At 37.8% G+C, this 72,089-nt stretch overlaps 2 protein-coding genes across 3 annotated transcripts; one reads left to right on the top strand and one right to left on the bottom strand.

Annotated features, from left to right (window-relative positions):
- Positions 1–16,856: 16,856 nt before the first annotated feature.
- On the top strand, positions 16,857–28,730 carry txndc12 (thioredoxin domain containing 12 (endoplasmic reticulum)). The gene is made up of 7 exons (XM_039735216.1): positions 16,857–17,063; positions 21,510–21,570; positions 22,610–22,662; positions 24,249–24,322; positions 25,153–25,222; positions 26,017–26,100; positions 26,984–28,730. Exons 1-7 carry the CDS (start codon positions 16,967–16,969, stop codon positions 27,061–27,063), a joined length of 519 nt encoding a protein of 172 aa, XP_039591150.1. The 5' UTR covers positions 16,857–16,966; the 3' UTR covers positions 27,064–28,730.
- Positions 28,731–35,780: 7,050 nt separating this feature from the next.
- ptgfr (prostaglandin F receptor (FP)) lies at positions 35,781–61,510 on the bottom strand. 2 transcript variants are annotated; one of them, XM_039735696.1, is made up of 3 exons: positions 61,034–61,510; positions 48,628–49,410; positions 35,781–37,009 (listed from the first exon to the last, which is right to left on the bottom strand). In XM_039735696.1, exons 2-3 carry the CDS (start codon positions 49,390–49,392, stop codon positions 36,692–36,694), a joined length of 1,083 nt encoding a protein of 360 aa, XP_039591630.1. In that variant the 5' UTR covers positions 49,393–49,410; positions 61,034–61,510; the 3' UTR covers positions 35,781–36,691. The 2 variants fall into 2 exon arrangements, with proteins under 2 accessions (XP_039591630.1, XP_039591631.1); XM_039735697.1 differs by having other exon boundaries at positions 61,356–61,510.
- Positions 61,511–72,089: the final 10,579 nt, after the last annotated feature.

The following is a 72,089-nucleotide window of genomic DNA, read 5'->3' as shown; positions in this document are numbered from 1 at the left end:
TAACTAATAGTAGCACTGCCAAAAGGGTACATTCAGACCCCCGTAACTCTGAGCTGGATTTAGCTGGATGGAATGGGCATCAGGTGTGTGAACCTCTAAGGTGGGCACCGCCGCCCCAACCTAGCACAGACAGATGCAGAGGCAAAACTTCAAAGCACATAGGGCTTTTTTTTTTCTTTTTTCCTTTGTGGGAAACATCTTCCCCGTCTCCCACAAGCACAGCAACACAGTCCCAAGCACAAACCCAATATAATTTCTTTTTCTCTTTCTTTTTCTTTTTCTTTGTCTTTTTCGTTTTCTCCTCCACTCCTCCCGGCAAGCTTCATCTCCCTCCTCCCGACTCTGGCTCACCGAGTAATGTCCGCTGGCCCCTTGTATAAGGCACCAGGAAGCACTCCAGGTGTTTGTTGACCTATTTCCAGGTGTGGCGGATGAGGTGCTCTCCAGGGCTCAGCAGCTGCAGCACACCCTGGCGGTGCCCATGGATCCCAACAGTGCTGCACCAAACTTCAACTCCTATGAAGCCCTGTGGGAGTCCAAGGCACCACTGTAACCCAGGGGGGCTGCCACCTAGCGCTCCATGGGAGATAGCAGTCTTTGGCACACTTGTTCTCCTGGTCCTTCCAGTGTGGAGACGTCCCGGCCATCCGCCACAGGTGTTAATACAGTAATAAATTTAGTTTTAATAAGAGTTTGATATTTGTTTATTTGTAATGTTAATATTTCTTGGAAGCATAGTTTAATAGCAAAGGAGCTAGACCAAAGTGCCGGCGCAAATCTTTCTGTTTAACATGACACTATGACACTCAAAAGCATTAAGTCTGGATGTAATAAGGCAAAACAAATAAATAAATATTGCTTGAACTGGCTTTTTTTCTGGTCTAAACACAGTGTACTTAACTTTACTTACTTAACTTCTTTACTTTCTATTGTCAACTACAGGTAAGTGTATTTATTAAAAGGAGTACTGTATCCGTGCATTTTTAAATAGATCAACAGGTCAGAAAATCGATAAATAGCTTGGCTTTCACACAAGAGGTAGCCTCGGGTCCTTAATTTGATGGCAAGCTGATGTGCTTTATGTGCATTTGTACTTTGTGCCCATCTTTCTGCATTTTTCCCTATGGATTTTTGCTTCCCCTCACCATGCAAACAATGCCCTTCAAGTCAATTGAGTCACTGAAAAGAGAGTTACACCTTCTACAGCACTGGTCACACACCTTTAATGTGCATGTAGGTAATAAAATATTATCTTTTATCAACATTAACTTACAGATATAGCAGAAGAAGATTTTTCACTTTATATTAGGTTTTGTGATTGAAAATCTGAATATTTCCATATATACTGTACATGTCAAATTCTTGGGTCCACCCCCATTCTCTGCAGTTATATTATCTGTTTTATGAAATAATAATATTAATTAATTAACTTCCCAAAACAATTTGTCTAAAGAAAAAGATAAGCAAAGTGATAAAGGAGTAAGTAATTTGTTTCCTTTGCATCTACAGTAATTCTGAAAGAAAAGCCATATGTCCTTCCGACATAACAGTGCTAGTAAATCATTCCTAGCTGCCAAAAATAACATCCAAATAATTACTGGCAAGCCGCACTTGCCATTTCCAAAATCATCAGCGTAATCCTTTATTGTAATCTGTTTACATTATGCCTAAATGAATAGGAAGTTTAAACAATTTTACAATTTTGTTTAGATAATTTGTATATATACAGTATACTATATATATATATACATACAGACATATATATATATATTTCTGTATATAACAGTAATGCTGTTAGTCAAAGCTGTGCTTTAGCTAAAAAAAATTTAGCCTACTTCAGAGTCTGTTATAAGATGGATGTGTGAATATAAAGGCTGATGTCTGATCTCAGCTGTGGCAGAAGCAACAGCAGGCAGATAAGGTTTACCTAAAGTAATTACTGCTTGTCTGAAAAAATCAATGTATTCTTAAAATACTACAAGAAAAATGTAATATTTACTTGTTTTACTGTAGTTCAGTTAATGTTTCCAAATATACCTTAACTCCTGAAAGAAACTTTTTCTTTAATTAAAAGCATTTGAAAACAAAGGCAATAACTAGTCCATATACTGTATAGGGTGGTCCAGATCTAATTATGTAACTTTTAATGCAATACAGGAAAACAATACAAGACAAAAGAATTGTTCGAAATATCTTGTAATAAACGAAAATGGACTTACATTGAAATAATTCACTGATTTTCCATGTAATGTCCCACTTGTCCTCCATTCAGTTGGATACAGGCTCGGAGTAATAAACTTAATAAGTTATAGCATAATGAAAGTTGCATAATTAGATCTGGACCACCCTGCACTTTATTCATACTCACTTTTCACATTTGCAAATATACCATAGAAATGTATATTTATTGTTTCTGGAATGAATTATCAATAATATGAAGAATATAAAGAGCAAGTGTCCCACTGATACAAAATTTATCAGCTGAAAATGTCTTCTGATGAATCATAACTGACACCCTAGCCTTCTTATGAAAACTTGTCTCAGCCACCTGTCTCTATCTCTCATTCTCTCTCTCTCACTGTCCTTATGTTTGCATACAAAGTATAAGGAAGGGTTAATTTGAACTTGAATTAAAAGTTTAAATACAGCTTTAACAATGGAATGGTGCTATAATAATGTTAATTTATCACATATCATTTACTTGGACTGTAGATACAAACTCACATAAGCACTAAGGGAGCGTGCAAGTGCCACACAGAAACAAGAGTAGTGAGTCAGCATTAAGTTGATTTAACCTAAAATAAGCAGGTTTTATGTACATGACTATCCTATATTTGCATAAAGCAAGATATTTTACATAAAGAACTGCCTCTGCAGTTTCTTCATGACCCAATAAATCCCCATACCATTGTTCATTTTGAAAGAAAGTTAGACTGTTAGTAAATTGTTTTATTTTTAATTATGTGTATTTTGTGTGGTTGTGGAAGCCTTAATGATACTTTTTATGATAGAATTAGATTGAATTATGTTTATCTTATATAATAGTGTGTAAACCATTGCACAGTTTTAATAAATCTTATATGTGTTTTATTGTTTTCTATTGATAAAATGTGTCATTTTTAATGGATCAGTCTAAGTTGTTGAACATGAACATATTCAGTTAATTAATAATAATCATGTGCTTTAGGTTTGAGTAAGTGAAACATTTTGCAGCTACACAGCACCGCAAAACTGGACTAACCTAAGCTTATGTGTAAAATTGCAATAAAAAGTGTCTGACAGTTTAATTATACTAGTTACACTGTTGAAATAAGTATTCCAATATTTTACTTTTTTCAGTGTACTGTATACCATGCTTTGCTGTATGCGTCATTATTACAAATATATTATTAACTAAACTATATGTGCTCTAATATGTTGAGATCTTATGAAAATGTGAGCTGTCTGATGAATGACTTGCAGGAATAGGTATATAACATAACAGAAGGACAGTGAGAGACAGCATCCTGGGGTCCTGTGTTTCCCTTGTCTTAGTGGAAGCATTGGTGGAGCTCCCATGGGGACACATGCGGGGCAGCAGGAAGCTGTAGTTCCATTGAGCAGTCCTGCTTGGGTATTTGGGTGCTGCTGGATGGAGCTGCCAAGTGAAGCTCCTCTGTCATGTGGGAGTTCCATCTGACCTTAAAATATTTCCCAAATGCTTTAGTGTTGTACTAGAAGTACTCCCAGGTGCAGCCTGAAACTGGGCGCTTCAAAGTCAGGAGTGAAGGAGAACTTCCTGCTTGGCTGGAGAAAAGGAGAAAGAAGATAAGGCAGAATGAGTTAAGGATAGCTGGTTTAGCAGTTAGAAGGATGGTTATGGGTGCTTTCCCCTGTGGAAAAGGATTTTTTTTTCTAATAAAAAAGTCTTTCTTGAACTGAAACTGTTGAGTAATTGTGTATGGGATCTGGTTTTCGTAACACACACACACACACACACACACCAGAGGTTCTTTCTGTCACGTCTGGAATTTTATTGAACAAGGAACAAATGTGAAGAAGTCAGTAAGTAATAAAATGATTTAGAGTGAAACTGAACAACCTTATAAAAGACCTTTTGATCCAATAAGCCAGAAGCAGACTAATATATAATGCTACTAAGTGAAGTAGACATCTAACAAATAAAAGTGATATTTTGCCTAATTTAGACACTAGACAACTGTTCCAACTTAAGCATAACATACTGTATAATAAATGCCACTAAATGCTAGTATTATTAATGTTAGCTCAGTATGAATCTAGTCATCTATTTTTATAAATCACCAATCCATCCATTTGCCAGACTTTTAATTTTTTCATCATTTTCAGACTTTCATTTTTCTTTAATTATATCCATTTCATTAAACTATTCCTTCTTATCCCTTTTCACTCATTTTTTCAAGATTTAATTTTCAAGATATCCTCTTCAGGACCACTTACCAATATCCTTATCTCCACAAAGTAAGAACATTTTTTCCACAGTCCTCTTATATATCTTGTGTGCCCTTTTATTAATAATACAGTTTTATTTATATAGCGCCTTTCCCATGCTCAAGGCACTTACAGAATATAAGAAAGAACAGCAGAGTATACAGTATATAGCATTGTACAAACCAAATAAATAAATAAAGGAGATTATGACAGTAAATTCAGAGAAAGCCTAACAGACATCATAATTGATGGTCTAGCACACACACACATACAGGTTACATGAGCATCTTGACAGAGAGGTAAACTGAGAGAAGGGGAATAAAGTCAAGTAGAGCTAAAAGCCTTTCTGAACAGATCAGTTTTGAGTTGTTTTTTTAAAAGAATTCATGGAGTCAGGTGACCTGATTAATTTCGGTTGGTCATTCCAGAGTCTGGGCACTCGCTATACAGCTGAAGGCCCTGTCACCCATGGAGTGTAGATTAGTGTGGGGCACAACAAGATAACCAGAATCAGAGGACCTTAGTGGGCGGGCAGGCACATAGTGATGGAAAAGGTCACTGATGTAGTTTGGTGTGAGGTTATTTAAGGCTTTGTAGGTTATTAGTAGGATTTTAAGACACGGGGAGCCAGTGAAGACGGAGTAGGATGGGTGTGAAGTGCTCACTGCTGCTGGTTCAAGTAAGGACTCTTGCAGCTGAGTTTTGAATAAGCTGGAGATGTGATATAAGATTAGAAGGGGCACCTGCCAGCAGACAGTTACAATAATCAATTTATTGTAGTATGGACACTGATATTTATAACTGTCTTAGAAAAAGACAGTTATAAAAAAGGAAGGCTGAACAATTATAAAAATGCAAATGGCAAATCTAAATTCTATATTCATCTTTTTTGATGATTTAGAAAAATTCATGCTAGCAGAATGTGTGAGGAGAATGTTCAGTATGCACACAAAGACCGAGCACAGGTTCTATGAGGCAGTAGCATTATCTATGGTGTCACCATGCTATCTGGTACAAGATTTATTTGCTATAAAATTTAATTTGCTTAATTGCAACAAATTCAAATCTCTGTTTAATTCTTCTGTGGCTCATACATTAATGAAACAGAAGATTAGTCATTGAAGTTTGCTAAGATTATCCTTGACATTTCTTGTCTCTCCATCAAGAACCTTATCGTTATAGATCACCTTTTACAGTTGCTAATATCACAAAGTGCTTTACAAGATAAATTGCACAAAAATGTTGGGTAGAATTTGCCAAATGTATTATAGTGAAGTTTTTGCGGCCTACTAGGAACATTTATTAGGTTCATCTACTCCTGCTCTTGAAGACTAATACACACACACATATATTTACACATGCACAGAGATCCTATCCAGACAAAGTCTTGGGTGGTGCCAGTTTTCAGTCACTCTGCAATATTCTGCATAGGATTCTCTACATAATGACTCACTATCACCAGCACTAATAAACATCATGGCACCCATAACAGCACAACACTTTTAGTTGTATGCTACTTACCAACCAGTGTCTTACTTTTACCACAGTTATTCTAATTACTGTGGAGCGATCGCAATAGCTTTGATAAACCCTGTGGGCAAGACAATGGTCATTTTGCCCAAACTTGGCGACCTCTTATTATTTGAATCACTCTACATAAAAGACAAAACATAGAAAATATATAAGCAACATGGTATTTATTAATGTATAACAATACCAAATAGAAGAAAATATAATAGAAAATAAAAAGATGCTGAAAATCAGAAATGTGAAGGAGTGGATGTTGACCTAGGTGGCTTTTGGTTTAGTGACCCGTGTTATGTTTTCTGGTATCCAGATCAGATGGTCTTATGTCTCTTGTTCTCTGGCATTGCTTCCTATGTTACCTTTCTGTCATTTTGTTGGTCCCTTGATCAAGCAATATTCATATTACAATGCACACAAGGGGTTTTGTGACATGTGGCATTGCACACATTTCTTTGGCTATCTTGTCCTGAAGATGAATTACTCGGATCAAAGTGTTTGATCTTTTAAATACCTCTGCACTCTTTCCTTTCTAAAGCTGTAAACTAATTCTGTAATTCCTCTTCATACGATATCCAACCTTTCCCAGATTATAAATTAATTAAAACAGACTATGTGCCATCAGTACTTAATTCCCATTTCCTAGTCATAAAATAATTGAAAAAGACAATGATTGGAATAACTGCAAAATTATTGATACAATACAGGAAGAATGTACAAGAACTACTTGCAAAGTCTGTAATTAAAGTCCCAATAATTCAGTTCATCACAGTTTATTTGAGCAAAATAACTAACACTTAATATAAATAGTCTGCAGTAGGCTGCAGGAAGAGATGTTAAGTGTAATACATATTTGCAAGAGCTAGAATCAGTAATACAAATATTGTAAATTCTGAGCTAAACAGAAGTGCAAAAAAAGCATGCTGCATGTGCCCATCACTGTCAGTTACACCAGTAGCGTGAATGATCTTGACAATGAGAGTCTTATTTGACATTTTCTGTCATTCTAATTGAATTTTGCCAAGTGCAACTCAGATTTTGAATACAATAGACTGTGTTTAACCATTCTATTGTATTGTTTCATTACATTTCATTTTTTCACTTAAGAAACATAGCTAAAGTTAGACCTCTTATATCATTGAAAGATGCGGAGAAATTAATTCACGCTTTTGTTTTCAGTAACGCACTCCTCTCAGGACTACCCAAAAAAGACATAAATCATTTGCAACGAGTGCAGAATGCAGCTGCTAGAATCCTAACTGGGAAAAGAAAATCCGAACACATTTCTCCAGTTTTGATGTCACTACACTGGTTGCCTGTGTCATTCAGGATTGACTTTAAAATTCTGCTTATGGTTTATGAAGCCTTAAATAATCTCGCTCCATCTTATATATTGGAATGCCTGACACATTATATTCCAAATCGTAACCTTAGATCTTCAAATGAGTGTCTCCTTATAATTCCAAAAGCTAAACTTAAAAGAAGTGGTGAGGCGGCCTTCTGCTGTTATGCACCCAAAATCTGGAATAGCCTGCCAATAGGAATTCGCCAGGCTGATACAGTAGAGCACTTTAAAACACTGCTGAAAACACATTACTTTAACATGGCCTTTTTATAACTTCACTTTAACTTAATACTGATACTCTGTATGTTCAATTCTTCATAATAACTATTCACAGTGGCTCCAAAATCCATACTGACCCCTACTCTCTCTTCTGTTTCTTTTTCCGGTTTCCTTGTGGTGGTGGCCTGCGCCACCACCACCTACTCAAAGCATCATGATGCACCAACATTGATGGACTGAAAGCCAGAAGTCTACGTGACCATCATCATCAGGTCCTTCCATGAAAACCCTAAATACAAAGAGGACTGTTTGACTTATGTTAGGTAGATTGCCCAGAGGGCACTGGGCAGTCTCTTGGTCTGGAACCCCTACAGATTTTATTTTTTTCTCCAGCCTTTGGAGTTTTTTGTTTTTTCTGTCCACCCTGGCCATCGGACCTTACTCTTATTCTATGTTAATTAATGTTGACTTATGTTTATCTTTTATTGTGTCTTCTATTTTTCTATTCATTTTGTAAAGCACTTTGAGCTACATTTTTTTGTATGAATATGTGCTATATAAATAAATGTTGATTGATTGATTGATTGATACAGGTGTTACCTTAAAATGGAAGCTCTTTTTCAAATGCAGGGTATTCTCTTGAATTAGGGACACTGATGAATATCTCAGAAGAATTCTCATTTTGACCTGAACCATTCAGCCAAAACAACTCTAATTCATTTGTAAGAATGGCCAATAAGTGTCAGCAACAATTTCTTTAAATAAAATAAAGGGAGCTTTTAAAAATCTGAATATATTTGTGTTACATTCACTGTAATATAAAAAGCATGGTACTGGATTCAAAATTCTAAAGATATTCTTTCTATATGGTAGTCTTTTAACATCAATTAGTGCCATAGTGAATTGCCTTGCCACAAATGCAGTCTTTGACAAGAAATCCGAAATTCGTTAGCAGAAAATACCTTTACATATTACATGACACCAGCTACCTCTTACAGTATTAAATTAAAACTGATCAGGAAAAAAGTACTAATTAGATTAATTTGCTATTATAGTAATCTGAACATCTCCTGACCAAGCAATAAAGAGGAGCTACACCTTTTACCACTTAAGCTAAAAAATATAATGAATTAATATAATGCCAAGTGGCTAAAATCCAGCCCATTGTTACCGACAGTACGTTGAAATGTATTATTGAAACTTGGCTCTAACACCTTTTAAATTCTCAGAGGAATAAATACTTAACAAGAACAATGCTCTGAGCAGACATTATGAGAGATTAGATGTTTAAGATGAACAATTAAAAACATCAAAGAAAGTGCTAGGATGAAACTATGGTAGGGTAAGAAAACAGATCTATTTTCAAACGACAAAATCTGTCCAGGAAAATTCCAGAAACTGACAGCGCTCATAGCAGAAGTCTTTTTATGAATGCCAAAGCTTTTCTTTGAAGTGCAGAATTCCTGGCACTGTTATATTGGAACTCAGAGGGAATACATATATATAAAATATTTAATTCTATATATTTTAATACAGTTAAATTGCATTTTTACTTGTTTAACAAACAGACACAACATCTTTTTGGTGTATTTTTACAGTAAAGCTAAAACACAAAACAATAAACAATAGTATACAAAAAACAACACTGAAGACAGAAATACCATGTTATACAGTACAAACATAAAAATATACATATATATATATACAGGTGCATCTCAATAAATTAGAATATCATCACAAATTATTTCAGTAATTTAAATCAAACAGTGAAACTCATATTATATAGATTCATTACACACAGAGTGATATATTTCAAGCGTTTATTTCTTTTCATTTTGCTGATTATGACTTACAGGTAATGAAAACTTAAAATTCAGTACCTCAGAAAATTAGGATATTACATAAGACCAAAAAAAAAAATAGGTTTTTAATACAGAAATGTTGGCCTACTGAAAAGTATATCCATGTACGCACTCAATACTTGATCGGGACTCCTTTTGCATGAATTACTGCATCAGTGTGGCGTGGCATGGAGGCGATCATCCAGTGGCAATGCCAAGGTGTTATGGAAGCCCAAGATACTTTGATAGCAGCCTTCAGCTCTTCTGAATTGTTGTCTCTCATTGTTGTTTCATTCATGTTCTGAAGTGTCTCTCATCTTCCTCTTAACAATACCTTATAGATTCTCTATGGGGTTTAGGTCAGGCGAGTTTGCTGGCCAATCAAGCACAGTGATACCATGGTCATTAAGCCAGGTATTGGTACTTTTGGCAGTGTGGGCAGGTTCCAAGTTCTGCTGGAAAATGAAATTAGCATCTCCATAAAGCTTATATACACACACACACACATATATCAACGTTGTAGATGGTCCTGAACAAGAATGTTTACAAAAAATGTTGTCTATAATGAAATTTTATTGAAAAATTTCCTGAGGTAAAAAAATAAAAACATTTTCCTAAATATCTTCTTCAGATATTGTGTATTACAGATTGTTATAAAGTTTTACACTAAGACAATATTAATTATGCTTACTGTATTGTCATATACGTTTCTATTTTATTTTTAGTATTATTTTACTTTAGGCTTCTTGCAAACATATTTTTAACAAAAAAATTAAGACAACAAACAGAATTAGGTCAAGGTCCCTTGCCATTTAATATAGACTGTTCCTAATAATGTTTATACAATACTGTTCTAGCATATATACATATATTTTAGAAGGCTAGCCTGGCTACAGACAGACACCAAGGACACACAATGTCCAAACACACACATTTTTTCATCCTTTTCTGCACAGTACACAGTGCACAAAATACCCATAAGGCTCACAGTCCATTTTCTTCCTCAAGTCCTCTGCCACCTCTACTCCCCTCATCACAAGCTCCGTCCTCTTCCAACCAACTCCAGCTTTCTGAATGGAGTGAGGTGGCCCCTTTTATAGTGCACCTGGAAGTACTGCAGGTGCTTCCCGATTAACCTCTGGCAGCACTTCCGGGTGTGGCGGAAGCGCTGCTCATGAACCCAGCTCCCAGCCCTTGGCCCCGATGCAATACCGGGGTATTGCCCCTCTCCTGGTCCCCTGTTCCTCCAGGTCTCCCTGTAGGACATGATCCCTGGCCATCCATCACAATATATTTATATATATTTAAATTTATATATTTGCATAAATCCAATTTAATAGGTTTTTAAAAAATACCAAATCTTAAATAAGTAGAAAATTGAGAATATTATTAAATGGGGCTAGATGTCAACAGCAAAGACAAGACCAAAGCCCAGGTCTTCATAAAATCTTTTTCTTTAGCATTACACAACACACTGTGGTGTGGACAAATGTTCATGATTTTCAGAAAATATGACAGACAACTGATATTAGGTTTTTCATTAATAACGACACCTTATTTTCGAAGTTAGGAAGAAATAATGTAATCGAAATGGCAGTGATACTGACTACCACAAGGCACTGACAACAGCAAGAAAACAGGGAAGATTCAATAATAGTAAACCATAAAATAAGTAATTTAAACAGACTGAACAGCAAATCTGAAAAGAATACATTTATAAAATAAATTAATGTAAAAACCAAAACAGGTGGAGCATCTCTAGCTTTGGGCAAAAACATTACTGTAGACCTTTGAGGTCTGTTAATAGATGGTCCCCTCTCCAGGAATGCTCCTACCTTGTGTCTATTGCTGCTGTTCTTTTGATTTTTTTGTAAGCGAGATGCAAAAATGGATGTACAGATATGCTTTATCGATGCTGCTGTAACAATTATGTGCAATTTCAGCAAAATTTTGATGAGTGTTTCTTGATTTTATTTTAGTACATTTTAATCCATTCATCCACTTCTGAATCCGTTTAGCTTCAGCAGAATGTTGCATGTGGAAAATTCCTGCCCTGACAGTACTTAATAGAAAGCGAGCTTACCCTCTGCGCACTAAAACCTGTATTCATCCATATAGTGCTTCTTTCTTTGATATCACAATTGAGATGGAAATTGAACTTTTTTTTTTAAGTATTCACAATAACACTGTGCAGGAAGCAGGATCCAGAAACCCTTGCTTCAGTATACATGTCTGTCTTTGTGAAAGTCGGAGGAAAACCCATTTAAGGCATGCAGAGAACATACGCAGTCCACACTGAGAATGGGTGTTCTTGGATTTAAATGTAGCATTGCTAATCAATGTGCTTCTCACTTTCCATAATGTTTGCTGTGCAAGTAATTTGAAGACATGTAGGAAACACAAAGAAAGTCTTACTTTGATTGGCCACTAAACTACCTGGGTACACTGTCCTACAGAACATTCTATTAGCCATTATCATAAGGACAATATAAGTTTTTAAAAAGTAAAAAAAACGTTGTTAAAAATTTTCTAAAAAAACAACTTGGAAATTTTAGCTGCTTAATTACACAATTCCATATTAATACTATTACTATTAAGTAGTATTACTATTACTATTAACTACTTCTATTAAGTAGTATTAAATCTAATACTCTAATATTTTTTACAGCAACAGAAATGGTGTTTTTACTACTATTCAGTATGTATTGTTAGGGAAGCATAAAACATTATAGAGTAACTCTTTATGAAGTACAGAATATAAAATTTATAATATCAGCACTGGCACATTAAAACCATTCATAAAATGTTCATGAAGAGGTTGGAATACTGCTGTGTATATTTTCATATAAGATTTAGCTACAGTGTATTTTAAGGTTTTATATTGTAATGTATTCTTGAATGTCTCAAATGGCATATTTAAATAAAATGAATTATTATTACTATTTTACAAAAATTTTACTTGAATTTTCTTTGTGTGGATGTATGTTATATGTATATTATATAACTAGAAAAAGATCTTTACTGACAGTTCCATGGTTGTGAATAAAACCTAAACCTTTTCTAATATAAATTCAAGCGCTCCACGCGCCTTTGCAAGCTTTCACTGCTTCACCTGGTGGTTGTACGAGGTAATGCAGTCACATTACTAAAAGTTTCTGAAACGGTGTGTTCCCAAACAACAGAAGTATTCCATACACCATTTGAATAGCAAAATCTGTATGACTGAAGTCTCAGAGTCCTACGGTAAATGTATTTATTATGGGTATGAAGTAAAATTAAAGAAACTGTTAAAAACATAGAGCAAGGTTTCAAATGGAAAACAACATTTATTATAATTCATAGCATAACAGCCGAACAGCAAAAACAACTTTCGATGAAAATACAAAGAGAAAACAAATTGTGGATGATAAAGCTGTAATAAAGCATTACACCCGTAAGAAAAACAAATACCTCAGCTAGTAAAAAATATGTAAAAAAAAAAAAAAAACCAAAAAACTACAGAATGCTAATGTCTGTCGGTAATTGGATTTCTGGAACTAAAACGTTTACAAGTATTAATTGGAATCAAGTCATTCAATTTTGTAATGAATAAAACAAAAAATAAAAAAAAACCAAGAAGTCATACATAAAATAGTGTATATGCCATTACATGAATCTTGCTACATCCCTTGACACCGATCAGGACAGCCACGACTGCTTACGTGACTGTTGGTTTTGTTCTTTTTGCAATAAAATGAGGACTGCTTACAGTTGAGATCACCTTCCAACTGTTGGGATCGGACTTCATTCAGCTTTAAGGACCCTTACATACAGAATTACTACTAACTGTAAACCCTCCGACTGCAGTCGTGGATTCTCGGTGAGGTAACGCGCACCTGAAACAGCGGAGGGTGCGGGTGCGGGGCCGGGGCCTTCGAGGGGGTCTTTGGACGGTTAGGTGTTACAGCGCGCAGGTTCTCTTGTGCGCTTCAGGAGCCGCGGGTTTCGAGCGCCTCTTCCCGGTCATTTGTTATTTAACGTCAGCGAGGAACAAAATCGGCGAGCTTCACCTTCTCTTCACAACATTATTATTATAATTACTTGTGTAACAAACAGACACAACATCTTTTTGGTGTATTTTTACAGTAAAGCTAAAACACAAGACGATAAACAATAGTATACACAAAACAACACTGAAGACAGAAATACCATGTTATACAGTACAAACATAAAATATATACATATATATATATATATATATATACAGGTGCATCTCAATAAATTAGAATATCCTCACAAATTATTTCAGTAATTTAAATCAAATAGTGAAACTCATATATTATATACTGTAGATTCATTACACAAAGAGTGATATATTTCAAGCGTTTATTTCTTTTCATTTTGCTGATTATGACTTACAGGTAATGAAAACTTAAAATTCAGTACCTCAGAAAATTAGGATATTACATAAGACAAAAAAAAAATAGATTTTTAATACAGAATTGTTGGCCTACTGAAAAGTATATCCATGTACACACTCAATACTTGATCGGGACTCCTTTTGCATGAATTACTGCATCAGTGTGGCGTGGCATGGAGGCGATCATTCAGTGGCACTGCCAAGGTGTTATGGAAGCCCAGGATGCTTTGATAGCAGCCTTCAGCTCTTCTGAATTATTGGGTCTGGTGTCTCTCATCTTCCTCTTAACAATCTTCCTAGACTTAACAATCCAGCCTCCTTACTACAAAGAAATTGTTAAATGCTCAAACATAGATGAGAAAATGGTGGTTCACTGGTCCTGCGCTTTACATTGTGCTTACCGGTTGGCTCAAAGCCTAGTAACTCTGACCATTTAATGCTACAGTTGCCATCCACTTAATAGTAAAGCCTAAAATCCTCTAAACCAGTAAGGAAATACAGTATGCATGTTCATGGACTGCTGTGTCCATTGAAACATTGCAAGGCTTTTCGGATTGTACTAACTGGGATGTGTTTATTTGTGAAAACATTTATGAGTTGAGATACACTATCATATTATGTTAACTTCTGTGAAGAAGTTTGCATTTCCAACAAAACTACCATGCTTTATAATAATGGAAAGTATGGTTAAAAAAACCAATGGGTTATTCTCCAAGCAAAAGAAACAGTCAATAAAACTGGTGACAAGGAAGTCTAAAACAGGCAAGGAATCTACATATTATAAGATATGCTAATTGGAGACACAAAATCAAACTGGAGTTTCAGTTTTCAGCAAACAATAGTATGTCAGTATGGAGAAGCCTTCAGTCTGTTACTAGCTAAAAATATATACCCCAGTGCTCACTCAAATTTATTCCTCTCTGAAAAACCTAATAATTTTTACAGCATGAAAAAGCCTATAGTATAAACAGTCCTCTTTGCTCTTCCCATCCTGAAGTGGTCCTGAAAACAGTCACTTTTTTGCAAAAGCCTTATTCCTCTTCTTCTAAATCTGAAAGGAATAAAATATCTGGAAGCTGTTTGCAAGACAGAAATGTAAAACGTCTGTTGGTCTTGGTACAGTCTTACCTGAAACAATCAAACAAGGCCAGCTTGCTTCTTTTCACTAACATTTTTATCCAGTCTCTTGTACCATGTATTGTTCCAGATTGCTTTAAACCTTTTGCTATTATTACTTTCCAACAACTGGAGCTACCTCAATGATTACAAGGCCATTACACTTAGTTCTGTTCTACTGAAAATATCTGAATGGCTACTTCTAACCCACATTAAGTCTGTTACTGCTCCTTGACCCCCTTTAGTTTGCATATACAGTAGGAAAGACAGATCTGTAAATGACCCCATAAACATGGGCCTTCACTTTGTGCTGGAACATCTGGACTGTAAAAGAACTTATGTCAGAATGTTTGTAAATTTCAGTTCAGCATTTTTCTCCAACTTACCTAAACTGTTTTTAACTACACAACTGAACTGAATCCTTCCATCTGTAAATGGATTTACGTTTTTTTGATAAACAGGAAACCTCATTTTTGGATGGCATCCCACCTCTCCTACTGTCTCCATATCAGCACAGGGTCCAGCAAGGCTGTGTACTCACTCCCCTGTCCCCATATTCCTTGTACACCGATGACTGTAGGTCCACTGAGCCTTCTGTAAAAATCACTAAGTTCACTGATGACAACAACATTATTAGACTAGTTACTAATGCTGATGAAACAGCATATAGAAAAGCTGTGACTTGTCTTTTATCTTGGTGCGCTACAACTATACAGGTACTTAATACCACCAAGACAGTGGAAATGCTAACTGACTTTGGAAAACAGCAGTTACAACGTCTCCCTTTAGAAATCAATGATTCTGCAGTAAATATGGAGGAATCCTTTAAACCTTTAGGCACAACTATCACAATACACTCTCAGCTGAGACCTTAACACAACTTCCATCACTAAGAAGGCTCAACAGTGGATGTAGTTTTTACACTAACTAAATAAATTAAATATTTCCCAGCCCGTCCCAGTACAGTACACTTCTACAGAGCCATAATTGAAAGTTTGATCACATTCTCCAGTGTTTTCTGGTTTGGTTCAGAAACGGTCCTCTCCAAAAATAAATTGTTGTGTGTTGTGAGGTCTGCTGAGAAAATAAATGGCCTTTCATTTCCATCTGTTGCCAACCTGTATGCATCTAATGTTATAAACCATGTCAAAAGGATCACCACTGACTCATCTCACCCAGGTCATCACTTGTTTAAAAAATACCCCTCTGGTAAACACTTTAGGCTAATTAAAACTAAAGAGTCCAGCACCATAGTCCTTGCCGACTAGTCATTTAGCCCTCCTACTTGCTTATTTGTGTGTTCTTTCACTTTATGAAGATGTGTGCATGTGAGATATCACACGCACCATGCAAACACATGCTTTTATTTGCACATCTCCATTATAACTACTTTCCTGCAAGTATTTATAATGTAATGTATGTTGTTTAATTTATATTACTTATGTTATTTGTATGTGATGTTATAAGTAGCTCCAAAGCTACCAAGTTAAATTCCTGTACATTAAGTACTGGTGAATATAAATGATTCTTATTTTGATTTTTGTTATAGTGATAAAGAATGAGTGCATTCTTTTTAATTAATTGCCCCATGCAATAAATATAAAAAATAAAACGTTTATACAAATAATTTATCAGTTGTTATCAAATGTTTATTGAAACCATTTATTCAACTGTTTATTATCAAAGACAAAGACATTATTTTTAGATAAGTGAGTAGCAATGAAAATATGTTTAGTGCATTGCGAATGTATCGATTATTATGTGTAAACTAAAAGGTAATGAATGCATCTCTAAAATATTAAAACTTTCATTTTTGACAGCTTTACTAGTCTTCTTTTGCATAGTAGTTTAAGTTTGGTTAAATCCGTCAGCGTTTCTTTCATATATTTATGACTCCACCTGGTGGTCCTTTCCTCAACTCACAGAACCCGGAAATGCCTTCTCCACGCTGTGACGTCACCTCCTTCGCGTAAACACCAGAGCGCCCGCAGGTTTAGCTGGCCAGCAGTCTGCCGGGTGCAATTTGTGCGACTGACTGAAGAGTCTAAGTGAACTTTCATTGAATTTTTAAAAATGGTGAAATCTCAGTTCAGTCTTATTGCCTTACTGGCGACACTCTCTGTGCCGTTCGTTTTTGTGGAAAGGGTGGCTGCCGTAGACCTTGCAAGAGGTAAGGCGAAAAATTCGTCCCTGTAATTGAGCAGTCGAAAATTCGAGGCAGACTCTGTACCACAAAGAAGACAGACATAGTGATACGGCTATATTCGGAATGTGCTTCTTCAGGAGCTTGAGCCAGTGGTCTTTCAAGCAAATTTAAAGCCTATCATCCGCTGTATTACTACGAATTTAGAAAAACTCCAGATCGTAGTAAATGCGGAGAATCAAATTAGGATTTGTCTCTTTTTAGACAGGCTTCTGTATTGTGGGAAAACTACACCTGCCATTCTTCACGGTTCTTATATCAAAGTTAAAATCCGTGCCATTGCTGTGTAATGCAAGGGTATCTAGCTAATTAGTCCTTTGTTGTGGGAGAATGAGGTGATTCAATTGAGTTTATTTTTATGTTTAGCGCTCTACACTGAGCGTAAGTGCATAGCACTGTGATAAGTTCTCGGAGAAAAGACACACTTTACACGTCACTAATGTAATGACTACACCTAAAGGCACATACCTGCTTAAACACTCAGGAAAACAAAGTGGTTTAAAACAAATTAGCATATAAATTTATCCCTGCAGTATGTGCCCATTAATTAATTGTTGCACTATGGACAAATCAAGTGAATGGTTGAATAAATGAAAATAATTTCTATGTCAGTCGTCTTTTAAAAAGGTATTAAAAGTAAGTTTATTATAGTGTGGGTGTTTTAAGATTTGCTCTGGTATGTGTTTGCATCCCTATATGTTAAATCATTTGTGCGAGTTATCCTATGTGGCTTCTTTTTCATTCTCTAAGAAGTATTACAGTCATTAAATATGAGTGTTATCCTTCAGGTGATTTGTGTTGGATTAATATTAGTTGGTAATTTAGTCACATTTCAAAGTAGAATGAAATTTTAATACGATTCCATAGCAAATGTATGACGTTTTATTTAATTAAGTTACTGCTAAGTAACAAGAAAGTTAACTATCACTGTCCTAATTTTTTGAAGTTTTGAAGTGCCAAAAAAGAGGAAAAATAGGTTTGCCATTGTTTTCAAGTACATTCTTTCTTTCATGTTTTTCGCCTGTTCTTCGTAGTTCGTGGCAGTGCGTTACAGTGATGAAGTAACGTGAAGAGTGAGAATCGCACAGCATTAGCATCGAGTGTCGTGACGGTTTCCTTATTTAAAATTCAAGCCCCTCTAGACTGACGTTTCTCAGGAACTGGGGTGGATGGGGTCAGTTTTCAGCAACGCGTTTGGGAGCTGGAGTTTAAGCGGAGTGCAACTGACCAAGAGGAGTTGGTACGCATAGGAAAGAGTGCTGGTAGTTAACAAACAGTGCTTGTTAACCACTGAACTGTGTATCTTCCTTGGGCTTCGCTGAGGTTTAACGTTCCATTCCATGATGTATTCAAGTTGCTTTTTTCCTATCTAGGACACCCACCCCCTTCAGTTGTCCATCCACCCTATTGGTTAGTGGTTCTGTATGTGTGGCTTATCAATGGCTTCTGCTGTGTCCTTCATTTGCATAGAGTATGTAAAAGAGAGAGAGGTTAGCATAATATTAATAATTATTAACAAATATGCAAATGTCGGTTAATTTTATTTTTTCAATAACACCACCAAATTTAAGGCAAAGCCATCAAGGCATTTTTAAAAATTTTAGGGTATTTAGTTTTTGTGTTGGGGGAAGAAATATCCCTAAATATCAATAAAGTGATCCCCCACTATATCGCGGTCCAGCTATCGCGCCCCCCGCTGCATCGCGGATTTATTATTATTATTACTTGGGGGGCTTCGCTCACACACTCCTGGGTTTGGTTTACCAGATAAACAATTTCAAGAGATTATTTTTGTGGGAATTGTTACATATGCATTATTTTCATTTTTACTTTAAAATGTTTGTAAAAACAATATTTGTCCTTTATTTCCTGCCCCGGGCATGGTTAAATGTCTTTCTCGTGGGACTTATAACGCTGCTCGGGTTGTAAAGGAAGGGTCTGAATGCACACAAAAGAGATGCGATCGGTTCAGCTGCTGTCTTGCTGCTGCTGGCCAGCTGTGTGTTCTGCTTGTTGAGCTTTGCGTCAATCACTTAAAAGCCTGTACAGCAGCTGTCCTTTTGCCACTTCACATCTCTGCCGCTAGCGTTCTGAAGAGGGTGGGCGCTAAATGTACGCTAAGGAGAAGCGCTTGGATCATCTGCTGGCTTGCTGCAGCTGGCGAACTGTGTGTTCTACTTGTCATTGTTTTAAGAGCTGGGAGCACCTGAAGTGTGTCTGCCAAAAGCATTCCAACAACTGCTAGGTTAGATGTCTGTGAACTGGTTTTAAATTGTTTATAAGTAGGGCATGACGTGCAAAAGTCACAGTCTCCTAAGGTTGTAATGTCTAGTCTTGCTTGTCATCAAAGTGTCTCTCCGAGATGATCTGGTCTCGATCACTTTGTTCAACCCCCCTCCCCGGATGCGCGCTACGCTCCTGCCACTTCATGTCTCTCCCACTCGCGTTATGAAGGGGGGGACCTGAACGCACGCTAAGGAGAAGCGGACGGATCAGCTACTGGCTTTGTGCTGCTTCTGCCAAGATACGTGTTCTGCTTGTCGCTCTGCACGTCGATCATTTAAAAGCCTGTACAGCAGCTGCCCTTCTGTCTCACTGCCTTGTCTTTTGTGACGTTAAAATGTCTCTCGCGGGATGTCACTTTGTTATCTGAGAAGATCACGCCTTATCTCCCTGCCAAGATTTTTTTTTTTTTTAATAATGGAGAGATGTTACTCATCCTTAGTCCGACATCCACATATCGTATGTGTTTACAAAGTGTGTTTTAATAAGTTTGCATGTTTTTAAAGCGTGTGGGAGAAGTGTTTTAAGGCTTGAACTATAAAAAAAAATATATTTATTTAAATGGTCTTTCTATATTGCGGATTTTCACCTATCGCTGATGGGTCGGGAACGTAACTTTCGCGATAGGCGGGTGATTACTGTATATTAAAATGTCCTTTCTTAGTGGATACCTTCTGCCCTAGATGTACCATCCTTCTGAATTTCAGTGTTTCAATTACAAGAGAAATAGTATTTTTTTGGATGAGTGCATGAATGAATTGGCCAACTTTGCATTTTCAGTATCGAGTAGGGCGTTTGTTATTACTGTATGGTAAATGTTATTACCAAAATAATCTCAGAAAGGCATTAGTTTCCAGGGCATCTAGGGCAGTCTTTGATTTTTAAATAGCCCATAATGTTTAATTTTGTATGATGCACAACATAAATGCTTTTTCTTGTCAGTGTCTTAAGTTTATTTTGGACTCTGCAAGGATACCTGGTGCACAATCAATGAAATTCTTATGTTGTGTATTTTTCCCCCATCATTTTTCAAATAATATTTGCATATGCTTTTCAGTGTAACTGGAATAGTAGCTAATTGTGTAGCATTTATTTCAATATAGAATGCTATCCTACCATGTTTACGATAAGGGAAAGGTTGTGTTATTTCCCTTTGTTGTTGGACTCCACTCTTGGTATATTCAGAAAAAATGCTTGTGGAACATTAGTTGTACCTTATCTATTTTTTTTATTGCTGTGGGTATTTTTTATACACAGGTGGAAGTATCCCAGCGCTTGCCAAGAATCTTAAATTAGTTATTGAAATTAGCATTGTGTTTAAGTCTGTCCATGAAAAGAAAATGCATGTACGTATGTGTAAAGGGGCTTTACTGGCAGATTAAATCTTCTAATGCTTCATAAGGCTTTAGAAATGTAATAGTGTTACAAGCTTTCCTACTACTACTACTACTACTACTAATAATAATAATTAATTCTTTGCATTTATATAGCGCTTTCCTCACTACTCAAATCGTTCAGCTATTGCAGGTTAAGGGTCTTGCTAAAGGGCCCAACAGAGCAGAGTCCCTATTGGCATTTACAGGACTCAAACTGGCAACCTTCCGATTGCCAGTGCAGATCCCTAGCCTCAGAGCCACCACTCCGCCTCCCATGCTGTGTAAAGATAAATTATCAACACCATTGATTAGTAAATTAATAAAATAGTTACCATAGTCTGGAGAATTTGTTTTATATATGTCATTTTTGGTATCCTCACTTAATAATATACTGGACAGATTGGTAGTCATGCTCTATAAACTGGACCTGCTTGTTTGTACCCATTACTAGTTTTAGTGAAACTGAAGATTGTAGACAACTGCCCATGGTGAACTAAAAATATAGTAAATTTCCCCTTAATTATCTTGGATATAAATTAACAATAACACCAAACTAGTATCCTGAACATGTATAAAGGTGAAGTGTTTATTGCTTTTTGTACTTTTATATTAGTACCCTCATCTTTTTTGTCATTTATATACAGTGAGTTAATTCTATATTTTAATATAATCCAGAAAAGTGCAATATATAACTAAACCACGTATATTGTGAGTTATTTCCCTTATACCTCTTTCTGCTTATACCCGTTTTTAGGATTTGGAGATACAATTCACTGGCGGACTCTAGATGATGGGAAAAAAGAGGCAGAGGCCAGGTACATATATGTATGTCTGTATGGAAATTTCACGTAACAACCATTTTCATTGTCAGAATATTAATTTTCAACACATTATGAAGATTCCACAAAACTAAAGAATGCTTATTTAAGAAGTGTATTAAATATTACTCCTGTTAGATTCCACAAGTAAAGGGGACACATTTTGCACTTTTGCAAATAAAAATGAGAAGAAAAAAAAAGCTGCTGCAGTTTCCAGTTGTATAAAACTCATATAGACCAATCCATAAACAATCAAGATTATAAATGCTGACTTTAAAGGGGTTCCTGGGCAATTGATATTCTGTTTAATAACAGTAAAAATATACATCAATTCCTGGAGATTTGTTTTATCTTTATTAAGTGTTTTTTTTCTAATGGCTAGTGCCAGAAAGGCCTAATTAAATCCACCGTGATTCAGTGTTCTAAAACAATTAAACAAGAAAAAGTCTAAAGGGGTGAATACTTTTTATAGAATCTGTATATGCATCTATGTTCTTTGTTTTAATATCTTATCTTTCAAAATAAAACCAATTGTTTCAGGCTGTGGTATTAAATATGTTGTCCGAAAGTAAACATTTTGTAATACAACCGCTTTGTATTTATTTCTATGAAATTAAGTGTGCAAGTTATGTGGAGAGGTGGTGTAGTAGTGCTCCCTCATAACTCCAGAAAGACTGGGCTTAAAGTATAGGCTAATCACTGTTTGTGTCTCTCTTTGGGTATTCCAGTTTTACTTCCACATCACAAAGATTCTAAAATTAAGTTTTGAGTGTAGCAGTGTTTACTGTCTACCATGATGAACTGAGTAGTCACAAAGTATAGTAGATAATGTATTTTAATATATTAATGATACATGGCATTTTCACTTAATTTTAGTTCAGAGTACTTAAATGTTAAACAAATATCTTTGTCATGTATATTTGTATCCTCATTAATATTTATTTTGATTTAATATTTTTATATCACACTGTATACATTAGAGTTTATGTGATGTTATTCTGATGATCTTGTTTTTTTTTGGGTTTACATTTTGTAGTGGCCTGCCTTTAATGCTGATCATTCACAAGTCTTGGTGTGGAGCTTGTAAAGGTAACTTGATTCCACTTTTTTGGGAAGTTTACATTTACAGATACCTAGAGATCACACGCAGTAGTAATGCCTGAAAGTCAGTTAACACTATCATTCACTAGACATAATGTTATTGTTGTTTTTGACAGAGCATTATTAAAGCATATTCTCACTTTATCAGTTTCAGTCTTGTGTGAGCTTGAATGCATTTTTACAAAATAACTGTTATTTGCACAGAATTTTCTAATATATTTATATAAATGTAATATATATATATGTGTTTGTATGTGTGTATATATGTGTGTATGTGTGTGTATATATATATATATATATATATATATATACATACAGTGGTATGGAAAGTATTCAGACCCCCTTCAATTTTTCACTCTTTGTTATAATGCAGCCATTTGCTAAAACCATTTAAATTAATTTTTTCCCTCATTAATGTACACACAGCACCCCATATTGAAAGACAAAAAAAAAGAATTTTTGAAATTGTTGCAGATTTATTAAAAAAGAAAAACTAAAATATCACATGGTCCTAAGTATTCAGACCCTTTGCTCAGTATTTAGTAGAAGCACCCTTTTGAGCTAATACAGCCATGAGTCTTCTTGGGAAAGATGCAACAAGTTTTTCACACCTGGATTTGGGGATTCTCTGCCATTCCTCCTTGCAGATACTCTCCAGTTCTGTCAGGTTGGATGGTAAGCATTGGTGGACAGCCATTTTTAGGTCTCTCCAGAGATGCTCAATTGGGTTTAAGTCAGGGCTCTGGCTGGGCCATTCAAGAACAGTCACAGGTTGTTGTGAAGCCAGAGAACTTCATTATTTTAGCTGTGTTCTTTGGGTCATTGTCTTGTTGGAAGGTAAACCTTCGGCCCAGTCTGAGGTCCTTAGCACTCTGGAGAAGGTTTTTGTCCAGGATATCCCTGTACTTGGCCGCATTCATCTTTCCCTCGATTGCAACCAGTCGTCCTGTCCCTGCAGCTGAAAAACACCCCCACAGCATTATGCTGCCACTGCCATGCTTCACTGTGGGGACTGTATTGGACAAGTGATGAGCAGTGCCTGGTTGTCTCCACACATACCGCTTAGAATTTTCGTCTCAAAAGACACCTGAAGAATTCTGAGATGGTGAGAAATAAGATTCTCTGGTCTGATGAGACCAAGATAGAACTTTTTGGCCTTAATTCTAAGCGGTATGTGTGGAGACAGCCAGACACTGCTCATCACTTGTCCAATACAATTCACTATAGATGTTAACTTGTCTTTCTGCTGTAGATGTGGTTTAGAGTACATGTTATCCACTTCATAAATAGGATTAAAATACCTTTATAAAAGTCACGTGAGATGTTAAACAACATTGTTTATAGAATAATTTTGCCAAATCATAGGTAATTTATGTTGTATTAGAATAAAGAGTGATCTTAAAAGAAGTTAAAATGTGACTGATCACATTTTTCCCTATATTAACAAAGTGAACCTGTCTTTTTATGCTTTTTTAGTTTGTTCTGTAATTTTCTGTTACCCTTAATTTTTTTACTTAACAGTTTTAAATTGGAATAATGATATAACTTATTTGCCATCTGAATTTTACTATCAGCCTTAAAGCCAAAGTTTGCAGAATCTCAGGAAATCTCTGAACTGGCCCACAATTTTGTTATGGTAAATCTAGAGGTGAGTGTTTCATTATCTTGATTCAGATCATTTTGGATTTTTAGTTACCAATTTTTACAGCTTGTGTACTCAAGTTTCATATCTGATGTGATCAATCTGCTTAGGGTTTATTTAAACAAAGTGTCAATATGGCACATGGAATAACCTTCATTTTGCTAAACAACAATTAAGTAACACGTCTCTAGAAAGAAAACTGTTTTGTTTTGGCCATTTTTGAACCCAGAGTTGAACTTTAGGAATGTCAGTGACTTGCAGCCCAAGCAAAGATAAAGTTTTATTCAATGGAATGACAGGATGACAGGCTTCTCAAATAACCAGTTAACATTTAAACATGATTGGATGAGATGTGAGATGAGAGAGTTTACCATTAGAACACTAGAGTGATGCCTGCTGAAATGGAGATGTGCATTCATATATGAATAATACATTTATAAATCTGTCATTTCAAGTGGTAATAGCCAACCAACTGCAACATTAGTATGTCTTAGCTATATTTTTAAATCTATTTAATGGTATCTTCATTAAAAAGAATAATCAATTTCTGTCAAACATTTGTATGATTCCAAACTTTAGAAGTGTTGAAGTATCACGTGTGCATATATATATTTTGTGTTTTCTTTATATGTATATCATAGTATTTTGTATATTAACTTCCCAAATATTTTACTTTCTTAAATATGTTTTCTCTATGTCTGTCTTAAATCATTTTTATAAGATTTTATAGTTTTGTTTTAAAGTTCAGAATCTAAAGATCAAATATGTAAGAGAATAAGATTTACAGTATAATAAGAACTGACCTGAGTGTTACTTTACATTCTTTAAATAACCAGGATGAAGAAGAACCTAAAGATGAGGAATTCAGTCCAGATGGTGGCTACATTCCTAGAATTCTTTTCTTAGGTAAGTTTTCATATCACTGGATCATTTATTGCTCACTAAAGGCTTTTTACTTTTTTTGTCATCACCACTCCACTCAGGTTCAGTTTTTTTTTGTTTCTCTTTTAATTTTTTTCCTATGTGACATTAACAGACCATCGTTAAATACATTTCCTTGCCTTGTCTTACAAAGTTAAGCCAGAATTAAATGAGCAAGTTGGTTCTCTGTGTGCATTATACAATCAATTAGTGCAATATGCGTTTGTTCATTTTTAAGCTACAGTTTATATATTTTCAACTACGGGAGGCAAGCCCCTTGGTGCCTTCAGTGCCCAATCCCCAGTTACGGCCAGTCTGCCTCTCACGTTGTGAAGAGGGGGGTTGAACGCTCAAAAAAAATGTGACATAAAAATGTAACACAAAATCATTGCACTTTTAGGCTTAGGATTTTATATATAGAGTAGATTTAAAAGATAATTTTTCACTGTCCGCTTCAAATGTACCAGTTTAGTGGCAAAGTTTTTATATATATATATATATATATATATATATATATATATATATATATATATATATATACTTTTAAAGTTGGTCTGTAATCTCCCTGTATACTGGAGCTTTCTTGCATTCATGTTAGTAAAGGGCATTAAAGGTGGTTCCTGCTTTTTAAAATTCTTTTTTCATTTGTGTTCTTCTTAGTGGTAAGACATATTAATGGTGTTTGTCCCTGTTCCTGATTTGTGTATTGATCTGAATTACTATTTTGTAGATGCACATGCAAGTAGAAAAATACCTATATTTAATTATTAACTTTTTAGATCCCGCTGGAAAAGTTCACCCTGAAATCACAAACAAGAACGGAAACCCAAATTACAAGTATTTCTACAGTAATCCAGAGCAAGGTGAGAAGGTTTACATTGAAATTCTCCTTGCGTGCGCATGTTTTATCCTGATTGTTCCCAGGGAGAGCAATCCATGTATTCAAGGGAAACTACATCAGCAATCTTTGGAACAATTAATGTTTTAAAACAACTAAGTGAAGTACAGATTGTTTAGGACTATGTACATAAATTCAGTTCATTTCAGTGTGTTTTCCTATAGCACTCTTCATTAAGTGCAAAGTTTTATGAGACATTCTCAAACAAAATATAAGTTAAAATTGTATCATAATTTAATGAATACACAAAGACAAAATAATTTGAAACTGAATAACATAAGTGAAGCAGAGCAATATATGTCCATTAATTCATTGTTGAACTGCCAAACTATAGCCAGTTGAGAACATAGGAGAAGAAAAAATGACCTGAGCAGTATCCCTGGAGAAAATAAATCTCTAGAGGCTCCACGGTCAACTGCAACAGAGAATGTCAGACACAGTTACAGTCCTAGAGACCTTGACCATCTGGCTTCCCACGTCCTCCTAAACATTCAACTCTTTGTCTGTTCAGTGCATGAGGGGCTATATAAAGAAATGGTGGCTCATCCAGAGTGTTCCTGTCTTGAGCTTGATGCTTCTGTAATACATTTTGACTCCAAAATCACTGAAAATTAAGCAGATTTGTTGATGGATGGATGGATGGACGGACAGACTCTGCTTTGTGGCTATGGGAAAGACTCTGTTTGGGTGCTTCTAGAGGCCTTAAATTCTTTATAGCTCCAATAACACTGATTAAATATATAGCCCACTGCGTATTTCTGCCTTTTTCATCAGTCCTTTGTAGTTGTAAATTTAGCAATGCAAATGAAGCATCTGTTTTACTTTTTTTTTTTCTTTTGTTTCTACAGTTACTGCTGCAATGAAAGAGGCCCAGGAGAAGCTAACTGGAGATGCCTATAGACTGCATCACCCAGTTGATGAACTCTGAATTCTGAAAGCCTTGTGCAGCAGTTTGGCTCCAAGAAAAGTAAATGAGAAGTACAGATGCCAGAAACCATAATTACACTTGGATTTCCTCCAAACCCTGAACATTAGCCTGTTGTAAACATGGTTACTGTCAAAAATCAAAGTGTGCAATTAGAGCAAATTAGGAAAACCAAATATTTAACCTGTGTACACAACATGTTTCTCAACATCCTTAAGTAATTTCTAAAGTGATGATTAAATGTTATAAAGACATTTTTTCACCACTACAAAAGATGGCAATAAATTGAAATTTTTATATACTGTATTCTTAAAATTGGAACCTACAATAACTTCACCTTTTCAGTGTTTCCATATATGTTGGCTGTGGGTGAGGTGCTAGACTTCTATCTTTTTTTGGCAGATTGTGTTTGTTGAAAGAAGTTAATTGTTTTATTCTGTACTCGCCTGGTGCTACAGCTATTGATTAATGTCATGGTTTCAGCTATTAACTGAACCTCGGGACACCACTGGTGGAAACTCCTGTCCCCAAACTGCTGTAGGATGTCTGCCTCACTGCTAGTTAACAACATATCATATGCACTCAAGGGAGACATTTTCAACAAACTTCAGAGCAATTAATGTTTTGAAACCATTAAGGGAAGTACTGTTTGTTTAGTAGGACTTTTAGACTTTTGTAAGAAGGATACTTTTTCTTTCTTTAATTATTCCGTGTTGAATTTGTGTGAAATGCTGTCTAAAATTGTTAAACACTCTAAGGTTCTGATCGTTTTTCAGTCTTCACCATTGGAACATGGAGTCTTTTAAGCATTCTGTGTTACCTTAGTTGTCGAGTCCTTTAATTTCTTTAAGTCTAAGTAAGTGGAGAATTCGTATTGTAAAATCATTTTGAGTTTGTTTTTTATAATAATAACAGAATTGTGACATTATCACACATTCAAAATAAAAGGACTACTGTACTTGTGCTATTAGCATTTGCAAGGAGAAAGAGTTTTCATATTGACACTAAGTTAGCATTGCCTTGTAGCAGGCTCTGTTACGATGGGGTAAACTGTTGGATGTACTGCTGTAGGATCGCATGTTAAGTATTTCTACAGTATCTAAAGCTGGAATTGGATATGTTGTGCATGTAGCTATACAAAATTATAACTCGAGCCATTTACATGCAAGATATTAAACAGTTAAGAGGTAAGTAGAAACAGAGTCTAACAAACACAAATGTGCTACTGGAACTCTGGCCTGAAAAGGGCTCATCAGCTACTCTCCAGTTATTGCTTTCCAGTGATTTGGTCGTCTGCTATTGCCTGGGGACGGACTCTCTGACTCGTACAACATACTGTGCAGCTGAGAACTCAGTTTTTGTGTTTTCCTGGACATATTGATATTTTAAAGGAGTTGTTTCCAGTTGCTAACCAACTTTGAAGCATTCCAATCACTCCCCTTTAGTGCTAAATCTTTAGCGCCTTTTCTTTTTATTTCAAGATTTTATCTTTCAGTGCTTTACCATTATACATTGTTTTGGCTTCTCTTTTGCTGAACACCCCCATGTTTTGAATTTAAACTGTAATTATCCTCGGCCTACTTCTTTGAATGGTAATTTACATTTGTTTCCGTTTTGAAGGAACATTTTGTCTTTATTACAGAAAGTTAATTAAAATGTTGAAGAAAGTTTGTTTTTTGTGATGACTGCGTTATTTAAAAAAAAAAGTTTAAATGTTAACTACTTGTTCCTTCTAAATTTTCAGATTGATTTAACATTTTTTGCATTGCGCACAAATCTTTTACAGCTGAATCATCACCTTAATTGAGCACTCTTGGCTATTGAAAAATCCTCATCCCATCCCAATTTTTATATCTGTTGTTAAATTCTCTTAATGTTCAATTTGCATGTACATTACCCAACACCCTCAGCATTCTCACCCCAACATAGTTATATTTTTAAAATTCATTTTGCATGCAGTCATACATAAAATGTTTTGATTTGAATGGTATGTAGAAAGCTTGTTTGAAAAGCTGTGTCTGTTTTAACTTGTCATATCTTCAGTTTGCCACATGATGGCTCTATGACGCAAGTGTTTTCGCTCTCCTTCAAGTTCTATCAAATGTTGTAACCTCTTCTGTACAGTTTACAGGTGCTGGTCATAAAATTAGAATATAATGACAAAGTTGATTTATTTCAGTAATTCCATTCAAAAAGTGAAACTTGTATATTAGATTCATTCATTACACACAGACTGATGTATTTCAAATGCTTCTTTTAATTCTGATGATTATAACTGACAACTAATGAAAGACCCTAATTCAGTATCTCAGAAAATTAGAATATCAATTAAGACCAATGCAAAAAAAGGATTTTTGTAAATGTAGGCCAACTGAAAGGTATGAACATGAAAAGTATGAGCATGTACAGCACTCAATATTTAGTCGGGGCTCCTTTGGCCTGGATTACTGCAGCAATGCGGCATGGCATGGAGTCGATCAGTCTGTGGCACTGCTCAGGTGTTATGAGAGCCCATGTTGCTCTGATAGTGGCCTTCAGCTCCTCTAAATTGTTGGGTCTGGCGTATTGCATCTTCCTCTTCACAATACCCCATAGCTTTTCTATGGGGTTAAGGTCAGACGAGTTTGCTGGGCAATCAAGAACAGGGATACCATGGTCCTTAAAACCAGGTACTGGTAGCTTTGGCACTGTGTGCAGGTGCCAGGTCCTGTTGGAAAATGAAATCTGCATCTCCATAAAGTTCATCAGCAGCAGGAAGCATGAAGTGCTCTAAAACTTCCTGGTAGACGGCTGCGTTGACCTTGGACCTCAGAAAACACAATGGACCAACACCAGCAGATGACATGGCACCCCAAACCATCACTGACTGTGGAAACTTTACACTGGACCTCAAGCAACGTGGATTCTGTGCCTCTCCTCTCTTCCTCCAGACTCTGGGACCTTGATTTCCAAAGGAAATGCAAAATTTACTTTCATCAGAGAACATAACTTTGGACCACTCAGCAGCAGTCCAGTCCTTTTGTCTTTAGCCCAGGCGAGACGCTTCTGACGCTGTCTCTTGTTCAAGAGTGGCTTGACACAAGGAATGCGACAGCTGAAACCCATGTCTTGCATACGTCTGTGCGTGGTGGTTCTTGAAGCACTGACTCCAGCTGCAGTCCACTCTTTGTGAATCTCCCCCACAGTTTTGAATGGGTTTTGTTTCACAATCCTCTCCAGGGTGCGGTTATCCCTATTGCTTGTACACTTTTTCTACCACATCTTGTCCTTCCCTTCCCCTCTCTATTAATGTGCTTGGACACAGAGCTCTGTGAACAGCCAGCCTCTTTAGCAATGACCTTTTGTGTCTTGCCCTCCTTGTGCAAGGTGTCAATGGTCGTCTTTTGGACAACTGTCAAGTCAGCAGTCTTCCCCATGATTGTGTAGCCTACAGAACTAGACTGAGAGACCATTTAAAGGCTTTTGCAGGTGTTTTGAGTTAATTAGCTGATTAGAGTGTGGCACCAGGTGTCTTCAATATTGAACCTTTTCACAATATTCTAATTTTCCGAGATACTGAATTTGGGACTTTCATTAGTTGTCAGTTATAATCATCAAAATTAAAACAAAAATATTTTTTTTGCAAATAAACATTTGAAATACATCAGTCTGTGTGTAATGAATGAATCCAATATACAAGTTTCACTTTTTGAATGGAATTACTGAAATAAATCAACTTTGTCATGATATTCTAATTTTATGACCAGCACCTGTAATGCAAACTATGGTAAGCATTTGTGATCCCCACATAATTCCTTAGATTGTTTGAATTTATAAAGTGAAAGTTTGTGTTTAATGCATTGGTTCTCAAATGTAAGTTTAGAGAGTCTAGTAGTTTCCAGACTTTGTCTTTACCTTTTCATGGAGACGAGTTGCTGACTTTGCCGGAACTACAGTACTTGTTTGTTTATATCCCTCATTTTTTCCCCACATCTTTTAGAGTCTGTGCCTGTAGCCCTAGTTTTGATTGTGAATGATGCCCCAGCACCTGTGATCCTAAACAGGATTAAACTAGTTTGAAAATGGATAGATTAACATGTACATTTGCAGGTATCCATTCAGCTGTTCTCATTCTTGATCAATTGTGGGAACTAGTGATGAGCGAACTCCTTTACATCCGCTTTGAGTCGACGTCAGTGGAATCGCAGAAATGTTCCTGAACTTCACAAACTGCATTGAAGTCAAAGGAGAAGGAGGAACTGAACTAGTTACGAGTGGATTAAAATGGACCACTTGTGTTTTTAAGTGTCCCTGAGGGCTAAGAGAAAGTTTGTCAGTTATGCTGCACCGATTATTGTGCCTAAATATGTGGTCTGAGATGTGAGGCAGCAGTGCTAACCACTGAGTCCGTGGGCCTCAAACATCAAAAGACGCAGAAGGAACAAATACCACAACCAAGATGCACCAAACGGCCACAATCTAGCAATAAGCAGATGAAATGTCATGTCGTCGCGCTCCTGGTGTTCCAGTCTTAGAGGACACATTGGCCGTGCCACAAAGCGGCAGCATGGGACTGGCTTGTTGCACTGCACTGTGCGGTGTTGGCTTGTTGCACTGCACTGTGCGATGTATCTGTGCAGATGCTCTACAGTTTCTCCCACCATCGTCAAGAAAGACATGCCTTGTAAGTAGTAACACGCCTTTTGTTTTTATCATTTCACAGCGTGCCCTGTGTTTTTGACGAGGGGAGAGAGAAGGCTCCTTTACGGCTTGTTTTTCAGTTCATTGCTGGCATATGGCTGATGTGAATGTGTTCGTCTAATGAGGAAAAAAAAAAAAAAACTACGGTTTTATTGCAGAAAATAAAAACCCTAATTAATATAATCTGTGGTGTGCCTATTCCATAGGGCCAATGTTTAATGTTTACTCTTGCTTTCCTTCATCATGTTAGGTCCCAGATTTTCTGTGCATGTTTCATGTTCTTACCTTCCCAAAGTTATTAGCTTTATTCTGTTCGATTTATTTTCTTCACCTATTTAATGATTTATAACACTGTAATGACTTCCTCAACGTAATGTTATAAAGGAGACTATTTGTGACTAAGGGTGTTAAAAGTCTGATTCAATAAGTCCTTATACTGTGTACCTACAAAAAATGACTAAAATCCCGTTTTCACTTTGTCATTCTGGGGTAGCGAGTGCTGCTTGATGTCGGTGAAAAAATTAGCTTAAATGAAGTTAGCGCAAGGCTGCAACAGAGCAAAATCTGCAAAAGAGGTCTGAATACTTTCTGAACCCATTGTTGGAAGCAAGAAAAAAGGTTTCTTCACTTCTACTTTTATACGCACCAAACACAAAACTGATCACAAGGAATCAGAGACACATCAGTAGGTTAAAAAAGACATTTAATTCACACTGAACAAGAATATTTAATGAGATTCAATTCTTTAAATATCTTCTTCAAAATCTGAAATATGGTTTTATACAGTAGATATGCTCAGTAGAGCCTGAAGTACATGAATTATTATTTTTTTTCATGCTGTACAGGCAAGTTGTACTATGCGACTTCCTGGCAAATACAGAACAATTTCAAGAAGCTTCTTGTTATGCATGACATTGTGTAAGAAGTCATTCTGATGATTGGTTCAATAAACAAAACAAGAACAAGTTCAGATTCACTTTCGAACATGGCAGCCAGAGAAGATGTCATCTTTAGAAGGCTTTAGTTATTTTAATTCTGTTGTTTGATAAAGATTGCTGAAGTTATGTTCAGTAAATTTACATTTTGTAATCTGTACAAGTCTGCAGACTCAAATGAGCATTTTATTACTAACCCAGTTTAGTTAATCCACAGTGTGCACCAAATTGTAAGAAGTTCAGCCATGGTACCTTTAAGTGAGCATACTGTGTCTATTATTTTGCAGTCCTCACTGTAAGTTCAGTGTAATGCTGTTGTTATGTAGCTGCTTGCTGTGATGAAGTGTTTCTTCTAATACATTTTGTTGTATCTGCATGGAAGCATGCTGTTTTTTTAAATCATTTATCGTTGCAAACTTAATTAAGCTGTGCCCCTTTTCACCATGGGATTCTGCTTTGTTTTTGTGAATGTCGTCTTTAAACTAATTGTATGTCGCAGCAGTGTCGCAGCAGTGTTTTACATTGTGAGCACAAAATAGTGGCACATTTTAGATGAAATTTAGTCAAAATGCACTTTGCCTTCTGTGCAGTATCCTGTAAAATGGCACTCTTTAAAAAACAGTTTAAGCTTATTGTCAAATTTTGGGGGAAAAAAGTTTGTTTTAGAGATGGACGTGTGTTGGCACCCTTCTGTTTTCTTGTGCCTTACTAAATATTTTATCAAAGTAATCTCTTTTAGACGTATACTCCGAGGGGAAGTGGTATCCGATCTGATTGCCCATTTTTAATTGAGACAAGAACAGCAGCAGTTCACCATAAGGCTGAGTAATCTCATTGCTGTGACATAACTGCAAGAAATATTTATTATGGAATTCAAAGTGATGAAAAATTAATAACATTGTCGGGATTGCCAAAAGCAGGAATAAGGAGTTGAAATAAAAGCCACAATCCATTATACTCAATAAATTATGCAGAATAAAAACCGGGGATAGTGGTGGCCCGGGGACAGTGTCACAACATAAGAGTTGTCCTAGCAATGCCGTGAAGATTTTGTACAAAGTGAAGTCCGTCTTGTCCTGGAGTGGAACCTTAAGCGCCTCAGCCTGGCAGCAGAAAATCGAGCAACTTTGCCAGTGGGGAAAGTAGTTATATCTTTAGTTTCGCGTATTTTATTCCAATTACTCTGCAAATACACTAGTTAGGTAAACTGACATAATTATTGTGATTGGGCGTCACATATCCAGGTCTGGTTTTTGCTTTGCGCTCAGCACAGATGAATACACTTGGACAGAACGGAATCGGTAAAGGTATGAGAGAGGTGTGTGTGTGTGTGTTGCGCGTGCGCGTTCTGCCTCGACTGGAAGTATTGAGTTTGCAGAATGTATGCATGTGTGAGTGAGTCAGTCGTTCAATCTATACGGTACCAAGAGCATCCACGGCATGTCAGATTTACACTTAACACGTCGATTAGAGCAGCTGTTACCAGTACAATCAGTAGTTTTAGAACTTGTACGAGTTTTCGCATTGTTATTACATAACGTCCACTTTTACAAACTCTATCCATAATTAACATGTAACAAACATTAGTCATTACCCAAATTCTTGTTTCTTTGACCCAAATATTGCAAATAACCACCAGTGTGTAAATGAGGAATGATGTATTGCGAGGCCAAGATCACTTTGTTTAGGTCAACCAATCACAATACACTCTTGGCATTTGAGGGCGGTGCCTTTTGAACCTTTGATGACGCAGTGACGCAGCCCACATATCACTAGTCAATGAGCACACCGCTTTATGTTGCTGGGACAACAACGTTGTTTTGGGGTCCCCGTTATGCTCTAAAAGTGAAAACGGGTTAAGGAAATAAACAGACCGAGTTTCTTACTCCAACAAGTTCTGCTTTTGTTTTTTTCTTTTTAATGTCTTAAATCCCTGGATATACAGTAAGTATAAAATACCCTTTCTTCCACAATTTAATCTCCATTCTCACCCATAAGGTTACTCGACATCAGAGAAAGTTGAGGATGGAAGCTAAACTGGGCATTTCACAAAGGTAGGGATGCCCACTGATGACATTTAAACGGGTTCTTGGTATTGTAAAACATTTTTTTTTATAAAACACGGGCACCATGGCAGACCCACAAATAATAACACTAGCCCAATTTTCTGTTCCTCTACAGTCAATTCTGTGTATGCAACAGACGAAAGTAACTTTACATTTGGTGTCAAAAGTGGCGACATTCAGACTTTTTTGGCACAATGGTGGAGGCCCTGCTTTCTCTTTGCTTAGGTGTGCATGAAAGAAAACCAAAGAAACGATACACTTGATCTGTCAAGAAATCTTTTGTTTGTTTTTTAGTCTTTGACATTTAAAATGCAATGGCAATGTACAATGAAAAATCCAATGGACAAATCGAGTTTTATGGTACACCGCTTTACATCCGTACATCTATAAGCATTTTGGAGAAAAAACTGTAAACTGTTCAAAATCCTAGTAATGGAAATATATCAGTCTGGCTTACATACACAAGCCCTGCTTAAGTGTTAAGATGAGCCCATTCACAGAAAAGTGTGAATTTCTTAATGAAACAAAAAATATAGTACTAATTGGCACACGGCTTTATCAAGATGACTTTCAGGATGAAAACACATTTTACTGTTTATTTTTATTTTACAATGTGGAACACAGGCAAACCAAATGAGCTTGTTTGGGTCACACGTTGAATTGGAGTGTAGAACTGCCAACTGTGTGATTTAAAGTTGATGGCCATACCCATTATGTGAGCTGGTCTGTGCGCTTTGACACTTGGGTTTACCTCTGAAGGCTTATGGTTAAGAGTCATTCCTTTTTATATTTTTAAAGATGTTTGACAAAGTTAAATTTATATAACATAAGATTCACAAACCCACTTTTAATTCTTTTCCAGTGTAACTGTATGCAGTTGCAAAAGGACTTCAGGAGTTAGCAGGTTAATAAGGAGAGCCTGCAAATAAAAGCACACTGTAATTTACGGTGATGCCTTCTTTTAAACATGTACATATAATTCTGATTATTACAACACGCCTGTAGTTTCACAAAAAGCAGTAAACATTTAAGATTTTTCTTTTTTTTTTAAATTTCACACATAGCCAGTTCTAGAATTGTTCTAACTTGGTCTAAGACCCAGTGTTGTATAGACCAATATGTTAAGTGAAAGCAATCCTCTTTTCACTTTGTTTGAATTACTGATGAATCATTTCAGGAAATATACATATACAGTAATTCATCAAAAAAGACACAACTAAAACTGGCCATTTAGTTCTCTTAAATATATAATGTTACATTTTACAATTACCATTTTCTTTTATTTAACAGTGCCTTGCCATACATTCAGTTTGCATGGGACAGATGTGTCCTGCATGGCATGTGGGCCAGCTGTATTCATATATAATCTCCAGCTCTTTAATTTAACTGCAGATATAATGAACAGCATTTGAAACCTTCCAGCAGAAATAAATGTAAAAATCGTTAAGTTTAAAATGTCTGTCCATTTTTGGTAAGCGCCCCAAATCCAACTCTGTTGCCACAAGTGCTCCTTCAGTTGCTTTATACTTTAATGGAGGTTAATAAAGCCATGTATGATTATTTGGCACTTACCAGGGCCTTTTTTCCCAAAATACTCTGATATTACATTGTGGTCACTTAAAACCAAATAACCCAGAGTGCAATTTGGACAAAGTGATCAGCCATGAATTGTCCTTCCATTGTTTTTGACATTCCTCCCAATGCTATACCAAGTCGTACACCTGATGTCCTATCCCCCAGTGTGCATACGATACACAAAAAAAAGCTGTGTGTGCATGCGTAATGCACTTGTAGAAAACCTGGTCTACAAATCAACATGAGTGCAGCTTATTTATTGTTTTTATAAATATTTTCCGCAATACTCAGAAAGCCATCAACACCCATGGAATAAATTGCACAGCATGGATTCTGTCGCTCTCTCCTTCATGATCTTCAGTATCATCCTTAATGTCAGCTAAATGGTGTCACAATTGCAGTATCCGGTGTAATGACTCTCAGTGAAGTTCCTGGCCTGAAGTCTGTCCTGCTGGAAAATGACGGTGTTTGCAGCGAGCCCTTGGCTGAATTGCAGTTCCATTTGTCAAGAGGGATGTCTTGGTATCCACAGCAGTTTCGACTGATGAAAAATATTTTCTTTAGCACTGCCTTACGAAGTAGAATGTAAACCCAGGGGTCTAAGATTTGATTCCAAGTAGCAATTCGAACAGCAAGCAGCAATGTTTCACAATTAATGTTCTTTCCTCTACTTCCGATGATAAAAAAGCAAACCTGCAAGACAAAAAAAAAAAAAAAAATTGCTCAATTTCATAAATGTAACGTACTCGGTATTTTAGGTGCAGCAATATATGTGATGACTCATTAACTTGTTCTTTATTTTCTGTCTTGACTACTAAATCCACCCAAAAAATACAGTCATATTGGAAACGTATGTTCTTAATAAAATAATTTATTACTTTTAAAAAAAATTTTCCAAGGCATTATCAGCTTGTACTTTTACTCTCATAACTTCATTTCCAGATCTGCAAAGTCAACCAACTAAGGAAAATGAAAGGGCACTGGACTCTAGCAGCCATACCACCACATGCACTTCAGAGCAGGTAATCCATCTGAAGCCAAGCATGTTTAGATCCGGCCACTACTTGGATGGCAGACCAACCAGGAAAGCTTGGGGTGCTACTAAAAGAGGTGTTGGTGATGCCATCGCTGTCCCAATGCCTCAGTGCTGTGATAGGGATACTGTGCTGTAAAACGTGGCGACATCCTTCAGATGAGATGTAAAATCTGAGGTCCTGTTTTTCTATGGTCATAAAAGATCTCTTAGCACCTTTTAGGTGTTCCCCAATTTCCTTGCTAAACTGCCCATTGTGGCCAAGTATATTCTGCCCCCTTAATCATCTCTGGTCTCCATTTGGCTAACTACTTCTTTCAACCTTTCCCCATCTGATCTCCTTACATAATACGCTACCGTGGCTGTTCGTTTGTCTGTCCAGGATTTTAAATCACCTGTAGCTCGCAAACCGTCTGAACGATCGACCAGAAATTTGGTACACATATACTATGTGACCTCTACTGTCCGCTTACAGGGTGATGATTGACCTCCAAAGGTTATTCCTCTTTTTATTATTATTTTATTTTATTGTAGAATCAACTCTCAGCAGCAGCCAGCAGGGCAGCCATGTGGCGCATGCGTACGAGCATCGTTCTCATCTCTACCACCTTCACCATCACTTCCTCTACCTCTCCATATCTTAAATCATTCTTGAGGGAGATTGAAGACTTAAGTGCCCGCTTAAGTGAAAAATGAAAGAAAATGTACAAAGTGATTGCAACTCAAACACTGACTTAATCAGTTTTATTGCAAAAAGATGCAGATGAAAGAAGAGAAGCAGCGGGCTGCTAGGGTGGAGAAAAGAAGAGCTGCTCAGGAAGAAGCAAGCGCATCAAACTCTGAGCAAACGAATGTTAAACGTACAGAGAAAGAGTCTGAAAACTAGGAATGCTCAAGTCAAGTGTATTCGCCGTTACTGGTATTTAATATGTATTGACCATACTGGTGCAAAATGGCTTCTGTCACATTGTCCAGATAGGTGCTACACATTGGCGGCGGTTGAAGGGGCTCTCCACTATCTATGTAAAGCGCTTTGGGTAGTTAGAAAAGTGAGAAATAAATGTAATTCAATATTATTATAATTATTCTTTTGCAATGATTCAAATGAAGCATTCGTAAAAAGATAAGATCAATAAACATAATTTAAAGCTTTTTAACTGTTTCAAAACGTCCTATCTGCTATCATTTTACATTTAATGTGGAGGAATATTTGTTGTCTATGGTTCAGAAACCTAATTTTTGGAAAAATAAATTAAGTGCTTTAAAATAGCAATATCCAGAGTATTTATTTGACATTTTTTACGACTGTTTTTGAACAGTGGAAGAAATAAACAAATAAAAAAATCAGCAGGAACATACGGCATGTCCAACTGGCAACACCTCCTTTATACTTAGTTTTACTGTGTTTAATTATGTCAAGAGAGCATCGTGATTTTGTTGTTATTAAATTTAGAAAGATCAGATTAAATGTGCTATTAGCAAAATGGATCAGAGAAAGGAAAATGTTTTGTCATCCTGAGCCAAATTTGTTCAAATTTAATCCATAGCTCTTTATTGTGTGGCATTAAAGCAGAGATACAAGATATTCTGTAAAGGCATTCTTCTTATTTTGGAATATCTTGTCTTATTTTAATCAGTATTTACTTTAAAAGGCACATTTTTGTATGAATATTATAATGAGACATTTTTAAAACAAAAAGCTTGAAAGAACTAACAGTTATTAACCGTGTTTCACTTCCATGGACCTTACATGGTAAACACCAGAGTAGAGCAGTTGAAAATGAAACAGGCTTTACTTTCTTCAGTCAATTAGTCTCCATGTTATTTAACATTTTTAACAGACAGCGTTCCCATAAGGCAGTTTAGAAAGCAAACATGGGAGTATGACAACTCAGTCTGCGTGTGTTTTGTGGATCTGGAAAGCGCATATCGCTGTGTCTCACGGCACGTGTTGTAGGAATATGAGGTAACAGGGCTGCTCCTACCTGTGGCTTGTCCCCTATATGAATGCAGTGAGAGCTGTATCTAATTACTTGGCGTTTAACTGAATTTATTCACTGTGGGTGTCAGCCTCTGTCAAGGCTCTGTCTCATCACCATTCCTGTTTGTGGTTTTCACGGACAGGCACAGAGGAAGATGTGAGGGCGTTCACTGGGGAGGCTATGGATAGCATTGTTGCTTTGTGCAGATGATGTTGTCATCTTGGCCTCATCTGACTGACCTTTGGCATTCACTTGAGTGATTCGCTGACAAATATGAAGCAGTTGGGATTAGAATCACGGGGTGTTTGGGTTTAAACTACACTTAGTGCAGGAGTTCAAGTATTCATGAGAGACTGAAATAAGGAAGGTGAGACTAACAAGTGGATTGGTGCGAAAGCAGCTGTTTGGTGTATGGAGCTGAATCTAAAGGCCGATCTCTTGATTTATCATTCAATCACCATCCCTGTCCTCACCTATGGCAATGAGCTGGGAGTAATCCTGAAACAATGAGATTGTGAATACAAGTGGCAAAAATTAGCTTTCTTTGCAGAGTGGCTGGGCTGACACTCCATGATATGGCATATTTAGCGATTTAGGAGAGCCTCAGAGTTGAATCGCTGCTCCTCCAGATCGAGGTAAGGAGGTTTGGGCATGTCATAAGAATGTCCCCTTTGTGGCACCCCTTACCACTAAGTGGAGACTGTGCAGTAGACCCAGGACATGCTGGAGTGATTATATCTCTTGGCTGGTTAGGGAATGCCTGGGAATTCCCTAGAAAGAGATGGAAGCTGTAGCTGGGGGCTGGGAAGTCTGGGCTGACCTTCTTGGCCTGCTGCCACTGCAACCCTCACCTGGGAAAGCGGATAAGAACATGAGATGAGAGGAGGCATTTATATTTTGCTACTCGGCACCCGTCTGCAGCTTTCCATAGCCTTAAAGCTTTTCATTGTTTTATTTTCACCACCCTTTTATTGGGTTTTCAGTAATCCTGAATGAAACACCTGTATAATAAAGTCACTGTCTACACCAATAGTTACATAAAGTACACACAGGGAGCGTTTGGGGGGATGTTGATTGACTGAATTCATTAGTAATTCTTGGATAGTGAAAATAATTCAGTGAAACAATGATTGATGAGGATGTGATACAGTACACCAGCTTTTATGTACAAGAGTTTCCACTTAGGCTTTCCAGTTTCCTCAATAAACTCTCCCAATGTTTGGTACAATTATGAGTCAGTCCTCCGTTTCACTGGTATACCATCCTAAATGGTGTCATGAAAGATCTTCTCGTGCCAGGTTATTAATGAATTTTTCACCCTAAACTAAAACTTAAGGGTGTTTTTACGCAGTTTCTTTTTATCAAGTTTTGTGCTTGCAGCCATTACAACCTGTGGCCAGTGTCTAACAGAGAAACCTTCCTTTGTTGCTCACACTAATGCAAAGTCTATCTGTGGGTTAGCGCAATATGTTGACTGCCACAGTGTCTCACAGAGGTTGGCTCGAGCTGTCAACTTTGATTAAATCCAACCAATTCAATTATCTGCTCATTAACACAGTTTTCACCCTCATCCCAAAGCCATGCATGATCTGTTGATTGGTGACAACAGATTGGCCCACTGTGAAAAAATGGAAGTGTTCCCTACAACAATGGGGTGCATCCTTTTCAGGGTTGGTTTATGCCTTGCACACAGTGATTTCTCCATACCTTAAATAGGTAAAACATGGTCAAAAAAGGAATGGGTAGACCACAAAACTGAGGATTTACTTTTATTTATTTGCATTAAAAACTATTTGCCAAATACATGTTTGAAAATTTGAGTTTTATCCATATCCACCTTGTATTCGGATTCAGCGGGTTAGACTATCTACCTTGTGCGAGACTAGGCAGCTCTGATCCTGTTGGGCCACAGTTTTTCAAATGAGTTCCTTCATCTAAAGTCAATTCCTGCCTCAACTCTCAGTCAGAATTCTTAGAAATCACCAATGACATTTTTTTCTTTTACAAAACTCAAGAAGATTATTTTTATACCAACAAATATACACTTATGCTCATTTTCCAGTCATTTTAGTAACTTTTTTGTTATGTTTGAAGTTCTTTATTGTTTGTTTTGCCTTAAATATCATGCAACTAATGAGAGAAAAACGGGTTGAGGATTGATGGATATTAATAAAGTTTGGTCCAGAGAAGGGTTTGTTGATTTTTTTAGGGCAGGTTAAATGTAACCTAATAGAATGAAAGCAGAATCTCACCAGTTTTAGCATTGTTACACTGGTCACCCATGTCCTTTAGAATTGATTTTAAATGGCATATAAAGCTTTAAATAATACAATACAATACAAATGTATTTTTGTATAGCCCAAAATCACACAAGAAGTGCTGCAACGGGCTTTAACAGGCCCTGCCTCTTGGCTGCCAGCCTTGACTCTCTAAGACAAGGAAAAACTCCCAAAAAGTTGCCCCTTTCCATAGTTTGGAGTGTGTGTTCACCTAAATTCCAAGTTGTAACCTTAGATCTTCTAATAGTGGTCTGCTTATTATTCCAAGAGCTAAGCATAAAAGATATGTTGAGGCGTCGTTTTGCAGTATGTACCAAAAATCTGTAATACGTTACCAATAGAGATACGGCAGGCTAACACCATGCATCACTTGAAAAAAACGTCTAAACACCCAGGTTTTTTCATTTGGCTTTTTTGTAGGCACATTTTAGTTGTATACCTAATAGACTATAAATGCATAGGTTTATCATTTCTTCTGCGATTTGCAAACATTACTAATCTCTACTTTTTTCTCCCTTCTTTTTTGTTTTCTAGTGCAATCACCACTTTATTGAGGCGCCATGCGGCTACCTGTGATGTTCAAACTAAGGCAGGTGCCCCTGATGTCCATGAGACCTACTTCGTTGAATCCTCTGGGGCAACGCCTAGAAACAATGAGTTAAGGAATGATATATATATATATATATATATATATATATATATATATATATATGTTAGGTAGAATGCCCACTGGGAGCTGGGTGGTCTTTTGGCCTTGGATCCCCTGCAGATTTTTTTATCTACCTTAATATTGCTAGCTAATCATTCATTAGATGGGAAGGGACGAAAAAGTCACAGATTATAAGTACTGCCATTTATTGGTGTTTTACTACATTTATAATATCAAACTTAAGTATATTCTGAAAGTAAACAAAAGATCTTCAGTTTCACTTTAACACTATAAAGGTGTCCTCCTCAAAAATCAACAGTACGCCTGCCCTATGCACTATGCAAACCACCATGGCCTAAAACAAATGTTGGCTTCAGTGGTATACAATGCAGAAATTATTTTTTATTCAATATGCCGAAGTGATCCAATCTCCAGAAAATGCAGTGTTTTAACTTATTGATAAAGGAAAGCAGTATTCATTGGCCAAACACTTTACACCTATCTCCAATTTAACAGATTTATTTTCTTCACGTAGCAGTAATTGAATTTTTTTTTCCAATAAGCATTTCAGAGAATGAAGCTACCCTTGAGGCAGCTCTTTAGTGTCTCCAATTGCCCCAATTTTCATGTGCAAAAGAGAACTGGCCTATTTAAAATGAGTGCTGGAGCTGAAACCTGATTGAGGAAAAAGTAATAGTGACAGGAGAAGATAACAAAAAAGTCAGCAAGGAGCCAGTGCATCATTCAGGGACGGACATCAGTAATGAGACAGACAAAAACATCATAGAAACACTAAGAAATATCACACTTATAATTTATATGGTCAGTTAAAAAAAAAGAAAAAAAGAATGCGATGCAAAAACTTTGTACATGTTTTAAACTCAATCAGATGCTGAAAAGACAATTAGCTACATCCTCTCAAGGTCCTGGCCTCAAGATGCTAAGACAGCAGACAATATGAACGCCTACAGCTGTCTGGTTTTCATTATAAGCTAATCAACCTGGCAATCTTGTTTAAAAAAATCAGGCCACTTAGTAAACAGTGACTTGTCTTTTTCCTGTGTTTGCATTCCATCCATGTTTGGCTTTTCCATCAAAAGATGCATATTGCTTTTAAGGCATGTTGACATGCTAGTCTTTGTTCCGGCTTTTCAATTTCATAAGGCTGCACCCTTTTTCCTTTATAAGTTGCGCTTTAAATTAGCCAGTCTGTATGATGAGCAAACACAATGAGGAAGCTCCATGAAATGCAGTTGCGTCTTTCTATTGTATGAAAATTCACTAAGAAATAAGACACATCCTTTTGTGTGATACCTTTTTCACTACAATACACACAACTTTTTGATGCATTTAAAAGTAAAAAGGCAACACGAGAAATGAGTTTTAATCTATGGTACAATAAAAGTCCTATCCATTAGCACTATATTTTCTGAACAATGACAGTCTTGTAATTAGAGAGGTGCAAGTCTGCTGTGGCTGTATATATTTATCCATTCATTCTTTGAGTATTTCATTCCAAAACATAAATTAGGGGGTTGGAGGTGGCTGGTGTCTTAGCCTTTCCCAGTAGCACCACATAAAAGGCAGAAACCAACCCCAGTCAGGATGCCAGTAGATCACAGAATTGCAGTGATGTGAAAAGAGTGTGTTTAGGGTACCAAAACACCGAAGGTTTTGTATGGTCTAGTTAAAAATGCTTAAAAATGCTGACTAACGTCTTTGATGAGGTTGAGTATCGTCTGTGTCCCCAGATCCTAAAAAAAACAAGCCTCTATTAACAAGCCTCATGGGTCGATGCTTGCAGAGAGAAAGTATAAAAAAATAGGAGCCCCATGAATGTATTAGTGCTCTTCTTGGTCTCAGTGATGCTGAAGAGCATGACAGTGAATGGCACAAAGTAATGGGAATTGCCAATAGTGATTCTGAGAGTGTTCACATTGAGAGTAGACCTGTGATCCACTACAGAGTGACCTGCTTCTGCCTTAGGTACTCTTAAGTTACTACAGCTGCAGTGCTGCTTTGTGGAAATGTGTTTCTCAGCACACAACTTCCTTAAATTTGCATGACGAATTAGCCACTTTAGCATGGCACGCACATCATCAAAGTGCAAATGTGTCATGAATTGGCTATTCTGTGCTGGTCAGATGTACAGGGTGATGTGACTTTTATTCAGATTTGCTTATTCTAATATGAGGCAGTTTCAGTTATCCTAGATAATACGTGTTCTGCATACTGTATATTCCATAGTAACAGAGAAAGATTTCAGTGTTCATCCAACATTGGAGTGCTAAAACGTCTCTGTATAAAACACCTGTACTACCAGGCTTTTTGCACTACTTGTATGCTATTTTGAGTATTGGCACATCCTGCACCTTAGGTACTTAGATTGCCTGCTTGTATTATGTTTAAACCTCATATTTATATTTTTAATCTGAAAACCGTCATATTTACCATACATAAGCATAGTGGTTGATACTTACTGCTGAGAGGCATGGCAGCAAAGTATTTAGTGCTTGGAGTAAACAGATCCAGCATCCTGGGTTTGAATCCTGCACCTGAAAGTGGTGGTATGTGTGTAGTCTGTACGTTCTCCCCATGTCTTTGTGGTTAAATATACTAGTGATTCCAAACTGGCCCCATGTGTTTGAGCAGGTCCCACAATGGATTGGCATGTCCAGGGCTGCCAGGATAGGCTCGGATTCCCTGTAACCCATAGTTACTTTATTTAGGTTTTAGAAGTATAGGACACTTCTTACTATCATTTACTGTTATGTTTACTGATGTTGAAATATGTACTCTGTTGTTGCAACATGTTCAGTGCATTTTCACAAATATAATGACAAATTGAATTCAGCTGTATGGCAGCACAGATGCATGCATCCAAATAGGACACTTTAGAATTACTAATCAAGCCAACACACAGTTTATGTAAAGAGGATTCAGAAAGCATTTGGACCCTTTCCCTTATTCACATTTTGCTGTTTTTGCAGTCTTGTGCTAAATTTGTTTAAATTCATTTTTTGTTCAATTCAGTTCCAAGTCCGGGCTTTGGCTGGGCAATTAGAGAAAATTCCCAGAGTTGTACCTAAACTACTGAAGTGTTGTCTTTGCTTTGTGCTTAGGGTGATAGTCCTAATGGATGGTTAGCCTTCAGCCCAGTCTAATGGTTCAGAGAGGTCTGGAGTAGGATTTCATTTCGGACATTTCTCTACTTTACTCTGTTCCCCTTAGTGCTGAAAAGCAACCCAACAGTGTGATGCTGCCAATGACATGTTTCATCATTGGAATGGTATTGCACAGGTGATAAGCAGTGCCTGGTTTTCTCCACACATGATGCTAATCTTGGTTTCATCAGACCACAGACACTTGTTTCTTACAGTCCAAGAACCCTTCAAGTGCCTTTTTGCAAACTCCATATGGGCTTCTGTGTGTCTTCTACCGAGGAGAGGCTTCTGCCTGGCTACTTGATCATAAAGCCCAATCGAGCGGAGTTTTGCAATGATGGTTGTCCTTCTGGAAGTTTCTTCCACCTCCACCCAAGTTCTCCTGAGCTCAGCTAGAGTGACCATAGGATTCTTGATCATCTCTGTTACCTTGGCACTTCTTCTACAATTGCTCCAGTGGCTAGCCCTAAGAAGAGTTGTGGTTGTCCCAAACTGCTTCCACTTAAGAATTATGAAGGCACATGTGCTCTTGGGAACCTTCAATGCTGCAGGAAATTTTCTGAAGACTTACTCAGGTCTATGCCACAATACAATTCTGTCTCCAAGTGCTGTGGGCAATTCCTACAACCTCCTGGCTTGGTTTTTGCTCTTGTAAACACTGTTAATTGTGGGGCCTTACATAGACAGGCATCGGAGTTTCCTAACCATGTTCAATCAATTGAATTAACAGCAGGTGGACACAAATATCATAGAATATGAAATATCATAGAAGGGTCTGAATAATTATTGTCAATGTTGTATTTCAGATGTTTATTTTAATACATTTGCAAACATTTCTAAAATCTTGTTTTTGTGTTGTCATTCTGTGGATCAAGTGTTTGATGTTCATTTTTATTAAATAATTGTAGCACATGGCTGCAACATTAATATACTCTCTCTCATATATATATATATGCCTGACCAAACCCTGAGACAGATGGGTGACGTGGATATGGATACATAACATTTCTCAAAAGCACAGTCTGTAATAATAAAAAAAATATTGAATTCAGAAGCCATTGTTCTTGTTGCCCTTCTGCACTGAAACTGAATGATGCTCAGGATTTTGAGGGACCTTTAAAATCTGGAATATGAGATGGACTACTACAGAACCTGTATCCTCTGGGTGCCAGGTAATACATCATAGGAAGATAGCCATTGACCAGGCTCGTCCTCCTCACTATGCTGATGTTGAACTTGAGCCGCTTGGACCGCTGTAGATTGGCTTTAGGTCACCTTCAATGATGAACCAGCTTCTTCTTTGGGACTTTTAGTTGACCACTTAGATACACAAATAATGCTGCAATCCAATCAAGACGATTTTAGTTGCTAGTCCCTTTGCTTGTTCTTTACAGTTTGACATTCTCTTACTCAACATTTTCTGGCTTGCATGCTTGGTGCCACTTTCAAAAGATACTGTCAAGCCACATATGGCTTCTAGGAATGCTTTCTGGTTATCAGCATCCTTTCTGTTCGTGACACAGCAGATCCACAGGAAAACATTGTTGGATACCTATTACAGTTGTCTCCACAGTAACTACAGACCACATCCATTATGGAGTAATAGTTGCAAAATGCATGATTGAACAGTGGACATCATTTGGCACCTCTACGATTCCATGCTTCAGCTCGAAGCTGTATGTGCCTCCAGCCAGGGGAGGTTTTCAGATATCAGCAGACATACTTCCAGCCTCTATTCTGAACCAGTAAAGCATTATTCTGGTTTCAGTTGTTCATTTCTGCTTTCCAGGTTTTCATGGAAATTGGATGACTGGCACCTATTATTACGAGACACGGAGTATTAAATTCTGTCTTGGCCAGCTTAGTCATTCAAGTACAAGTAGAAAAGAAAGTCATTAGTCATTTCTCAACATATTAGTAGTTATTATCTTATTAAACTAAACATTTACTCTTCTGATGAAACAAGACTAATTAGGAATGGATTATAATGGTTTATACCATATTAAATAAAAAAAATAAAAAATGGAGAAAACACAGCACTGGAATCAGTTTACAGACTGAACTGGATAAAGAAACATTACCTCAAGCTCATAAGTACTGGTCTAATTTACAGTAACTTGGCAGGATATTGGAGTGTGATAATAAACAGAAAATATAAAAATTATGCAACTACCATGCAGAGATGCATTAAACTACTGTACTCTTCAAGTATTGTGAAAGCGCACCCAAAAAAATAATAAAAATTGCTGTAAAGAAAATGAGTTTAATCAAATCTGGAATGTCTTTAAAATTGTCTTATTGTTATCACTATATAAAAAGGTATTTTGTAGTTTTCATTAAGATTTACTTAAAAAAATTGTGAAGTTGAAATGTCTCTCTATTTGGGGAAAGAAAAGAATGAAGTTATTACTGCATAGCTTCTTGGTAACGTATTCCATGTGTCGTTGGTTCTCTGTGTAAAGAAAACACGTGTAATGTTTGTGCAAAATTTACCCTCAACAAGTTTCCAACTGTATCCCCATATTCCTGATAAACTCATTTTAATGTATCAGTCTCAAGATCCACAGTACTAAGATCCTTCATAATTTTAAACATTTCAATTATGTTACCTCTTAATCTTCATTCATTTAAACTGAAAAGGCTCAGCTCGTTTAATCTTTCCTCATAACTCATCCCCTGTAGCCCTGAAATCAGCGTAGTCGCTCTTCTATGGACTTTTTCCAGCACGGTCTGTAGCTTGGAGACCAAAACTGTACACAGTACTCCAGATGAGGCCTCACCAGAGAATTATAAAGCTTGAGAATAATCTATATATATTTCCTAACATTCTGTTAACCTGCTTAATAGCTTCTGAACACAGACTTCTTAATAGATTTTGGGCATTGTTTGAGAATGAAGTTGAAAAGAAAACTGCAGCATCATACATACTGTAATAGTCTCTTTGGATTGTGTCGTCAGGAAAACAAGATAATCTAGTGCTTTTTTGCTTTACGATGTTGTGTTGGTTTATGCCTTACATGTATAGCTACTGGCATACATGCAGTGAAATAGCAGAAATAAAACATGGATGCGTGAATACACTGGGTACCCCATGAACATGTAAATCCCATGAAGTTGTGAAAATAAAAGAAACCTTAATATGTTGGGTTTAATGTCATTCCATAGCATTACATAAAAAGTTGCATAAACAAAATCTGTACTCACCAGGAATGGACCCCAGCAGATAAAGGAAACCAGCATGATTGCTAGCAATTGACATATCATTTCAAAATGATGGGATCGTCCTTGTCTGTGTCTTGTCTCTTTCATTTTTAATTTCACTAAGGTGAATCCTGTGATAGTATTGCAAAGCATTGCTGCAAAAAGTGACAATAATCCTAAAACTGAAAAGAGCAGCAAAAAACATCTGTCCAATCCATCCAATTTCTGAATTTTGAAGAAGCACCAACTTCGAGATTCCTGGACTTTATAGTGTCTTCCCACTATTATAGGCAATAAGGCAACAAACATGGCCAGAAGCCACACCAGAAACAAGAGCTTCTTCATATGCTTGGGAGCCAGCTTGGTGGAATGTAGCAAAGGATTGGTGATGCCTATGCACCGTTCCACTGCCATTACACTACCAAGAATCAAAGGGCACAATCCAAAAAAAACCATGCAAACTCCAAAAATATTGCACAAGATTTCGTGAGGGTCAAAATGACTCCAGTTTTTGTGCTGTGCATAAACATATAGTGCGAGAGAGCCATTGGTGACATGTCCCAGGAAATCAGTAAATACCAAGCCAGCTGCAAAAAACAGGAAATTTGCTTTTGACTTCAACCTAAAGCGTCTGTATGCACTCACAAGGATCATCAAAGCCAGACAGTTAGACAGGACACCAGCACTCATTGCAAAGACAGAGACCAGGATGGCGGGCTCCACAGTGTTATTTTTGTATGTCGTCACTTCTGTGATATTAACACACATCACTGCATTGAGGGAAGCCTAAAAGGGAATGGGATTGACCAGTTTGTGTTAGAAAATTATAAGAAGTATCATTATCTTACACAATCAAAGAATTAATGGGATACAATGTTTAAATCATTAAATAACAAATATATAGAGTAAAATGTAACCATTAAGGCATTTTAGTTCAATTTCACATTCCATCTTAATATTACTGTACATTCAGCATAGTGGTATCACTTAACCTGTTCCTTCTTTTGTTGAAGTTACACATCTTTAAACTTGTTTTCATATGTAATGCAACAGTTTTAGAAATGTTAGAACTAGAAAGAACAAACTGTAATATATTTTGATGTACTTCCCATCCAGTATTTGCTATTTTGCTAAATGTTCCAGAATTTGTCTTTAATTCTCCATTCTATTTAGTTCACTGTCATAATAAAATGAAAAGCATGTCTTAGCTCCACAGATGAAGAAACATGCAGTGACAATACAATACATGGTAGAACAACACCACAGACACAATGACTAAACAGAGCAATTATAACTAAAAATAAAGGGTTGAAAATTATAAAGGGTTGAAAATTGTATTTCTTGCAAACTATAAATATTAGATATAAGCTTACAACATATATCATACAGTAAAATAACAATTAGAAGGATAAACTAAACTGCCAGTGCAATCTTAATAGTGCAGGTGCTGTCGCAAGGGAATTTTGAACTCTGGTCAAGCACATAATTGTATGGCAATTAAAAGATTAAATGGCCCAAACTGTGGAGAAAATTGCTTGAGAGTTTGGTAGTGCAATACAAGCATGGTATGAAATCAGTTACTAGGTTGGAGGGAGAAAAAAAAGTTTGTTGCTGCGGTGTGTAGGTTCTGACAATCAATGATTAAACATCAAGGATTAAAGGAGAGCATTCTTATGAAATTTCATGTCATTAATATCCAATATGGATGGAATCTGAGATGGATATCGTCACTGAAAGGGAGAAATGATGGTTGGATGCTTGCAACTGTGAAGAAAACAAATCCTAAGTAGATGTGCTTTTTGTATATGAATGGGATTGGACATTCTTTGAGAAGCATCATGTAAATAGGACTGTTCTACCTTCAGGTGAGGATTGGAGAAGGGCTTGCAAGAAAAGCAAATGGTTAAGTAGTGAAGATTTCAAAGGTTAGTTAACGGACTAAATGAGAATTGGCTTTGCTCTGGAAATCAGGGAAAATTGGGAAGGATGGATGGATAGATAGGATAGATTTGTCCCCAAGGGGTAATATGGCTTTTTACCGAAGCTGTTTAAAGAAATACATACATGCATGCACTGGTAGATAAATACAAATACACACACATCTATGATCTGAATTCACACCAGAATCACTAAAAAGAAAGAATAATTTAAAAAGAAAGAAAACTATTGACTTGGCAGTCATGGTCACACTGAGACATTATACAGACATATTACTGTTGGTATTAAAGGAGTCCCAGTTATGTTTCCTGACTCACTTCTGTGCATAATTTATTGGCTGAAAGTACTCTGTGGTAGTGTATCAGAGAGAGAATGGGCAGCACTGTTCATAATAACACTCAGTTTTGTTTTAATACGCTCCTTGCTACGACCTCCAGGGGGTCCGGAGTGCTTCCTATAACAGAGCCAGCCCTTTTAATTAGCTTGTTAATTTGGTGGGTCTCTGCTGAAGTGAGTTACCAGTTCAGCCCACACCACTGTAGAAAATTGTAGTGGCCATCACAGAGTTGTAGAAGATGTGAAAGATGTCACTTCCCGTATGAAAGGATCATAGTCACCTAAGGAAAAAAAAAAAATAGAGTCTGCTCTGCCCTATTTTATCTAGTTCCTCCGTGTTTGTCATTGACAAGAGCGATTTCAGTTTTCTTCAATTTGTTTCAAAACAGTCCTTATATTTTTGAAATGTTCAAAACCCTGTTTGTTTCAGTCGAAGTTTGGAGAGAGGTGAAGCCTTTGCTGGCAACAACAGATGCAAGAAAGAAACTAAAACAGATCAGTCCATCAGCATATACAAGTCAAGTGGCGCTTTTATAAGATAACCACTTGCATAGTCAGAAACCTGTACCGTCACTTTTGTTCACTCTCCTAATGGAGGCCAGAGTTTTTAGTTCAAATCGCAGTCCAGAGCTGGAGTGGCTTACTGTGTGGTGAGAGGATCAGCCATACAAAAACATCTCCATCACACAGATACAAACTCACTCATTCGCACTTAACCAATTTAGTCTGGAGTGTGGGAGGGAAGCGAGATGAACAGTAGAAGAAAATATAAATTTAAATTCCATATTTTTGGATTCTGCTGGTTACCAATTCGGTGTCTGCCAGAATATCTTGCTTTCTTTGTACAATATGACTAGAAAACACTATGTCATTGGGACCTAGTGGATAAAGTATTGGACTAGGCTGGACTGACTCGTTGGACCCTGAAGGAGTCACTTCACCCTCCTTTGCTACTTTGTTGCAGTTCAAATAATGAGTGTGCTATTAAACATCATGGAGTCGTATTTTCAGTGTAAATATTCTGTATAAAAGTATAGTGCAGCTAATGGAAAACTATACTTTTACTCATTCTGATGTTTTTGGTTTCATGTAATAGCAATGTACGTATGTGATTAAAATACATTAGGACATAAAAATGATTAAACATTGATTAAAGATACGTTTGTAGCCACCTACATGTTATAGGCAGAATATAACATTAATGTTTAGCAATAAAAAGTTACAAAATTAGATGTTTTATTCATAATGACTGCAAGGCAAGGGATACTTCAGTAATCATATTCAATACAAACCAGGAAAGGTTTGAAATAAAGCAGGGAACAAAGTGCTGTGAATACAAATTCTTTTTAAATTATTTTTCTCTTGCTTTTTATCAGTATCTGTGTGATCAATACATGCTTGTTCACTCTTTGTTACACTCTGTAGGTGAGGAAGCGCCATAATAATTAGCAGTAAAAAGGCTGCAGAATTATTCTTCTGAGACGTACATCATTACTTGTCTCAAAAGTGACATTCAAGTGGGTATTCAAGATAATATATGACGAAGGTTTGTGTTTTATTTGAGTTTAGTTCTACAGCCTCACACATCAGTTGTTAAGATTTATTAATTTGTTATATGCGTTAAAACCAGAAGCGGACTTGCAGTACATTTTCTCTCTCTAATTGAGTTGTTAATTGGGTTTTGTTTTTGACATGTGTTTCTTTTGTCTTATGTGCAATAGTTTTTTCATATACTGTATAAAAATTTTTATAATATGCCTATAATGGAATTATACATGTGTTGATAGATTGATTGATTGATGCTTTATATCATTTTTAATTGTTCCGTATGTACAATTGTGTTAAGGTTTCTGCTTACTCTAGTTTGCGGCTAATTTGTATTTTTCGCGATTTTCACAGCGGTTTTGTACTTAAATGTTCTCTGTTGTTGATTCTCTGCATCCTAAATCTAATCAGAGGACATAAGTGAGCACTGCTGCACTGATACAAGAAAAATAATATACAATAAAATTTTCAAATCTGGTTATTCCAATTCAGGGTCACAGAGACCAGAGCCTGTCTCTGCAGCACAGGGAACAAGTTAGGAAGCAACCCTGTACAGGCCTAACCACAGGATCCACTTGCTAATACACCCACAATTTATAAATTATTAATCTAACCAGCACATCTTAGGGGATGAGGGAGGAAAAACCTATTCACACACAAGAAGAGAGAGAGAGTATCTGCAATCTCAACAAGGACAATAAATCATCTGGAATAGAGATGGATTGGTCATTAGAGGATGCAGAATGTTTTCTGGTGGGCGAGAGTCTAAATAAAGTGAAAGGTATTTCTGTTTAAATTTTAGAACAGGTGCAGAATGTGTGCTGGGGGCACCCTAACCAGCGACAGCAGGTGCAAGCGTGAAGTGTGGACTGTCCAGGTAAACTAAAAGTAAAGAAAGCTATATTTTTTTATTTCACACCCTTATCCAGACTAGTTAGCCTCATTTCCCACCAGATTCAACACCAAACATCTTCAAGCAGAACTACTGTATACTGTACATAAGACAATTTCCTCAAAAACAATGGGATGAACAGAGAAATGTTGTCTCAATGTGAGGAACTGTACTTCCTCTAACTTCTGTAGTTATCATTTTCTGTGTTTTATTACAATCTACAGTAGATGCCAATGGTATTAAGAAAGAACACATCAGAACAGATGAGCAAGAGAGAAGCCTTGTGTGCATCCTTACTGAACAAAGTCATGATGGGGCGGCTCTTTACAGATGTTATACAAGTTATTGGGAAGTGAGTGGTGCTTAGCTACAGAAATATGTGACACAGATCAGATCTGATCTGTTAAGAAAAGAGTGAACCCCAATAACACACTGAATTTAGACCAACCTTTGTTTGTGGTACTGATACAGACATCTGCTTCTCGAATGTATATATATCTGTAGATGACTGTGTACCAAATCAGTCTGGTGGGCATACAGTGCATTTATGGCAACTGTTACCAGTCAGTATTGCCCTATTGCTATCCTCGGCTTTTATTTTTTACATCATCAGTCCAGGATTTTGTATTGAAACCCTCCTCATCTCGCCCCACCAGTCCTAGCTGCTCCCTTATGTTTGTACACATATACAGCATATATACACAGCAGTGGGTATTGTGCTCAAAGAAACAATATTGATCATTCCTTTTTTGTTCCTCTTCCTTGCCATCAGGAGCCGAGAAATTCACAGATGTTGTCCACTAAAACCAACATGAAGTAGGACAGCTTTCAGCATGCTGTTGATGTAGATATGCACTGTGAAGTCTGAACTGTCAGACAAATTTGTTTTTAATAAAATTTATGCAGGAGATGTATACTCAGGTTATATATCTGAACACATGTTGGATTTGGATCGCTTTGTAAAATTAATTTGAAAAGTCCAACAAAAAAAAAACAGATATGAACTAAAATTTGGAAATGAAGTCACTTTTACCTGCAGTGTTACTAAAGTTTCCTGCATATACCTAAGAGGATAATACAGCAGACCAAGGTATCATTCTGGCATTAGGTTTCTTGCATAGTAAATAAGACAGATGTCTATAGGAGCATTTGAATTACTTCATCCCCCTGACACAGGGTGGGTGATCAATCAGCACATAGAGAAGAGCTGTCTACTACGCTGACTTTTCACAGTTTAAAAGGTAGGGCCGTTTTTTTTTTATCACTGGATTTGTTTGCATTTGGAGTTGCACTGAGTGTATGAATTTTAACGTACACGGGACACGAGTGCTCATTTTGACATTTACTTGTTTGGGTTTGTTATCCATGTGAACTGTGTGCGTGTGTGTCATGGCACGCATACCAACCAGATCAGTTTACGCAGAGGCTTCTCAGTGTATGTCACCTGTGTTCAGTGGGCTGCCAGAAGCCATGCATTCCCTATAAAATGGAGTATCCCTATCCAACCAACAGCATAGGAACTGAATCCAAGATAAAAGAGGCCACTGTACCACCCTATAAAAGATACAATGTCTCAATTGTAAAATTTTAAAATTAAACTACACAGTATTTCTAGATTCCTATATATAAAATTACAATATTTTGCATGTTCATACATTTAAGATATGATCAATGCATCTTGTAAAGGTTTCAATCTTACAGTTTCTTTTCAACCTATTATCCTGCATCTACAATACAGGAACTCATTTTTTCAATAGATTTAATTACTTTAATACATGAAGGACATTATAGATAATACTACTTTGCATAACAGTCTAGAGCAGTATAGTGGTTTCTCACATGTGTTACAGTTATTGGAATTTGGGTTGAATTTCTAGCTTAGTCATGGTCGGAGTGGAGTTTGCATGTTTTTACTTGCTTGCAAAGGTTTTCTTTGGATAGTCTGGTTTCCTCCCACACTGCAAAAACAAGCAAATTATAATGACTGGTAAACATTTAATTTTCCCAGACAGTAGGACTGAGTGCAAGTTTGCGCGTGGACTGTTTGTATGAAATCTGCATGTACTGTACATGTCACTGTGTGACTTCACCAGGGGGTCTGTTTTAATCTCACATTCTAAAGAGATACTGTACATAGTTTAACTGGCACCTCTAAAAATTGCCCTAATAGAAGCAACCTTAAGCGCAATCTGTGATTGACTGCTGTCTCATCTACAGTTTCCTTTTGCCTTTAGGTCCAAGGATTTGCTACAAGAAGTTATGAAAACAATTGGTTAAGAACATGATTAACAGCCCAGCAGAATATTGCTTAGCTATTACAATATCCCATATGGTCTGCAGTACACTACAAATGTTTAAACAATTGTTTAAGCAATTCAAAAGTCAGTTTACTTTCTAAATATTACAATTCTCCACACTTCATTGATTTTTGTTTTTTTTTACGTCACTGTTCCATTACAGGATTCCAGAGAAACAGGATGAATTCTCAAAAGACAAAGCACAAGGCAGAAATCCACTGTGGATAGAACATTAGTTACATGCCATACCAGGGTCACTCTGGATTTGCAGGTGTAACAGAGAAAATGTCACACACTACCAGGACTAGCATTCAGAGCCGCCCCTTCCTACACACAAATCAAACACAGTGTGTGGGGACCCACAATCAAAGGACTGGTGTGAGGCGGGGCTCACCTAAAGGTGCTATTGTTTCATTAATCATCAATTTAACGTCTTCGGCTGCCAGCTGCTGGGATAACTTGCCATTGACAAGCAGAGAGATGGCTTCAAGTCAACCCCAGTCAGGAGCACAGAAAAGAAAAAAAAACCATGAAGAAGCCACTTGTGCTGAGCTTGAAGGTGTGCTTAAAAATCTAAAGCTGTCTAACTTGCAGTTAGTTAGCTAACATTACATCAATTGCTACTACACTAAAGCTACTGGTTTACTGGAGCAACACTGAAATAACAATAGCATTATGTAGAATAGTTTTGATATGGAGTGTTTAACAGAAATTATCTAATGTTATAGTACCTAGCTGACACGTGGTTGTGGGTTATCTAATTCCACTATTTAGACCTCGGGACTGATGCACATTGCTAAGGGCTTCTAACGTTAGTCAACATATTAAGCACTCTGAGTGTTAATGCATTGAGGACCTGTTTGTAAATTCACCAACACACAAGCTCTCTTGCTTATTGGTTACCTAGCTGAATTGTGGAAAAAATACCAAGCAAGCAACTTTGACACACAAAGAGAGTAATGAGCTCAAATTAACTTCAATTGTTGGTTAATTATATTGGCAACTGACACTACCGGTTTAGTTAACCTCTAATGGCTATCTGCTGTCTTTGGAAGGATCAACTGAAGTTTAGATTAATTCTCAAGTGCAAGTGATACGTTCACATTTTCATATATATATATATATATATATACATATATATATATATATATATACAGTATATATATTATATATATATATATATATATATACACAGTATATATACATACATTCAGCTTCATTTCTTTCTGTATTTTTTGCTTTAAGTACTTTTACTAAACACTTCAGTAGTAGTATTAGAATTTTTATTATTAGTGGTGGGAGTATTTTTTACTCATTATTATTAGTATTTATTATTCTTATTCGCAGTAGTAGTATTAGCATTATTAGTATTAGCAGTAGCAGCAGTAATATTAAAATTGCTTTTGTTGTCATAACTTTTCACAAGCAATACTGTTGTGTATATCAAGTAACAGCACATCGATACCCTGAACCATTATTACTACTTATTAGGCCTTAATTTAGGAAATAAATAAAAGTTAGGTTTGTGATGTATACCTCTTTATTTATTTAAATATTTATTGTTCAAATTAAAGCTGTTATAAGAAATACTATAGAAGTGGATTCAAAGAGGGATGGATAGGAGATGTTGGGAGCCCAAGAAGGTGGTCCTGCATAGGGTTTAGCCAGGGGTAACACTGCTACTATTCACATTTAGAGCTAAGAGGTGACAGCTCTAAACACTGTGGCAGGCTATTTTAACATTCAATCTATTTTCCTTGATATCAGCAGTAATAATACTGATATTGTCAGTTAGCTTAAAATTGAAAACAGATATCCAGTTTTTCAAATTAGATACTGAGCTTTTGAAATTTGTTGGGAGTTTTTCCAAAAGTTAATGATTCATTTATATCTATCTATCTATCTATCTATCTATCTATCTATCTATCTATCTATCTATTTCACGGATACATTGCTGCAGTTGGCGATTTCCTAATTGCTCTTTTCTTTTCACACTTTGGCACAAATGGCATGCCATAGAAGCAGGTTGGATTGCAAGGCAATGCTATTGACAGAGACAGTTGAATAATCAACTAAATACGGTCAGGGGTTTTTGAGCTAACAGTTATACTGCAACAATGCTGTCAAATTTGTGATTTTTAAATACTGAACAAATGAGAATAGGATTGGGACTATGGTAATGTGTGAACATGACACTCAATCAAATTTTCAGGCACTAATGAATCTGAAAATCAGCCGGGCACATCTTAAGCTCCTCCTGGCCAAAAAGGTTTGGACGTACTGTTAGCTAGGTTTATATATGTTTAATAATGTTGTCAGTTGATATGGCTTAATTTTTAACAGCATAAGCTATGCACTTATCAACTTATCTGTTATAGGCATCTCTACTGATGACAATTTGCACCTGCGTTCATGTGTACCACCTCAGCTATGCAAACCAAATGAATCTGATTAAATGATCAGGGATTTAGAATTTTTATATTTACACCACAAAATTGCCAACAGACATTAACCAATGAGTGTAATGTAGGTCAGAGGGTCAGAAAGACCATATTGAGAGATTACAAAAAAACAAAAAAAAACACATCTACCCAAAACTTATTGGTACAGTACATGTAGCTAGATGTTCACATTCACTTGGCATAGTAAATATGGGGTCTGGTTGGCATACAGCACAAAACACAATGGTGCCTTCTGAGTCTGTTGTGCTCTTTTTACAAGAGAAAGTGACAGGATGCACACGGGGGTATTAATCAGTTCTCCATTTGTGAAATGGCATAAAATGTATAGCAATAGGCAATCAAGCATAAACACAAAGCTTATAATCAACAGAACTAAGGTTTTTGTCCCATCTACTGAAAGAACAGTCAGGTCTCAGTCATATTGGACTGAAAAAGAGCAGCAACCATCAAAGAAAGCAGACATTTGCTAAAGTCGATGTCAGGCACCATGCTCTTCTGTGGTCACCAGTGTAGTGGCCTGAGGTGACAGGGAATCTGATAACCCAGGGAACCTCCCGTCTTTAATATGAATACTGAGGAACTATTGAAACAAATACATTGAGCTGCCACTTACTGCCAATGACTTATAATATTGTTTTGTTTTTTTTGTTGACGCTCCTGCTTTATATGTCAAAAGGTATGATAGTATAAGGTTTTAGTATTACCAAATACAGTATTGAGTTCTATTTTACAGTTAATGCACAGAGTGCATTTACTTAGTTCATTTATAAATAAAAATATTGGTGCATTTTGCTTTGAAATGAACACTTATATGGCTGTTTTGGGAACTGGAATGAGAGATAAAGCTACGCTTTGAATATACAAAATAAATGGTCCTGTTTGAATATCTAGGTCTATCTTGTATCTCTATTTATGTCAACCTTTCCATGAGAAATATACAAGATATATTGAAAATGAACAAAACAGTAAGCTATTTCTTTGGAAAAAAGGCCGCCCCATTTAGGAGGCTGACTGTGCCCCTAGAATCTGAATACAAATGACCATAATTTCAGTGTGGTTTCAGTTGATTTCTCAAGAAATACAGCAATTACTTTGAGTCATTAGACAACCTACAACGAAGCTGCAAAAAGGTAAAGAATCCTTGATGCCGTCAAACTGATATTTTCAAGGAAACACAGTTTTTTTTAAGATTGAATGTATTACTCTGTAAGCCATTTCCAATCAAAATAACAAGACATCTCTGTACAATATTTTATAAAATTAGACATCTGTTTCACTTTTTATAACAGTATACATTTCTTATAAAACATATATGCCCACCTCCATTGAGAACAGCGCTATTATACGTAGGAATAAACATAACATTCATCTAAAAGGCATAAAGTATTTGTTGTATTCAAAAAACTGACATCCTCAGCATTAATCTGCGACTTGGTGAGGCTTGGGTCATTTCGATATACTCGGATTAAAGGTAAGTAAAAAAATAACTCTAAAAACTAATTAATTAATCAACTGAGAAGCATTTTAAGCAACCAGATCAATATCTGTAGGGGTTGTGTGCCCCAATCATTTTCTTCTTGCTGTTTGATTTCGCAAAAAATGAAAAAAAAAAATATGTAAGGTGTATTGAACAGTTAAAAACAGGAAGTACACTTTACGCACTCCACTGCAATGTGCGCTGCAATGCATGCTTTTATTGACTTTTGTTTTTCAGTTTATTGTGCAATTATGTCTTAAGAACCTGGGACGTCAAAGAAGAAATACAACACTTTCCTTTTTATTCATATTTTTCTGTGCAAGTAACTGATTCGCTAAACTGGTTGTACAGTATTTGTGTTTAATGTGTATCGTTTCTGGAATCTAGTCAACAGTTTAAGTTTATATATTCGAGAGAAATGTATAGAAGCGACATTTTAGCTAAACTATTAGAAAGCCGAAATATCAGAAAGCAAACAACACACACACACACACACACCGCCCGCCCTTACAAAAAAAAAACAATTGCAGGATCCTAAATCTACAACAAAAACCTCGAACTGCAGAATTGAAGTCCGCAGGGGAAAACTGAGGAAAGGGGACAGTTGAAGCTTGTCAGCTAAGCATAACGGGGGTCTTTGGTCAAGGAACCCAAATGAAACGCGAAATGAGGTGTACAAACTGTGAAGTTGCATCACTACCTCAAGGCGCCACTCACCGCTGATTTGCAACAGCAAAATAAAATTTCATTTCAGCCGATCACGCTCATCACACCACGCGGTTAACAAGCGAGTCGATATTTACAGCAGAGCGACAATCGCAGCAAAAGCTTCACTTTATTGGCAAAGTTAACAATAGCGAGGCTTTAATGACTGCATAGCGGGTCTACGTGCCAGGTTTATTCCTTCCTTTAAACTGCCAGACTGTCTTACTTCAGAGGATTATTAAGTAAAATCACAATAGATAAACACAAATAATGTAGAAGCTGATACAATTATGAGGCTCATAACTGGCTGCGATTTTCTCTTTCCCGTCTGAGAGTCTCCAAATCTGTAAACTAAGAATTAACATAAAAATTAAGTGGTTAAATCTTTTAAAAAGAGCTTTAGTAATTGTGCAGCATTGCCGAATTCCCTAAAATAATTTAACAAAGACGGCGGTGCAGCCGAGCCAAAATAATTCCGGTCAGACGCAATGCTACAACATTAATATACGTATCAGAAATAATGACCGTATCTGCTTTTTAAGTGCTTAAGTGCCAAATGGAAAACGAAACCGCAGCACCGTTTCATCCTCGGGAAAGGTAAAATCGGATAATGATTAAAAACATGTATTCATCTGGTCATACTTTTTCGAACCTAATCTTTCCAATGTACAGCTGTGTTCACGGAGATCCATGCAAGTCACCAGATAACCCTGGACGGGATGCTATTCCACGACTGAACGGAATAATTCGGACCCACCTGACAGATTTCGAGTCACCTGAAAACTTAGCAGCCTGTTGCCGGACTTCCAGGAGTCGGAGTCTCCGGGTGAACATGTAAACTCCAAAGCAGGTCTGACTGAGGTTCAAGTTGTTCCCGCTTTACAACAGCGACATGGTAAATAGAGGTGGGTAAAGCAGCCAAGATTTTAAAGGGTATGCAGGATTCGCCTGAGTACCCTCCTGGCGAAGCGGTGAGTTCGTGTGCGTCTCCTCAGTGAAATGTGCTCAAATCTGCGCTTCCACGATAATAATGATTCGAGGGGAGCGGCAATTGCCGTCTCTTTTGCGGCGAGTCTCACCTGTGGTGAGTGGGCTCCAATAACCCTCTGAATTACAGAAAAGATTGCAAAGTCTGGTGAATTCCGCAGCGCTACAGCGCAGTCGCTATTCTTCTCCTGCCACTCTTCTTTTAATGTTTGACCCAAAGCGGAGGTACGTGTCTTATATCGGAGAGCGCGCCCTCACACAGGCAAGTACACCTCTAGCGGGAAGTGATCGCCCACTCAGCTGCTGCAGACCTGTTCCTACTTTGAATTTGTATCATCTTATGAATTATTCATCAATGCGTAAATTATATTCTAAGGCTTTAAGTGACATTTATTTGCGTATTATTTGCGTATACATAGGCATGTAACCGAAGCAATTCAAGATCCATTTTTGCTAAGACATATCGCAAAATCTCGAAAAATACTCGGGCTTTAAGTGGCTATTGATTCTAATGCGTGGCATCTTCTGAACTTATTTGTATTTCATCCTTCAATCAATTTTCTCAATCAATTCTTTCCAGAAGAGGGTCAATCAGAGTCTCACTCAACAGTATCTTGGCAGTATTAGGAGCAGTTAAAATGTAACCCTGGGTAGGAAGTCTTCTATAATTTATTTTCTCTGGAATATAATTATGTTGTGGTATTTTCAAACTTGAGGTTTATGTGAAAACTAGATTAAGCTTGAAAATGCTCTTCATCAAGCTAAAGAAAATAATTACTTACAAAACCTAAATCATACAACTCTTCCCACAAAAAAAAAATAAATCAAATAAAGTAAATTATACAAACAACCAAAATACTTACCAGGGACTGTATTACAGATACAAGTAATTGAAGCATGATAATCCTGGATATTATTAGAAAGAGGTGAGAATGTAAAAATGACACTAAATCAGCAAACAAAGCAGTTAAAAAGTAAAACATCTATCTATCTATCTATCTATCTATCTATCTTGACAAGTGGGGGTGCCTCAGTGCCACGCCATCAGACATAAGTCAACCACAAATGGTTCCAATTAATTAATTTATTAACAGTAGTATCTTTACAGGCTTTAACCCACCATCAATAATCAAATGACACAACAACAGCTTTCATCTACTTCCCATCTTTCTCTTAGAGCATTGTATATCTCACTCTCAACTCTGGCTCTCTGATGCAGGGAGACGGCTCCTTTCCATCATAAACCCAGGAATGCCCCTGTAATTGAGATGTTAACAAACAGAAGCACTTCCAGGTTCAACAGAAGCCTCAAGACTCCTATTCAATAGCAGCCTATGACGGCACCCATGGACAGACTCCAACTCTCAGGCAACCCTGCAGGTGTCCAGTCAGAGAAGTCTCTTACTTACTGCTTCTCCACTGCAGTTAGCCTTCCATTACATCAACCCATCTGGGTAAGGAATCTTCCTCAACTCCCATCGGGATGTTAGACCACCCTCTCTGGTATTTACAATATATACGTGTGTGTATATATTGCCCTAAGAGGTAACGTGGGTCCTCCTTCCCATGGGCTCACCACCTATGGGAGGGGCCAAGGAGGTTGGGTGCAATGTGAGTTGGGTGGTGGCCGAAGACGGGGACCTTGGCGGTCTGATCCTCGGCTACAGAAACTGGCTCTTGGGACGTGGAATGTCACCTCTCTGAAGGGGAAGGAGCCTGAGCTAGTGCGAGGTGAGAGGTTCCGGCTAGATATAGTCGGACTCACCTCGATGCACAGCTTGGACTCTGGAACCAATCTCCTTGAGAGGGGCTGGACTCTCTACCACTCTGGAGTTGCCCCCGGTGAGAGGCGCCGAGCAGGTGTGGGCATACTTATTGCCCCCCGACTTGGAGCCTGTGCATTGGGGTTTACCCGGTGGACGAGAGGGTGGCCTCCCTCCGCCGGGTGGGGAAGGGTCCTGACTGTTGTTTGTGTGTATGCCGAACAGCAGTTTGGAGTATCCACCCTTTTTGGAGTCTCTGGAAGGGGTGCTAGAGGGCATACCTTCTGGGGATTCCCTCGTTTTGCTGGGAGACTTCAATGCTCACGTGGGCAATGACAGTGAGACCTGGAAGGGCGTGATTGGGAGGAATGGCCCCGCCCAATCTGAACCCGAGCGGTGTTTTGTTATTGGACTTCTGTGCTTGTCACGGATTGTCCATAAAGAACACCATGTTCAAGCATAAGGGTGTTCATATGTGCACTTGGCACCAGGACACCCTAGGCCTCAGGTCGATGATCGACTTTGTGGTCGTGTCGTGGACTTGCGCCATATGTCTTGGACGGGTGAAGAGAGGGGGAGCTGTCAACTGATCACCACCTGGTGGTGAGTTGGCTTCGATGGTGGGGAAGATGCGGTCAGACCTGGTAGGCCCAAACGTGTTGTGAGGGTCTGCTGGGAGCGGCTGGCAGAGTCCCCTGTCAGAAGTAGCTTCAACTCCCACCTCGGCAGAACTTCAACCACGTCCCGAGGGAGGTGGGGACATTGAGTCGAATGGGCCATGTTCCGTGCCTCTATTGTTGAGGCGGCTGACCGAGCTGTGGCCGCAAGGTGGTGGTGCCTGTCGTGGCGGCAATCCCGACCCCGTTGGTGGACACCGGCGGTGAGGGATGCCGTCAAGCTGAAGAAGGAGTCCTATAGGACTTTTTTGTCCTGTGGGTCTCTGGAGGCAGCTGATAGGTACCGGCAGGCCAAGCGGAACGCGGCGGTTGTTGCTGAGGCAAAACTTCGGGCATGGGAGGAGTTTGGAGGCCATGGAGAGCGACTTTGGACGGCTTCGAGGAGATTCTGGTCCACCGTCCGGCGTCTCAGGAGGGAAGCAGTGCAGTGTCAACACCGTATATGGTGGGCTGCTGCTGACCTCGACTCGGGCGTTGTGGGTCGGTGGAGGAGTACTTGAAGACCTCCTCAATCCCACTAACATGCCTTCCAATGAGGAAGCAGAGTCTGGGCTCTCCCATCTCTGGGACTGAAGTCACCGAGGTAGTCAAAAAACTCCTTGGTGGCAGGGCCCCGGGGGTGGATGAGATCGCCGGAGTTCCTTAAGGCTCTGGATGTTGTAGGACTGTCTTGGTTGACACGCTCTGCAACATCGCATGGACATCGGGACAGTGCCTCTGGATTGGCAGACGGGGTGGTGGTCCCCTCTTTAAAAGGGGACGGAGGGTGTGTTCCAACTATAGAGGGATCACACTCCTCAGCCTCCCTGGAAAAGTCTATTCGGGGTTCTGGAGAGGAGGGTCCGTCGGATAGTCGAACCTCGGATTCAGGAGGAACAGTGTGGTTTTCGTCCTGGTCGCTGAACAGTGGACCAGCTCTTCACCCTTAGCAGAGTCCTGGAGGGTGCATGGGAGTTTGCCCACCAGTCTACATGTGTTTTGTGGACTTGGAAAAGGCATTGACCGTGTCCCTCGGGAATCCTGTGGGGGTGCTCGGGAGTATGGGGTACGGACCCCTGATAAGAGCTGTTCGGTCCTGTACAACGGTGTCAGAGCTTGGTCCGCATTGCGGCAGTAAGTCGAGCCCGTTTCCAGTGAGAGTTGGACTCCGCCAGGGCTGCCCTTTGTCACTGATTCTGTTCATAACTTTTATGGACAGAATTTCTAGCGCAACCAGGGTGTTGAAGGGGTCGGTTTGGTGGACTCAGGATTGGGTCACTGCTTTTGCAGATGATGTTGTCCTGTTTGCTTCATCAGGCTGATCTTCAGCTCTCTCTGGATCGGTTCGCAGCTGAGTGTGAAGCGGCTGGGATGAGAATCAGCACCTCCAAATCCGAGACATGGTCCTCAGCCGGAAAAGGGTGGAGTGCCCTCTCAGGGTTGGGGAGAGATCCTGCCCCAAGTGGAGGAGTTCAAGTATCTCGGGTCTTGTTCACGAGTGAGGGAAGAATGGACCATGAGATCGTCAGGCGGATCGGTGCGGAATCCGCAGTGATGCAGGCTCTGCATTGGTCTGTCGTGGTGAAAAAAGAGCTGAGCCATAAGGCAAAGCTCTCAATTTACCAGTCGATCTACGTTCCTACCCTCACCTATGGTCATGAGCTATGGTTAGTGACGAAAGAACGAGATCGCGAATACAAGCGGCTGAAATGAGTTTCCTCCGCAGGGTGTCTGGGCTTTCCCTTAAAGATAGGGTGAGAAGCTCAGTCATCCGGGAGGGGCTCAGAGTAGAGCCGCTGCTCCTCCGCATCGAGAGGAGTCAGATGAGGTGGCTCGGGCATCTGATCAGGATGCCTCCTGGACGCCTCCCTGGTGAGGTGTTCGGGCACGCCCAACCGTGGAGGCCCGGGGAAGACCCAGGACACGCTGGAGGGACATGTCTCCGGCTGGTCTGAGAACACCTTGGGATTCTCCCGGAAGAGCTGGAAGAAGTGGCCGGGGAGAGAGAAGTCTGGGCCTCTCTGCTTAAGCTGCTGCCCCCACGACCCGACCTCAGATAAGCGGAAGAGGATGGATGGATGGATGGATGGTGTGTGTGTGTGTGTGTGTGTGTCACTTGCCTGTATTACTTCCTTGTTAAGAAGAAAGGTAAACAGATTTGAAAGCATAAGATGCATGGGCTGCCTATTTTGGGTTTTTGGTATTTGGTACACTGTATTAATTCCCAAGGAGAAATTGTCTTTTCGCATGACCTTTCAAGGTCAGAGCACAGGGTATCTATAAATAAAATCTTGTCTAGAGTAGTTGTTGCAGCTAGCAAAAATAATAGGGCAATTTACAAAGCAAATATTATTACAATTTAGGAAAATACAGTAAATGGTAGTAGTAATGATGTAAAACCTAAACATGTAGATGTGGATATATATATATATATATATATATATATATATATATATATATATATATATCTATATAGTGCCCAAACCGGCACAGACTGACGCAGAGACACGTGCAAAATAAACAGAGGCTTTTATTTTGTCTTCCCCCATGGGCACATGTCTTCCCTGTGACCCACAGGTAATACACAGTCCCAAAGCACAACAACACCAAACCAAACTCTTCTTTCTCCTTTACAACCACTCCTCCTCAAGTTTAGTCCTCTTCCTCCTGACGCTGGCCCTTGAGTGGTGGTGGCTGGCCCCTTTTATAGCCCACCCGGAAGCGTTCCAGGTGCTTGACCACCTGGTCCTAATTGCACTTCCAGGTGGGGCTGAAGACTCGTCCAGCCAGGCTGGGGGGTTGTGGACTAGGTGGGTGGTTGAGTGAAGCAAGCAGATGGAAAAGTCCCCTAGTTTGTGTATATATATATATATATATATATATATATATATATATATATATATATATATATATATATATATATAATGACACCCACTCAAATCAAATTAGGCTATCAAGCACATATAGTACAACATCTTTGGTCTGTTAATTAAAACCTGAGGCACCTGGAAAAGAGGTAAAGAACAGCAACATGGGAGGAGAATGTGGAAAAGTTACAGAAACAATACCTGGAGACAGATTTCAGATCTAGGATGCTGAACCCCTGACATAGTGACGGTAGCTTCTATGCCACTATATTGCCCCCAGAATAACTACAATAGAAGATATATATTCTGAGACTTAAGACTAAGCACATAAATGTCCTGGTATCCAGTCAGAATAGAGAACACTACTGTGAGGATGAGTGTAACACTTGTCAGTGTGAGGTGATAGAACACATAATTTTGTCAACATTTATACAATAAAGTTAAGCCATTAAGATATGCAATTAAATGTAGCAATGACCCTTTTCAAATGTACAAGATAAAAAGTGGATCTCCAGACTTGATTTGAATGCTATGACTGATAAAGCCTTGTGAACAGTCTTAATGAAAGAGTTCTCATATGTGGAAGGCACCACAAAGCTGAAAGAATGTATATTGAAAGATGTGTTTTACTGTAAATCATTTAGGTACTGAGAAGAGAGCCAGGATGAGATTTCCGTTGTCTCACAGTATTCAGTGTAGCAAGCACTCACACTAGGAATTCTGGGGTGTCAGAGTTTACAGTTGTATACATTAGTAGCTGAAAATGATTGCGTGAGAGAGACAGGCACTGATGTTTAGCAGCCCCATTTTTAGCATACTGTACTTGTAAGCTTTCCAAAATTTCTGCAATTACTGTAAAAGTTTGAGTAGTTAGTATGACACAAAACACAAGAAATCACATGGTTAACGTATCTTCATTTTAAAATTATTTGTGATATTGAACAAAACTCTGTTCACATAAAATTGAAAAGAAATTTGACAAGCACAAAAAAAAAATATTTCTTACTTACGATGTCTCAGTTTTAAGTTACAATATACTGTAGGTGTCTGTATCTGTACAGCATACAATCAGTAAACCATATTACTCCATTTGCAAATATTCTATTTCTACTTAACTAACATTACATCTTTTATTAATTAACTGACTGTTCTGCTGTTGTATCAATCATATAGGTGAATTTTTTTTAGGAATGTACCATTAACATGTTAACTTATAGGGCATAAAACAGAATCTTCCATTATTTATAGAGCATTGAAGCACTGAAGGGGGGGAGCATGCGCTGACAGCAAGTGGCCACACTCTCCACACGATGAACCACCTGGATTGGGACCCAAATGCAGCGGGTGACACCTCAGCACCACACTGGAACAGTGTGAGTTTTACTGTGGCTGGAGTGCCAATTCTGCTACCAACCACCAAGTTTTCCCTGTAAGTTGGAGGACCTGCTTGCAGGGTTGGACGCAGATTAATGTCATACCCATGACAAAGCAATTGCATGTTAAGGGCCTTGCTTAAGGGCCCAACGGAGTAGAGTCACATAGCTATGTAAAACTAACATTCTATTCTAGCTAAGCGTGCATGTATGTACATTTAACACCAACATTAATGTTTTGTAACTGAATAAATTACATTTTGACTGCTGAGGAAATGTTGTTTACAAAATTTGGACAATTGTCAAGTCTTTCTCCAAGGCTACTGACTTCCAGGATTCAGCAGATAAAGTTATACTGGAAGCATATAAGAAGTATTTTGGTACTGTTTAGTTGTAGGAAGATATGATGTAATTGAGGTAAGCAGTGAGCTTACTGTTGGCTGGCCTCACCATAGTGGACTCTTAATGGAGTAGTGGGTATCATTCTTATTTAAAGAGAGCATTGGATTATCTTGGTCATCAGGTGGCCCAACCATGATACATACTGTACATAGTGAACCATACGGAGTGCATAAAAGACTCAGGGAGAATTCATGATTAGACAGAAAAGGAGGCTTTAGCATTCTGCTCCATATCCTTTGGCACACCTGTGCCCCCTCACACGACGTGCAGTTTGTGTTTGACCATACTCACCATATGCAGCTTACCTCTGGCCATGGACCCTGTGTTAATATTGTCATAGAAGGCAAGGCCAGGCTGGCATCCTGGTCGGGATAGATGATGATATCTTACTCAACCTGGAGGCCTTTATAATGGAAGGACAGTGGAAAGTGGTCTCCCAGAGACATTTATTCCTCCTGCACTCTGGGTGTCATCTAATTCCTGTTGGAAATTAGGGTGTCACCAGTGGGAGCTGCCATAAAGACATTCTCCTGTCCTAAGGAAGTTCTGCCTGACCCACTTCTTGGTGGAAATGTTGTTGCACCTAAAGTACTCCTGGGTCCAGGTTGAAAAGAAGCTGCTACACCTCCCCTAGGTGAGTCAGAACCAGCAGCGGAATTTGGCAACGTTTGCCTGGGAGTAGTGGAGGAGAAAGAGAAGGTGAAAGAATAAGGACAAAAATAAATAAAGGGGTGTTTGTGTGAAGACCCAGTAGCAAGGCATTTTGTAAAACTAAAAAACGGTTTATTTGAACCCAGGAATGTGTATTGTAGATGTGTCAAGGGTCTGGGGCTTATAGACGCTCCCCCTGGTGGAAAAAAAATGACAAGATAAGTACAATTATCTGGCACTCTTCTGATCTCATTTTGTCCAATATGCTGGAATACCCTAACTGATCCTTATTTACCTTTTTGCTTATCTCTTTTTCAGTGCCATTAATCAGTCTTTACATTGATGGGCTTTCTGACCCTTGCAAAGTTCTTACGCTTACAATTTTTGTGTTAACTTCTTTGGATGTTATCCTTAATGCCTAAATGTTTCATTATTCCCTCTCTTGCTCCTCCTTCATGATAATTTTTATTGGTCGGCTATTGATAGTTTCTATTTTGATCAGGTTTTCTTTTTCTCCAGCTGTCATCTTCATTATATCCACACTTTAATAACGTCATCAACCACTTGTACCCCTTTAAACAAAACTGAGTCTTTTTAGTTCACAAACAGCACCACTCTCCAAATGCGGTTAAGTGTAACTGTCAAAGAGGAGGTAAAGATTACCTTTGGCCATGGCTGAACATCCAGCAACATGAATCCGAGCAATAAGAGCCAATATGGACTTTTGGGGACGTAAGGTGTGTTCAATAAGCAAGGCTGGGTCTACCATTTATACAAACAAGGTGGTCATCTAGAGCAGGAACAGCTTGGGGACAGCGTATTTTTAAACATTGCAGACCTACTGTAATGTAGAGATAATTAAACCCATATATCAGGGGTTGCCACTCCCCTGATTTTTTTGTATAAACAACACCCTTGTAATATAAAACTCCAAGATATGTAAACGTTTGTGAATGCCTTTGACAGCTTTACCTCGGGTCCCAGAAATGCTAGGGATGGCACTGGTAATGAGGAGTTCAGCATGTGAAAAATAGGTAGGCAGAGGATTTGGAAGAGTATGTAGTCTGAAGTGAGAGTGGAGATGAGGATAATGAACGTAAGATAGCCACAATAAATAGCAGTATATCAGGGAGCGATTAAAGAGCGGGGAGATTCAAAGGAGTTCAGGTCGTAGAAAGAGAGCCCACTTTGCTTTGAAGAATATTGATAAAATCATAGCAAGAATACAGAGCAATATTAGACCTTTGATTTTCATTGACTATGTTGAGAAAATTACTGTAGTTGCACTTTTGCTTATTGATCATTTCACCCTGGCTGCATTAAGTGCTTGACTGTAGTGCCAGAGATGAAATGACCTGAAGTGTCCATTAATAGTGAGACCAGCAAGTCTCTACAGCCACGCCAGCCAACTGTAAATCTCAAAGCCCCTGAATGGATTTCAATTAATTTCCACTGCTTATTCTCTTTTGTTCAAATTATGGTTCACCGACAAAAGCGCGATAGACATATGAGCGCCGACAAAACCGCGACGGACAAATGAGCGCTGACAAACCGCTAACCGGTTTTCAACAAATGCGCGCCGACAAACTCGCCACGACAAACTCGCGAGAGAGACCAAGACAGTGGGACGCGTACGTGCGCATTATGTACACATTATGTGCTAGGTTATAACTGTTATAACTGCTGATGGCATGCCGCGAACAAATAACTCAGTCGAGGGTTGGCATAACGCGTCGTATACAAAGCGGAATTACCAGCAGTCAGGCAGCCAGCAAGTCTAAATACGCTCAACTATCAAGACGTCTTGCTGCAATTCTTCCTACATATGCAGGGCGTGATCTTAAGGACTATCTGCGTGCCGTGTCTCATAATATTGACTTCTAAAATAAACATTATTATATATGCTTTAAACTAGTAATTCATATTTAATGAAACTTTCGCGATTTTGTCGGCGCTCATATGTCTATCGCGCAAAAGTCGGGTCACTCAAATGATTCATCCCACCATTGTGCCCCGTTGGTTCTTTGTAAGCCTTTGTGTCATGGCTGGATTTCATATTTAACTTTTTCTGTCTTTGTTATGTCTCTTCTTTTGAATTTTCTTTTTCCCATTAGCCATTTTGAATACTGCAGAATGTATTTCTGCTCTTGATTTTCACGTGGGAGTAATATTTTGCCACATTGATTTTTGGTTTGGTCATTTCCAATGCCATTTTGTTTTTCAAGAGATCTTTGTATACTGTTGCTATAGTGGTTGCCACTGTGGGATAACGGGAGGGATGTCATTGCATCAAGAGTGCAAAAGTCAGCGCTACTTATTTCTTGGTATCCAAGTTTGGATTAAACCAAAACACTTCTTCATCGGTGTGTGCCTTTGCGTTTGATTTTCTGGTACAAAGAATTCTTGCTTCTTGTTCTGACTTCGATTTTGATCAGAAAGTTTGGATTGTCGAAAGATAGGATGTACTTTTGGCTAACATTTACTGTTTTCATCTTCCGATTGCTATTTTTCTCTGTGTATATTTTGCCACAGACATAAAACTTTGTAAACACAGCTTTTGACTGTGTTAAGTGCAATTTCCACATTCTCCTCATGCGTGCATTCTGCCACGATAAGCTCAGGCTCCAAGCTTTCCTGAATTATAATCTTTTGTTATGAACAAACAAATATGAAACGCAGGTACAGAAATATGAAATGGCAAGGAAAGATTAGGCAGAGGAAATTAGATCGTTAGAGACATTAAATTTATACAAAAGCTGAGATCTTTGGAGACTTATGTAGGAAATAACCAAAATAGGAATATTAATTCAGTAGTTCCAAATGACAGATTTTTGTCCCTCCGTTTTTTTAGGCAGAGCCCACCTTTGTGTTAACTGAATGTGTTGCTATTCCGTGTTTGTACATTTATTATGTCGGTCCAGGAATTCCTAGCCAGGGTTTTACTTGTGCAGTAAACACAATGTGGTTGAACCATAGCAAACACTTACACACAAACCCACATTCACCCATAATGGGCTAATTTATTGTTGCCAAATAACCTAACATATTTTTTTTATTTTTCAGTTGTAGGAGCAAAGCAGAATGCCTGGAGAAAGTTCTTAGAAATACAGGGTG

Source organism: Polypterus senegalus, chromosome 14 (genome assembly GCF_016835505.1).
Source record: "Polypterus senegalus isolate Bchr_013 chromosome 14, ASM1683550v1, whole genome shotgun sequence".
Taxonomy (NCBI): Eukaryota; Metazoa; Chordata; class Cladistia; order Polypteriformes; family Polypteridae; genus Polypterus; species Polypterus senegalus.
The sequence above is the reverse complement of the archived record's forward strand: the minus strand, read 5'-3'. Positions and strand labels throughout refer to the sequence as shown.

Coding starts and splice junctions, on each gene's coding strand:
- txndc12 (XM_039735216.1), top strand. CDS start 16,967: ATGGTGAAATCTCAGTTCAGTCTTATTGCCTTACTGGCGACACTCTCT. Junction 17,064..21,509: donor TGCCGTAGACCTTGCAAGAG/GTAAGGCGAAAA, acceptor ACCCGTTTTTAG/GATTTGGAGATACAATTCAC. Junction 22,663..24,248: donor TTGGTGTGGAGCTTGTAAAG/GTAACTTGATTC, acceptor TTTTACTATCAG/CCTTAAAGCCAAAGTTTGCA.
- ptgfr (XM_039735696.1), bottom strand. CDS start 49,392: ATGTGTGTTAATATCACAGAAGTGACGACATACAAAAATAACACTGTG. Junction 37,010..48,627: donor TCTGCTGGGGTCCATTCCTG/GTGAGTACAGAT, acceptor TTTGTCTTGCAG/GTTTGCTTTTTTATCATCGG.